Here is a 72,089-nt window from a genome sequence, read left to right on the forward strand (position 1 = left end):
AGAAAATGAAGTGGCACTTAAATGCACCAAACCCATATCCAAATGTTAAATACTACATGCATGTTTGAGATCTGCTCTCTGAGAAACTTAAGCATTCAATTAAATCTTCCCTTACAATCTGTAACCTCAGCTTTCATTGAATTTCGAATTTCGTCATCATATTGACAAGTGCAGATTTCTCATCTTGTTATTCCTCGTTAATTATTATTTGTATTTGTAGGACTCACCCTTCCCTAAATCTTATTTTGAGTTATTTTTCATAAATCTCACTTGGGCTGCATTCACACGACCTTCGGCGGCAAGCTTGTGGCCGTACATACATCCCCCATAGACGGGAATGGGAACACGGAACAATACGGTGCAGCACAAATGCACTCCTTACAAGGGGATTAAAGACAGGACACGTCCTATCTTTCCCCATATTACGGTGCCGTGCGCTATGCATCGCTATGGAGAGGGGAGGGGACCCCCATCCTCCCCTCCATCGGGTTGAACGTATATGCCCATCCGGGTACGGCCCGGTGGGCATACATTCATCTGAATGTAGCCTTGGATTTGGAAAAGCATGAACATGCAACACACACTACCTGATTCATGTGTATGGAAGACACAATATTTAAATAAACAGGTATTGTTTTGTGTTTATTATAATCCTAAAAACTATTCAAAACAAGTATCATATGACAATTGTATTTTCTCTCTTTTCATGATCCACTACTGATTTCAGATTCAAAACTGCATTAAAACCTGATACAATCTTGCTCATGTAAAGCACTACTTGCAGAACAGCCATGTAGGAACATAAATTTATACCAATAATTAGAAGATGACAGTAGAGGTCTGAGAGCACCGCAGACAAATTTCATAAGATGCATAAGAACACAAGTCATAATATATTCACACAAAGTACGGTGATCAAATGCCCAAAGAGATGATATAAATCTGTAGATGACTCTGTAAGCCATTACTGAACACCTTGCAATAAAGCAGATTGCAGTCCTAACATATTCACTAGTGCACAGTAAACCCTCCAGGGGGAGACAAAGTGCTGAACATTTCAATTTCCCGAATCTTTTCAATTATTTTTAAAATATTTGAATAAACAAGGCGTAAATACAATAACAAGTTACTTCTTATAAAGTAGCTGATTAGCAGTCATGAAGCAACATTATAACCTGTAACACTCAGCTACTTCAAGCAGTCCCGTGGATAAAAGCTATACTACATTAGAATGAAGCTGTAAACCTGTGCTTGTCCTGTAAGGAATAACAACCAATTGCAACACCAAAAGTCGTCCATCAGAAAGTAGAGCAATCTCCATAGTGGACGCTGATCCCCTGGTCTTTAATGCCCCAGTAGATGGAATCAGGTGTCCTCCAGCATCAGGTAGGAACCCAGAGAGGCACATACAGTCGTAACTGCACCATCACATCCAGGGGAACCCCAACATCCACTGTCTCCAGGGCCAGGTGGTAGGAAGACTGCCATCCACACTGCATCACCATATAAAGCTGAGGGGAAGTAGGGTGCTCGCCTAAATTTGAGAGCCAGTATGATCAGCACACACTTTAATATTTATTTAAAAAAAAGCCCCACAGTGGCTTATGGACAGGGGAGAGGGAGGGAGTGGGAGAGAAGAGAGAAAGGGGGAGACGGGGGAGGAGAAGCACAAGGGGAGGAGGGAGAGGGAGAAATGCAGAGGCAGCACAGACATTGCTACAACGCCTGCTAATCACTACAGTGCCAGCCACCGAGAAAGGGAGACACGGGCAGCCAGGGCAGGACCCTCTGTGACAGCAGGGCACACTAGCACCCCAGGACAGGCACAGGCTATACTACAAGGTAAGCTGCAGACAATGCACCCCATATGGGGACCTGCCCCAGTCCCATTATATGTGCAGGGGAATGTGCCACACACGTGCTGCATGTCATGGCAGGGCATCTGCACACACTAATCTGGGATGCCTCCATTCCAGGGATGCCTGACCTAAATGCTGTGCTTTTCATGACTTCTTTGTCGCCTTTAGACGCAGATTTTCTCTTGTGCACACTGGGCGTTTCTGTCAGGAAGGGGTTAATGCTGAGGATGCAGTCCCCCCCCCCCCCCAGATCTGTGGTGCATTTCATGGCCATGATATGTAGTCAGGAGCTTGACGTGATGCATATGCAACAGCTGGGTGACATCTGTCCAGAGCACATCTGCTGCAGCCATTGCAGGCTCCACTATTGTCTCGTCCTGTGATACACGTGAGCCTGTATGTAATAGATGCTGCTATCTGCAGAACCTGCGTGACATGGGTTGACAGGTACGGTACTGGTGTGAATACTGCAGTGCAAATGAATGAGACTTTACTGTAATTACCAATTCCTTTGTCTTCGTCTCGCGCATGCGCAGAGCTGTGGGGCGTGGAGAGTAGCTCTCCTTGGTACCCCGCATCCCCAAACCTTCCAGTCGCTAGTGCATTGTGCATGTTACACTAAACCAAATAATACTTAGTAGAAGATGGCACTGCCAACTACCCTAGCCTCTAATCTGGGAATTGCAGGTCCAAAACTCTGACCTACATTTATAAAAACGCCAAAAAGATGGCACAGGCAGGAGATTTACACACTTTATACTGGGAGCTAAAACCCCATATGCATTGGTATATATAAATATATTCTGCATGTATAATATGCTGTATATGTGAATGTAGTGTAAAGCTACTCCTATAGATCCTGCATACAGTAGGGGAATGTAATGGCTGCCAGTCACCTGCTGCATATGTTAGAGGATATGACATGTTGCTGGGGTCGCTGTCCAAGTGATGAAGCTCATTCATCAGAATGAAAATGTGTGACTAAAAATGGGTGGAGCGTCTTGCATGGAAGTGGCCATACACGTAGGCGTCTCCATTGGTAACCGCCTCCAGTGACCATAGCCATACTGATCAGTCAGCTGCTTGTCTTTACTTAAAGGGCTTCTCCACTTATGATTAATACTTACTAACCTCATTTTAATATAACATATCTAAGAAACCAAATATAAATAGATTCCCTCCTGGATTCCTGCATGTTCCATATGCTTCTTTCAATGAATGATACTTTTGGAGTTCAATGCTTGAGCAATCTGAATGAGGCTGGTTGCTAGGGCTTTACTACATAACAATATTTTGTATTAGGGTTTATTTATATACAAGCAGTCCCCTACTTAAGAATACCTGACTTACAGACAACCCCTAGTTACAAACGGACCTCTGGATATTGGTAATTTACTGTACTTTAGCCCTAGGCTACAATAACCAGCTGTAACAGTTATCAGAGGTGTCTGCAATGAAGCTTTATTGTTAATCCTGGTTCTTATGACAAACCAAAGACCAAAAGACCAAAAAAAATTTGGTTGGGGTTGCAGTTATAAAATATACAATTCCGACTTACATACAAATTCAACTTAAGAACAAACCTATAGAGCCTTGTACGTAACCCGGGGACTGCCTGTACTTGCAGTATGGTACATTACAAACACTTTACTCATTTAGTGAGTTCTTATTTTATTTCAATGTGGGAAGGAAATGGATCTCACTGTCTAATGAGCATATCCAATCCTTGTTATGGTGATTAATATACAGTATTCACAGAAAGCCATAATGTAGCCAAATGAATATCTTGTAAGCCATAGCTACTAGGCAGTGTATCTATAGTAACCAGTTTGTCTTGCATTGCTCAAGGCTGAATTGGCACTGTGCTGACAGCAAGGGAAAAATGGACTTGGCAGCGTTCACACCATGCTATGCTATATCACAGCCAGCAATATTAATCAGAATTTTTCCCCAAAACCAACTGTGTGTCTTCATACCTGTCTTTTTTCTTTTAAGTAAGAACATGAAATTATACATCCGCATAGCTCCACTACCCTATCCTAGCTTTTGATGTCTCCTGTTTATATTATTGTATGTTGCTGTGTTCAAAATGTATAGAGGATTACACTTTTATTTGTTTCACATTTTTATAATGGACTTTTATTGAAGTGACTTTATGCTCACATTCACAGGAAATTAGTGTGAATCAAATGCAATATATGAGCAGAGGAACAGATAACTGGCATTAAGCAGAAAAGGAATACATTATATTTTTTATTAAAAGCCCTTAAAATGTATTGATGTTAATCATGATGCTCCTATTCAAACACTACCTGTACTGGCATAGCATATCCTGTGTGTCAAGATAGTATGTAAAGACCACAGGACACAATAAGCACTGGACAATACAGGTGCAGGTTCAATTTGGAAAATATATATACATATAATATATGCAGGCTGCACTGCCGAGTAATGTAGGTGCAACTGATCCAGGGATCCTACCCCAAGATACTGTATACAAATTAGGATCAAGCACTCTGGTATGTTTCAATATGCACTTAATGTCTTAAAGTTACGAAAATACAGCAATGGCGTATAACGTTTCGGCCTCTATGGCCTTTGTCAAATACAAGGCAAGATGAAAAAAATAGGTACTTGTAGAGGACGCTGGGAATTGTGCTGCTGCACAACATGGAATGCGCTCAGAAAATATATATATTTTGTAACTTTTTTACTTATGTTTTTGTTCCACATTGGTAAGTCTCTTTCATATAAATGTCACTGGACTGGTGTAGACCAGACCAGGGATTTGTACAACCTGGGGGCAACATCCAGTCCTCTATCTCTGACTGGCCCACATGAGATTATTGAAAAATTTGAGATCCCTTCCCCATAATTAAATAATGATGCAATTAGGTCCTCCATATTTTCATTTAATCATTGTAATGTTTTATTTACATTTTTTTTAAGTAGGGCAGGGATCTGGGGGTCTTTTGAGCTGAGAGAGCCATAAACAAGACTTATTTTAAATGTAATTCTGTAAGAGGCATACAATATGCATATGCCCCCCAGTAGATAGATAACCACAGCACATGCCTCCCGGTACATAGGTAGCCCCAACACATGCCCCCAGTAGATAGGTAGTCAAAAAATATGCTCCCCAGTAGATAGGTAGCCACAACACATGCTCCCAGTAGATAGGTAGCCACAACACATGCCCCCAGTAGATAGGTAGCCCCAGCACATGTCCCCAGTAGATAGGTAGTCAAATTAACACTCATCTACCTATACTCCTTGCAGCCAACTACTCGTCCCACGCTCTCTCTGTGACCCCGGCAATGGCGCCTGGGTCGCATAAAGGATGCAGGCAGTGGTAACATTGTTGCCTGCGTCCAGTGATTAGTACTGGGTGCGTCTTCTCGCACAGTGCTGATAGCTATTTATTGAAGGAAAACATCACTGATCTACCTAATAAGTATTTGCTGGCAGCACAATGCTTTTTTACTAAAACTTTTAGTTCTCCAGATCTGTATAAAAAGTTTATCTTATAAATATGCAGATTTTCTTTGGAGGCTACTGGGGCATGGAGTAGCCGTGCCGTGGAGCGGGAGCTATGGCTACTCCATGCACCAGAAGCCTCTTTCGATCCCACCTACTAGGGAGCACTCGCGCATCATCATGCGCAGCATATTTATAAGATAAACTTTTTATATAGACCAGGGGCACTAAAAGTCTTACTAAAAAAAGTATCGGGCTGCCAGTAAATACAGGAAGCTGCCACTGGATCTACCTTTATCAGATGGTAGTTTTTTGTAAAGAACCTATGGCTTATGAGCCAGATGCAGCCATCAAGAGAGCCACATCTGGCTAGCGAGCCATAGGTTTTCGGACCCTGAGGTAAGGATGGGTTATTTACTGAATACAGTATATAGGTATTGGGTAGATTGGAGTTAAGAATATTAGTCTGGCCCTCTAAAACCATTCAAATTTCTAATGTGGCCCCATAGACTATGAATCAATGGATATGGAATGTGGAAGTAAACAACCTTCTTACAACGTGCATTCAGTTCAGGAGTTTTAATCTGACTGTTAAGCTGAGGCAACTTTATAAGCACATGAAAGTGCTTATATCTCTGTGTGACCCTTGTACTTGTGTCATAATCATTACTCTGAAATATTTTATATCTTTCACATGTGAGTTATTAAATGAATTCAGCCACACAATATTGATTGCAAATGAATCTTCTTTTTTCTTATCTTATTTTATAGCATTAAATACATAACCATGATGAAAGGATCATAATACTCTTAGCATGGTGGACATCTCTGCCCAAACTCCATCCCCTTTCTAAGACATTATAAGTGCTCATGTTGGGACATGGGGATAGTGAGACAGTGTAACAGCCTGTAAAACCAGATCAAAGGCACATTAGCATAGTTTAAAAGTTTATTTTTTGTTAAAATCATTCTTTATTGGAATTTTTTCACAGAGCATTTATAAACATTTAAGGACATTTACATGCATATAATGTAGCATTACATATTTAACACACCATCTAAGTTGTTGTAACTAGTCCAAGACTTCTTCATAGTTGCATGCAGCTGGTTATAGATTGTGAATGTGCTCTGAGAGTATGGAAGTTTAGAGACAAAAAAGTATAAGAACTAAAAGTTTATTTTAGAAGGCAGTAGACAATGGATAACAAATAAAGAAGATTACCACAGTTGTGATGCTTAAATGAGTAAGTTCCTGATTTTAGATTTTCTTTAAAGGGGAAGTGCAGATATATAAATATTTGCAATATCCATCCTCTGTACCTTGAATAAAAAGAATAATTTGTTGCACCAGCACATGGATAAGGGTAGCTCTCTTTAGGATCATGGGAAAACTGTGCAGCTATAATGAATTTCAGTGGATGTCTCAATGACTAGACCCACACCTATAAGCATCATATTACAAATCCTAAATACATGTAAGGTTTTTTCTGGTTGCAGTCCTAAAGTCTTTTCTGGGTCAACAAGCGGCTCTAGCTGTATTAATGTCCAATTGTGAAATTGTATGGTTGGCACTCTTACATAGTCGAATAGGACGAAGTATCTGAAAATAACCTTTAGGTAGTAGTAATTGCCTCTTTTTATTCAGATATAATGTACAGATATAGTACACGTGACAGCTCTCTCAGATAGCTGATGAAGGCCCTGGAGAGCCGTAATGTGTACTATATCTGTACATTATATCTGAATAAAAAGAAGCAATTACTACTATCTAAAGGTGCCAGAATCTCTTGTATTTTTGCCCAGTTATAGCAGAGATTACTTAATGCATATTATATTGTAATATCATGAAGATTGGGACTGCAGGTATTTTGAGTAAGTGTATGACCATCCCCAATGAGTAGGAGTTGTTGCTTAGCAACAGATGCAGATTACTAGACAATGACAAGCTTCTGTTGAGCTAAAATGTGCAGGAGCAGAGACATATCAAATATTCTGCGTCTCCAGAATGATCTATATATATTGCTTGTTTGGATGCAAAGTAAGCCATGGTCAGCGGCTTCAAGTTCTATGTAGATGTTGACATCCTTAGGTTACAGGATTAATGTCAGACTGGTGATTTTCAAGTCCAGTTTGTTCTGACAATTACTGTGGCATTTCTAACAACACTGTATATTTTATTGTGCCTCTGCTTGATATGGCAGATCAGCCTAATTGTATATGAATTGAATAGGACTGAACTTCAAACAGGTCAAGTGAGCTATAGACATGACATCACAGGACTGTAATATGGAAGCAACACTGATGGGTAGGGTGTTGGGTACTAGACTAGCAACCAATCTGATGAAGATGAACAAAAATTGTGAATTCTTTTTTTTATTTAACTGTATTTTATAGATTTTTCCTTTTATAAGCATTCCAGGGTACCATAGCAAAATATAGCATTGTACATTGTATTAAGGCAGGAATATCTCTGGTCGCAGCCAGGATGGTATATTACTATAAAACATCAAACCGTACAACAAGAGAACAGTGTAACAGTAAGGCAGTGTTATCTGAACACTATATGAACACGAGACAGGGGTAAGACACAGAGGGGATGTTGGCGGTCAGACCAGGTATCTCTAATACTAGAAGGTCTACTAGCCATTGATAGACCATCGTTACTTAAAGACTGCTTCTGCTTCTCCAGAAATCATCCCACGGGGCCCACACTAAATTAAAACTCTCCAGTTTGTTATTCAACAAAAAATTGTGAATTCTAACCTTTCTTTTGCTTTGTCCATTAGGGTTTGATTATTATAAAAATCTTATTTTTGCTAATCACTGTGTCACAGCGCTTGGTCATTAGCATGATAGGGCAGGCATGTAGAGTGCTGTCCCTGTCTCCGAGAGCCAGTGACATCACTGAGCCCTCAGGAGCATTAGGCCAATGCATATCGCTGGCTTGCAAAGTGCACCCGCCGGCTCGCAGGGCAGCTGCGCGGACTATCACAGAAGTCTTTTTCTATCGCGAGACTTCGGCGAGGAGACCACCGAAGTCTCACGGCTATTTCGCAGGGTGGCTGCACGTAGTATTGCCGAAGTCTTGTGCTATCGCAAGACTTTGGCAGTCTTCTCGCCAAAGTCTTGCGATAGCACGAGACTTCTGTGACAGTTTGCGCAGCCGCCCTGCAAGCCGGAGGGTGGCTTTGCAAGCCAGCGATGCGCATGCCCTAATGCTCCTGAGGGCTCGGTGACGTCACCCACTCTCGGGAGCGAGGAAGGGAGGGTGGGGAGAGGTGGGGACAGCACGCTACATGCCAGTCTATTATGTTAATGCCCAAGCGCTGTGACGCACACAGAAGCGCCAGGTGGGTGATTAGCAAATATAAGAATCTATTTTTATAAAGAAGTAGCCGGATTATATGCTTAACCAAAATATGTGCCTGCATCAGCTCAGCTACACTTATGTGCAGGTATGTGTGGGTCAGAACGACCATTTTCAAATGGTAGGTTTCCTTTAAGTTCTATTAAATGATAACTTTGGAGATATTCCCATCCTATCAGTAATCTTTACAATAGTGTATACAAAAGATTACACAGAGACTGGCCTACATCTGTATTTATAAACAAATGTCAAATGTAGCCTTCAGAAATTCCAGCTGTCATATAGTGTATCCTAAATACAACATCATGTGCTGACATCAACATGGCTAGGGACACAAATGTCCGTGTGAATTATTTATTTATAGACAAAATGGCTGACAGAGAAAAATGCTTACCATTATGCACGTCTTCATTGAGCATTGGCTGTTTAGAGCTATATTAAATATTACACAGCCATGAAATCTGTGGTGTTCGCTTTTCTTTATGACCCACATGCATATATAACACTCCAGAACCTGTGTGCAAAGATCTGTTGCCATAGAAATAAAATAGACTAGTACTGGAAATAAACACAGGAAAATCCATTACATCTCCGTGATTGCACAATGCATTTCATCTGACCATGCTGAGCTTTACATCCAGATGAAGCACAGCTTGAATTATACTGCAAATTAAATTAAAAGCCGGTATTTGGGTTGTCTTCATGAAATAATAGCCCATTTATTTATTTTGTGATGGGGACATTTTCATTAATTGAAGAACAACTCACTTTTTCTTGGTTAACAATACATTTCTTTTAATATTCGAGAATTCCAGGAAACAAACCAAACCTCCTCTTTGTAAGAAAGATTGTAATTGCTCAAAAATCCTTTGTTTCGCAGTATGAGCTGGTAATTAGGTGGATTGTACATCTTAAATCATAAATGGTATCCCTGTATACCTTGTTATTTGTGATGACATAGAGTTTCCAAAACTATAGAACCATTGATTTCCAAATCTTCATGAACGATAAAATATTATGTATTGCAGAAATGTGAAAATGAAAAAAGTTTTAGGTATTAAATATTTATTATCATTTTTGTGACTATAGTTTAATTAAACATATCTTATACATCTTATAGTATATAGTTTTAAAAGGTTTTTCAGGTGTGTGATCTTGACGGCCTATTTATAGGATAGATTAAAAATATCTGAACAATGGAAGTTCTCTGTAAACTTCGTAAGGGTATGTCACACTGAATATTGATGGTGATCCCAACCATGTGAATGAGGCTAAACAACAGCAGACCTATGGTTTAGCCTCACATCTATAACTGGGGATTCACATCAAAACACTTTGCATGTTTCCCTCTTTTATTCAACAAATACCTACCTGTAGTCTTCAAAATATGGGTGTTCAAGTGGGATGCAACTGCAGTTTCACTGCTTCAGTCTTTTCATGAAGCAGGATTAGGAGGTACACAGGAGGGAGGGGGGGGAAATATGGTTGGCTAAAAACTCAACTCTTACCAATCTAAGGTGGTTAGTAGAGGGGTAACTAACACTCTAAGCTTAAAGAGGACCTGTCACCCATAATTTCGGCACTAGGAGCTGCTTACTCTAGTGCTTGAACAAACGCAGCAGTGTTAGAAGGATAGCGTTACCGGAAACCTGCGCGGGGTACAGTGTAATCGTCGAACCGCTTGCAAATGTGTTCATGAGGGGGCGGGGTTGGGGGCGTGTTTAGGGGCGGTGACTGTCACATGACGTGCGGCAGTCACCGCCAGCCTATGGAGCGAGCAGGGCGGTCCGGGGAAGAGGCAACGATTACACTGTACCCTGCCGCAGTGTTAGATAGCATTACCGGAGGTTTCCTGTAACGCTATGCTTCTAACACTGCGGCCTTTTTTCAAGCACTAGGAGCTGCTTACTTTAGTAAGCAGCTCCTAGTGCCGAAATTATGAGTGCAAGGTCCTCTTTAATTAAACTGGGACAATGTTCTCAAAAACAAAAACACCCCCCAAAAAATGGGACATTCATAAATATTCTAAAAAAGGCCTGTGAGAAACACATACCATATGGGAAAAAGAATAAGAGAAACAAGAAAACTACTACTGAACCGTGAGAGAGACTATTATTTTTAACATTTGAAGATTCCCTGAGGACAGGTTATGTTCCACAGGAATGGCGCATGGCAAATGTGGTGCCAATATACAAAAAAGGGATCCTGAAATCTACAGGCCTGTGAGTCTAACTTCTGTTGTTGGGAAAATATTTGAGAGAGATGCTATCCTGTGAGTATCCTGTACATAACCTTATAACCCAGCAACAGCATGGGTTTATGAGGGATCGGTCCTGTCAGACTATTGGCTGATTGGCTTCTATAAGGAGGTGAGTTCCAGACTGGACCTGAGGGAGGTTGTCAATGTTGTATATCTGGACTTTTCCAAGGCATTTGATACAGTGCTGTATAATAGGTTGGAACATAAAATAAGACTCCTGGGACTAGGGGAAAATATGTGTATTTGGGTAAGTAATTGGGTAGAGATAGAAAACATAGGGTTGTCATTAATGGCACATTCTCAGATTGGGTTGACGTTACCAGTGGAGTGGCACATGGGGACACTTCTTTTTTAATATTTTTATTTTCATATTTTGTACTGGGTTTACACAGTCAAATTTGCAGAGGATACTAAGCTGTGTAAAGTAATAAATTCTACGGCCGATAATATAGCATTGCAGAGGGATTTGTAGAAGCTGGAGGAATGGGTGGAGAAATGGTTGATGAGATTTAATGTAGATAAATGTTAAGTTATGCATTTGGGCCAAGGAAACAAAAAGTACAATTATGTTCTAAACAGTCAATTACTTAGTAAAACTGCAGCTGAAAAAGATTTGTGGATATTGGTGGATGGTAAACTTAATTTTAATGACCAGAGCCAGGCATCTGTTGCTAAAGCAAAAAAAATCATGGGATGTAAAAAGATAGGAATAGATTCTCAGGATAAGCATGTAGTTTTGCCCTTATACAAATCACTGGTCAGACCACTCATGGAATATTGTGTACAGTTTTGGGCACCAGTGTATAAAAAGGACATAGTAGAACTGGAACAGGCATTACAAGGATGTCTCCAAAGATCTTTTAACACCTAGTCTATATTTACCTATATTTACTGTACCTATGGTGGGATGTAATCAATAAAAATATGTTGCATTCATTTAGAGCATTTTGGTAAAATAAATGAATTGATGCAAAGGAGTCTATATTCATTATGCATTACTATTTAGGCCCTGTTCACAATGCAGATTTTGTAATTTTGTACCAGAAAATTTCTATTAAACTCAGAATCTGCCTTGCATAAATTTAAGTGGGATATAGATGCAACTGCTTTGTTTTTCCCAGAGAAGTAAAAATTGGAGTGTCTGAACATGTTTAAAACACCAAAACACCCTACACAACCCCTTTTATTAGGTTTCATTTCAAAATTCTTTCTAGCAATCAGCTTGGCGCCCAGAAAATGTTAAACATTAAAGGAAAGGAGAAAAATTGTTGATGTAGGAGGATTTTAGGCTGGAGAAGCAGAGCTTTCAGGATTATGCGCAAGAAAGAACAGTGGCCTGTATGTAGAGAGATGATGTGGAGGAGCATAAATTTCAGACTACTTTAAGGACTTCAAACTGATGGTAGATGATACAGCAGGAACAGCATCATTAACTAGAAAGAGAGTTAAAAAAAACGTCACCTGGGCACCTATTATCATTGCTGTCTTTTCATTTATTTATGACTCGCACTGAGAGTGGGACGTGTGCTCTCACATAGCTCCTCGGGCAGGAGCAGGTAGGACTAGCAGTGCTGGGTGTGAATAAATTAAAAGACGGTGGTGCCGGGTGGCGCTCTGGTGACTTCAGCCTGAGCGGCTCTGGCTAGTTACATATTTTTTGAAACCTTTATTTCCTGCTAATGATGCCATAACGGCTCTTACTACGAACAGGACCAGGAACAGCATCACCCAGCCAACCTCTAAGTGATACCTAAATGCTTCAGGAGACTTGTAAAGTCTTGTTGAAGGCAAACTGCGTGATTACTGATTCAGTTGACCTGCAGTGGTATTTGCAGAATAAACACTTTTTGTTCACTGTTTTATCCCCTCCAGTTTACAACCCAATTGAGCATATTAAAAGTTTCTATGCGCTGTCTTCTTTTTTGTGCTACCAAAGTCCTGGCTTTTTTTGTCACTTTATTTTTAATTTCATTGATATTTTTGCTTTGTGGAAATCTGCATTCAGAGGATTTGCTCCTAATGGCTTAACATTTAAATAAAAAAATATAATGCCATGCTGCGGTGTACAGGTTTGCACCAGATTAGTAGCGCTGAAATAAATTAAATCATGGAGACCTTCTTTAGAGGAGACTTTCATTCTAACTACTTTGAATTCTCGTCTTGCTGAATAACTTCACAGTTAAGAATTAGATAGACTAAATAAAGTCAGTCTAGGAATGTAATTGTTTGCTATTTTAAATATTTGTTTGGAATTCTTCCCACATATGTGCTCTCTAGAAGAAACTGCATTCTTAAATTTCAATATTTAATATAAAGTAGAGGTCACTCATTTCTCAGAGGCAGACATTGTCAAACAACAAACTAAAGAAAAAAGATAAGACAAATCTGAAGAGTTCTTGAACAGGCTGAGTTCATTCTCTGTTCCCTACAGGAATGGTCATAGAGAGGCATTTGTAGAACATGTCATTTTCAATAAATTTATATTCTGATCCAATTACAAAACACTAGTACAATGTGATTAACATCATCTGGCGTTCTAGAATTCTCCAGATTTCAGCCAAGTCTAGTAATTTCAATCTAAACTTAATTAATCTTGATGGTGTTTATAAAGGAAATTGGTGTGCATTTACATTGATCAGCATGTGAAGAATTAGTTGAGATTATAGTTAAAATGGCAGTTTTTTTTATCTTTGAATGGCAGCCTAAGTGGATCTTACACTTGAATGGGGGGTCAAGAAGAACAACCGCTGTTTACATAAATGTTTGGCCAAGGTGTTAAGGGGTCTTTTGCAAGATACAAATTCATCCTTTATCTTCAGACTATGAAATTAGTTCCTGCTTGCTGGAGGGCCGATATTTGGGACCCCAAATCAGCATGACAGAACACAGCCAGCATTTCATTGACTTCTCTTAGACTTTATTGACTTCTATGGAACTTCTGTACAGTTATCTTCTAGAGTGCTGGCTGGCCATTCACATTCTCATGGGACTCTTTGATGCATTGAAGAGAACAGTTCTCCTGATTATTAGGGTCCAATTAATGGTAAAAGGATGCTTTTAGTGAAGTTCGCCATAAATTATTCTTGGTAGGGAGAAGTCCTACTCTAATTGTCATTTGGCAGCAGTGTGGACAATCGTTTAAATAGTAGAGTGAGCCACCTACAGGAAACAGAAAGACAAAATACACTCTGGCAGGTGTCATCCAAAGTTTGTGTACAATGTTTTGAAGTCAATTCAGTCTCATCTATTTTGCCAATTCATTTATTTATTCTAGACTCATTTTGAACAATTAGATACTTTATTCTATAGATATTTTAGATAACATAATGTATTTGCTTAGATGCTTTACTAGAGGCTTTATCCATTGCCATATATTGCCATTAGGTACTATTGTGGTGCCAAATACTATAATCCTAGACTCATTTTGAGCTACTGTCTTTCTGCATCACTTATTCTTTTGATTTTGCTTATATATGACTGGACATTTTTGTTAACCATTACCTCTTAGTGCAGAATACAGTACCTAGTTAGTAATGGTATGTCTATGACCTATATAAGCAAAACATCCTCATACCACCATGGTAGGGCATGTCTTCAATCTGAAATGCCGTATTTCACAACACACTACAGTAAATGTAGAACAGTTGTTCAACATGTTGATTTGTAATGTACATATCTTTTAGCAATATATACTTCTAAAGTAGCAAATTATACAGTAATTTATTTTCCATTCTACAAAGGTACATCAATGTTTTATTATGGAAAGGGCATGGGATTCTAAGAAATAAAATGACAGATGAACAGAAATCACTTCAGTTCTGTAATCCATCGGGTCTGTCCTAAACACCAGAGGGGTGATGTGATATTCATATCGGATTATGTTACCTAATAGATGTGTTTTGCAAACCTTGTCAATGTGAATAGGACAGTGACAGCACATTTGGTATAATAGTATTTTAAACACCTTTCCTTTTTCACCGTTATAGCTATGTTTCACTCATTCCCCAGTTAATTAAAGGGTTTTTACAAAGTTGGCCCTATCCAGCGGGCATGCACCCATATTAAGGCTTGTACGCCACAAAACTGACACAAAAGCTGTTATATATCTCCCTCCCCATCATTGACAATCAAACAGGAGTGAACTGGTTGTCCAAAGGATTTTCATAGCAACATCTGCTGCAATATGGAGTTCAGAGCAAGATTCCTATGGGCTTAGGAACCAATGTCTCAATGTACCAGTTTCTATCTGTTGGTTACATTTTATACAAAATGGACTAACCTAATGGATTTTCGTAAACTGAGAGATACATTCCAATGAGGTTGCTATACGATAAAATGTTGGAGAACAAAGGGCTCCATTTACTAGTTATGTCTTTGTTAGTTTCTTCTCCGTATTAAGCCAAAAAACTGACAAGTTGTAGGATGTTACACAAATAATGCTGAGCTGAACATGTATGCAGTGCCAAATATATTATACAGGCAGTCCCCAACTAAAGGACACCCGACCCCTCTGCCCACCGTGACCTCTGGAACAGCTCTCTGGATGCTTTACTGGATGCTGCAATAATCAGCTATAAGGTGTCAGCAATGACGCTTTATTGATAATCTTTGTTCCCATCATTTAAAAAATGTTTGAAATCCAATTGTCACAGGGGCAATTTTTTTGTCTCTGGAGCTCGTACAATTATAAAATATGCAAGTTCCGTCTTACATACAAATTCAGTTTTAGTACAAACTTATCTTGTACGAAACCCAGGGACTGCCTGTGCCAGTTTATAAAGTTGCTTTTCTGCTGAATCACTGTATCCAGCTTCACATTAAAACCAGACACTACTACATTCTACATCATGAAATGATTATGTAATTTTCAACATAAAATATTTTCTCAATAAATACTAACTTATAACATGTGGGGAATGCAGATTAATAAGATCTTCAGAAAAAAAAAATTCTTTTTGGGGATCTCTTTGAAAAGCTTACCTTATACACTTCTTATGTTGTATGATAAAGTGTTATAATCTTGCTAAAAATAAGTTATATCTAAATATTATTACTATTATTATTTGACAACTTGGCCCTGGTTTATACAGCCATCTGTATCAGCTAACTGTCTGAGCCTCAAATTATAGAGCAGGTCATATTGCTGCCGTGTTTGCAGGATTTCTTTTTCTATTGTGATAGACTTGTGAGCGGACATCACACAATAATGTTACTCAAGCCGCAAACAATGGACCACAGGTCCATTGTTTGCACCCCAATATTGCACAAATTTGTGTTTAGGTAGCCTAAGACACCCATTGTGACTTTTTAAAATGTTGATCAGTGTCTTAAAGATTAAATACAATTCTCTAGAAAATTGGCACCTATTTAGCAACACTAGCCCAGATAAATGAAACCTGGTGCAATCTGCCTCAGTGCAGTTTGCCTCGCTAATGTCCAATCTGCGCCACATTATCTAATAGTGGCGCAGGCTTTTAGTTAATCTGGTGTGTTATTAAGGATGTGCACACAGTTGCTTTTTTTTGGGTGCACTTTGTTTCATGCTATTGTGACGCAATTGTAGAAAAGCACAGTACAGGCGGTCCCCTACTTAAGAACACTCGACTTACATACGACCCCTAATTACAAACGGACCTCTGGATATTGGTAATTTATACTTTAGTCCTAGGCTACAATAAACAGCTGTAACAGTTATCACAGGTGTCTGTAATGAAGCTTTAGTGTTAATATTGATTCTTATGACAACCCAACCTTTTTAAAATCCAATTATCACAGAGACCAAAAAAGTTCTGGCTGGGATTACAATGATAAAATATACAGTTCCGACTTGCATACAAATTCAACTTAAAGGACACCTGTCATCAGGTCTGTGTCACTTGTCCTGTCACTACTACCTGTTGGAGCAGCTCACAAGGATCCATCCCGGCCTTTATCTAGTTATTTCATACATTAATCATTGTAAAATCATCTATTTTTTATCATGTAAATGAGGCTGGTCACATGGTCAGAGGCAGTGATGTCACCCCTGTTCCCCCTCCCCTCTCCTCCCCCTGCTCATGTCTGTGTGCAATGTATAGTAAAGCATAGTTAGTGTATCTGCTGACATGCTGCATCCTCCTAATATACAGGTGAGAGACACAGACACCAGCTACACATGAATCTGACATGTTCTGCTGTAACATGTCTGCCTGGAGCTGCTGTATCTCTCCTATACACACAGGCTGCAGGGGGCGTGGCCACCAGCAAGCACATCATTATACAGCCTCACTCCATTATACAGGCTGTCAGTCATGCACTGGGGGTGTGGCTGTGCCTCCCACTCATGAATAGAGTGGACAGCTTGAATATGCTAATGCTTCATTGGACATTTCACAGGTCATTTGCATGCAGCTTTAGGACCTCATTGCTTAGGTTTACAGGCATGTAGAGGGACAATGAAGGGATAGAGGCAATGCTCTCTAATGGCAGTTTATGAAAATCTATTTAGTTTAGGAGGGTTATTTTGCATGACGGGTTTTCTTTAAGAACAAACCTACAGACCCTATCTTGTATGTAATCCGGGGGACTGCCAATAATAAATATGATGCAAACTCCGACCAAGCACTACCAAGACCTGCTAGGTGCACAGGTTTCTTAAGTGTCATAAGAAGTGCAACCGTGACACATAAGTGGCTCAAACACTTTATAAATACATGTACAAGCACCAATGACACAATAATATATCTTGGCCATAGTGTAAGAATTTAATCTAAAAATAATATGCATGAAAAAATCCTATCTGTGTGGTAGATCTGTGTTCCAACCGACTAATTTCTTCTCTGTAAATTGGTCTGGTTAGAAATCTATTTATGTAATCTCATTTTAGATGAGATTAGGGGATGTTCAGTTTTTTCCAAAGGTTGCATTTTTTCAAATATATTTACTATAATTTTTCATTATTTAAACAATAACATTTATTTGTTTAAACTGGACAAATTCTACCATAGACCTACATTTCCTTGAAAAGGATAGTAATGACAGAGAGTAGTTGCTATGCATTTATTTTTTTTTGATGATAGATTGTCTATTTTGAGTATTTATCTGCATTGTGGAAGATGCTCCAGATATTGCCCACACCTTACAGCTATAATTCTGACTCTATGTAACAAATATAGGGTTATGTGCAATTCTCACATAGAACATACTTTGATATATTTCATATGATCTCTGTGAGCTATGTGAAAATATCACAGCAGTTAAAATTTGATCTCTAATCAGTGTGGCCTACCTCACTGGGGCTTTTCCACTGCAAAAATTAGAACCAGGTACTTTTTAAAATTTCTTTAGACTACCTAGTGAGCTAAGGCGGTACTACAGTGTTACGTGTCCTAACTGCTCAGTTCCAGTTAGAAGCGATATCATTAAAGAGAGAAGTGGTTAATTTCTGCAGTACAAAACAAACATAAGAAAGGTAACGTTGCCAAAACTCATGGTAATAGTTAATAGATTAACTTCATGATGTAAGCAATCTTATATTTGCAGCACGAAATGTTAATTTAAGTAAAGCACTGAATGTAAAATCTATTATACCTGATATACATTTAAGGGTTATCCATATTTGGATATGTGCCAGAATGTAACAAATATCACTGCATAATGATGGAGGCAAATAAGGGATCTCTGCTGGATAGAAGTGTGAATGAAGAGGTGTTTAGTTTATGAGAAATATGCAAGTTTTCCAGGATGGGATAAGGAGAGCCACGCCTCTTTTAGCTACCTTGTAAGGCAGCTCCCTTGACATCAAGCATGACCTACAAGCATTGACCCAAACCAGTATATCAGCAGACTTCTGAAAGGGGCCCCCCTACCACCTCAGAAAATATAAATATTTGTACACTCACGCATTTATACACTTATGCATACACATTTATGGACTGATACATACATTTGTTCACTTACACAGATCTCCTAGTAGCTGCTGACTACATGGGGGAAGTAGACGGCAGGAATAAGAGATGAGAGATCCCTAGTCCTGTTTCATTCTGTCATGTACTGTGTTTCATTCTGCTGTGTACTGTGTATTTGTGGCAAATATGTATATGGTGGTGCACATCCTCCATTCTTTAGTGTGTCAGGTTGAATGCTGGGGCTCCATGACACTGCGGGCCCCATAGCAGCTACTATGGCTGCTACTGCTGTAGTTACGCCCCTGCAGTATATATATATATATATATATATATATATATATATATATATATATATATATATGCAGTATATTATATATATTTATATTTATATTTCAGTATTTCAGACGGAACAGATTCCTAACTGTAGTTCTGTTTTGATGTGGTAGCATCTCTTCAGTACACTGGTTTGGCTGGGTGAAAGACTTTTGACTAGGTTTATTTTATAACATTTTAAACATTTTATAGCATTTACTGCCTTTAAAATGTCGAGGGTTTGGATGGAATTTTTTACTGTAAATTGAGACAGACATCAGGGGTAGAAAATCCAATGCAAAACTCAGTACCATGTACGTATAGAGATTCTGAAAATCTCATGCACACAGTGCTGATCTTTCACTGCCTGGATTGACATGAGGGGTATGTGGTTTAATCCGTATTGTGTCGCTTTTGAATAGTGAGTTTGATCTGAATATTGATTTAGTCACTTTCTGACCCTGACAGTGTGGATGCAACAATTTGGTGCTGGGAATATGCCTTGTATGGATTTTCAAATCCAGATACTGGTCTGGATTTACCCTTAAAGTATTACATTTCAAATCATATAATCTAACATTTGATGTAGTCTGTGCTTAAATGTGCATCATCTAATACGAAAACATAATCTGCAAGTTACATTTAATAATGATGCGTGTTAATTGTCTCATATGGATAGTACTGTGCCCTTTATTATTTACTATACAACTGGTTACATAGTCTTGGGATGTTGAAATATAAGTAGCAAATATTGAAATGCCCCATGTGTGCCATTAGAAAGTAGACAAAGCCAAAGTCTGTTCTATATTTCACAGGGCTTCTATTGCTGAAAATTGCAATGTAGCCAAATGGCAATGTAACATCAGCAGTATTGGATAAAAGAAAATATTCTGCTGTTTTTAAATTAGATTGGCAGTCCGTTTTCTAAAGAAATGTGCAGTAGAGTATATATGATGCATGGCTACATGGACATTATGGCTAGTGCAGCATCACACACTGACAGCTTTAGATAAACTAAATAAACATTTTCAGGCATATTTATTACCTTTGCATGGAAACCATACAATACTATTTTTAGGGTATAGCATAATATAGTCAAATATGGTGACAGTCAAGAGATAAAGTAGGCTTCACGTGTAACCCTGATGTTGAATGTTGCACAACCAGTCCATGATGGCCATTACTTATTCAAACTGGCTGCACGAGCGCGGTTCAATAAGTACCCGTGTTAGAAATGAAGACACCATTTTTTCAAAAATGTTTTTTATTTTTCAAGATTGTCCTTTTTTAGAAAGATACACTTCTCCCCACGTTCCCACCATTGTAACCCCTCCAAAAAACAGGATTTGTCAAACTCTTCAAAATACGCGTCTGTCTTGGCAATGACTTCCTCGTTTGAGCAAAAAAAAATTTCCGCGAGCCATTTCTTCATGTTAGGGAACAAGAAAAAGTCGCAGGGAGCCAGATTGGGTGAATACAGGGGGAGCGGCAGCAATTCGTAGTGCAATTCATGCTGTTTGGCAGGAACAACTCTGGATGAATATGCTGCTATGCTATCGTGTTGAAACAGCACCGTCTTTTTCGCCAAATGCGGCTGTGTCTCCTTCAATATCTTATCGAAGCAGTCCAATAACTCACTGTAGTATTGTCCGGTGATCGTTCTTCCTTTTTCTAAAAAATCCATGAGGATGACGCCGTTCACATCCCAAAAAATCGCCGCCATGACCTTTCCGGCCAATGGGACCACCTTCGCCTTCTTTGGAGCAGATTCACCAAGAGAAATCCATTGTTTTGATTGTTTCATTCTGGTCTCATCATAGATGACAACTCCAAGCAAAAACTCCTTCGGATCTCGCTTAAATTGCTCCACACACTGCTTCAAACTTAAAGGGAACCTGTCACCAGGAGACCCATTTTTAGCCCAGTCCCCCAGTCCCCACAGAGCATAGTACATACACTGCCAAAGTGTTTCTGTATAAAAAATTGGTTTTACAGAAAAAAAGATATGTTAAATTGAACCTTTCACTAGCATCTGCTGTGTGACTAGGCAGTTGCCAATTGCGAGGGGCTGGAAAGGAAACATGTGACCTTTTCAAATATATGAATAACTCCCCTCACTCGGGATTGGCTGTAGAGGAGCATGGGGCGTTGCTAAGCCCAGTGATGGGTGTTTTCATATATTTGAAAAGGTCACATGGAGTAGCTGTTCCCCAAGGGGGGGGGGAACTGCTCCTTTCCAGCTCCTCCCAAAAGGCAACCGCCTAGTCACACAGCACATGCTAATGAAAGGTACAATATAACATATCTTTTTTTCTGTACAACCAATTTTTAATACAAAAACACTTTGGCAGTGTATGTACTATGCTCTGTGGGGACTGGGGGAGTGCTAAAAATGGGTCTCCTGGTGACAGGTTCCCTTTAACAGCCGCATCCACTTGTTGTCCACCATAAGCAATCGGACCGACAATTTTTTCATCACCAACTTATGATGTAAAAAATGAATTGCCATTCCAGTTGACACACCTACGGCCTCTGCTACTTCATGAACTTTCGTTTGTCAATCAGCAAGTATCATGTTGTGGACTTTTTAAATGATTTCCCCGGTAACCACATTTATCGGGTGCCCTGGTTGCTCCTCATCAAAAACAGATGTTCGCCCACGTTTAAATTTGTTCAACCAATATCTAACTGTGGTCATAGATGGCGAAGTGTCTACATAAACACCATCCAACTTTGCTTTTATCTCCTCGCATTTTTTCCCATCCAAAAAAAGCGCATTACGGAACGATACTGCTCTTTTTCTATCTTAGCGAAAATCACGAAACACGTCCTAACCAAATGGCTGCCAAATCCAAACTAACCTATCAGTCTGCAATTTGTTTTGCCGTTGTTTGATAGATAGCAGCGCACGATAATAACACCAACTTCCCTCTGGAACGCCCTCTGGCGTCAAACACAGGTACTTATTGAACTGCCCTTGGACATGTTCAATAACATTAGGAGAAGGATGAACATTTTTGTTTCACAGGAAGGTCAATAACATATCACAATTTTAACCACATATGATTTCCCTAAAATGGGCATTCTTAAATTTAAAAAATTTAGGTTGAAATTATCTAGTGAAATTGTTACGAACTGTTCTGATTAAATTTGTGGTCTTCTGATTGAGGTCTGGTCTATTTTAAAATCTCCCAGCACAGGTTTATTTTGCTTTACATCAAAGTAAGAATTGGCTAGTCTACCAGAGCTCCAGCACATCTTCCATTTTTTATTTATTTTGATTTATAATTAGAATTTTTAAGCCAGGAACAGGACTCCGAATGGGAAGATCTGTAACTGTTTGGTTTTGGCTTGCAAATGCTGATGCTAGATAGTAGTCCAATAAGTTACAGTTTGAATGTGGTCCAGAGACGTTCCTACATAAAGTGGTGCTAAAAGTACCAGACAATTTAAAATAAAATTAAGCTAAAGATCTTTATAATCACTTTTATTTGCCTAAAAACAAATGTATTCCCTCATATGGGGTACATTTTTATCTACTGTATATATTGGCCAACTGGGGATATAAGTGAGACAATTTAATTCTTAAGAAATATCTGCCATGAACATTATGTTGCGTAGATCCTGTTTTGCAAAAGTGTGAAACAGTCAAAGTAATGATTTGTAATATCTTATATCAGATGTGTCTGTAGAAATAATTTGCACGTAAAAATGATGTCAACATTTCAGCATGTGCTGTCCGACGGAAGTTGATATTGCTTATATAGTCTTACTAAACAAAGGATACTCTATAGATAAAAGATACAGTAATTTATACCTCTTGACATCGGTGATCTATACCCATCCCAATACTTGAAAACGAACAGTGATATAGTTGTATCAAGGTAAGGAACCATATGAAGTGGTGCCTTGTATGCTCCTTTCTATGTATTGCATTCCTAATAATCATTTTATAATGTAATGATAGAGATTAGCAAAAGATGATGTTCATGTTAAAAGGCAAACCACATGACTATCAGATGAAGGTTTGTGTTCAGGTACTGATCAGCTGATGTTGAGTTGTATTTAATAAAGCATCAAGATTTGCAGTGCTACAGTTTGGCAAATAGTTCTTACTAACAGCAGGACCCTCAGTGAGCAGACATCTGACAAAGCAAAAGTCATATGCCTTATAACGAGCATTGGAATTAATGAGCTACTTTTTTCTAACAAACCTCTCACCATGAAGATGCAATATAATCTATGGGCTTTTACATAGCAGGCAGAGCAGAATAAGGTACATAATTTGCAGTACATATTTAATATTTAGGTATTTCCTACATTTATATCCTGCTATGATTATAAGTGAAGGAGGAGCTGATCCCTGTGATTTTTTTGTATACACACAGATAGGGCTATCCAACGACTTCTCAGCAAAGAAAGGGAAGAAGTATACGTATAAAAGATACAAATCCTACCAAGCCTTTTCTTTTGAATCTATAATTTATTTCAATCTACTCAGCTCATCTTACTCTACATTTTAGAAAAGTTCACTTTAAGGTCATAAGAATTTGGTAATTGGTTGTATATCTGATGCGTACATGTACTAATATTGACCATCAAAAGTTGTACTGCTTTTGTAGACTTGAGTTTCCTTTACATAATGTATTAGGAAAAGTTAATTCATTTTAATGGTAAAAATGACGAGTGAAAAAAGAATGACAAGATATTAATTGGGGGTTGTTATAAATTATAATGGAAGAATCAGAAAATCTAGAATGAATTAATTGGAAAATACGGTACATGAAAACTTGGTCTAAAAAGTTGACTGTATTTTGGCAATAATAAAATACAATTACCTATAGTCCAGAGTGAGGGCGGGGGTAACTTCTTCTCCAAATTGATAGATGAGAGATGGGCTTAAAGAGAACCTGTCAGGCAAATTAACCCCCAAACTTAATATATTTTCATAAACTGCCATTAGAAAGCATTGCCTCTATCCCTTCATTGTCCCTCTACATGCCTGTAAACTTAAGCAATCAGTTCCCAAAGCTGTATGCACATGACCTGAGAGAGGTCCAATGAATCATTATCATAATCGGCTGTCCAGCTTATTCATGAGTGGGAGGACTTCACTGACAGCCTGTATAATGATGTGACACTCCTGGTGCTGGCTGCCTCTATATGCTTCCTGGTGCTGGTAGCCACACCCCATGCAGCCTGTGTGAATATGAGATAATCCTATACACATGACTGACAGCCTGTACTGTATAATGATGTGACACTCCTGGTGCTTGCTCCTCTATGTGTTTTCTGGTGCTGACGGCCACACCCCCTGTATCTTGTGTGTGTGAGATACACCTATACACATGACTGAGAGCCTGTATAATGTTGTGACACTCCTGGTGCTGGCTCCTCTATGTGCTTCCTGGTGCTGGTGGCCATGCCCCCTGAAGACTGTGTGTGTATGAGATACTTTTATACACATGACCGACAGACTGTATAATGATGTGACACACCTGGTGCTGGCTTCTCTATGTGTTTCCTGGTGCTGTCGGCCACACCCACTGCACCCTGTGTGTTTGAGATACTCCTACACACATGACTGAGAGCCTGTATAATGATATGACACTCTTGGTGATGGCTCCTCTATGTGCTTCCTGGTTCTGACGGCCACGTCCCCAGCAGCCTGTGTGTGTATGAGATACTCCTATACACATGACTTACAACCTGTATAATAATGTGACACTACTGGTGCTTGCTCCTTTATGGGTTTCTTGGTGCTGGCGGCCACACCCCCTGCAACCTGTGTATGTATGAGATACGCCTATACACATAACTAACATCCTGTATAATGATGTGACACTCCTGGTGTTGGCTTCTCTATGTGTCTCCTAGTGCTGGTGACTACACCCCCTGCAGCCTGTGTGTGTGAGATACTCCTATACAAATGACCGACACCCTGTATAATGATGTGACACTCCTGGTGCTGGCTCCTTTATGTGCTTCTTGGTGCTGGTAACCATGCCCACTGCAGCCTGTGTGTGTATGAGATACTCCTATACACATGACTGACAACCTCTTATAATGATGTGACACTCCTGGTGCTTCTTTATGTGGTACCTGGTGCTATTTCCTGCTCTATGTTTTTCATGCAGCCTGTATAATGATGCTGGTGCTCGTTGCCTCTATGTGCTTCCTGGTGCTGGTGGCCACACCCCCTGCAGCCTGTGTGTATAAGACAGATACAACAGCTTCAAGCAGCCATGTTATAGCAGAACATGTCAGGTCCTTGAGTAGCTGATGTCTGTGTATCACAAATGTGTATAGGAGGGAGAGGTGTCAGCAGGTAAAGCCAAGAAACTAGCAATGCTTTACTATACATTACACACAGACATGAGCAGGAGGAGGAGAGGGGAGGGGAAACTGGTAACATCACTTTCTCTCTCCATGTGCCCAGCCTCATTTACATAATAAAGAAAAGATGATTTTACAATAATTAATGTATAAATTGACTAGAATATGTCTGGGATGGATCCTTATGACCTGCTCCAACAGATAATGGTGAAAGGACTAATGACACAGACCTGATGACAGGTGTCCTTTAATGGCATAATTCGGCAATGTCTGTGATACCTCTGTGACCTCACATGACTATGGACAGGTTTCTATTCACTTGACATAAACAATGAAGCTTTTTATATTCTGACAGCAAATAGAGTCATGGAAAACCATTGATACAGAAAGCATATTAGAAAATTGTTTATGCATCAGATGGGAGGGTAAGAAATTATCTTGACACATTGGGGCATATTTACTAAGGGCCCTATGACAGTTTTCTGGCAGATTTTGCACTTTCTTTTCCATGCAAACTGCTTGAAATGTATTTAATAAGTACATGTGCCAAATAGGTGTCAATAGCGACTGTTTTCTGTCACTGCTGCACTATTCTTCATACGACACTAATTTCTGCACTGAAGGGGGCGTACGTCATAAAAAGTCCTTTAAAATTTCTCTCTTTCATTATTATTGCATTTGGCATATATAATAAAATAATTTTGGTAACCCTAGTTGACCTAAAACGGGAAAAGTTTTTGCTGACTTCATAGCAGTGAGAAAAACATATATGTAAACGTCTGTTTTCAACTGTAGCTTAAACTTGAAGGACCCACATCTTTCCACGTATTCAACTTTACCTATTAGGATTACCCTATGATACTAATGGCCTCACCGGCCCTCACCTCAGCTTCAACATTGTTAAATTCATTTTTCTACAGTTTAGATCAGAGATTTACTTGGTGTCTTGTTAATGAATTTTCTTTGCTTACTGTAAATACTTTTCTATATTTGCTATTATTACTGCAATTGCTTTTAAAATAGTATATCACTTAATGCCATCCTGTGTGGAAAGTTCCCCGGGACACAACATTTCAGTAGCACATAAGCTAATTGTAATTGCATCTTACAGCCTTCAAATTCTACCTTGGCAACCTTTGTGGAAATTCACAGTTAGAAAGTTTGATATGCATCAAATCCTGTTTGTGCAGTGCAATTCAGCTTTACTCTTGTCGGTTGTGACAAGATGGAGGCAGGTACTGTTCACTTGTGTTTGCATTGCCCAATACAGTTTTGAATATGCCAGGATAACTATTTGCAAGCACAATTTTACTATGTCACTGCCCGCTTGTATATTTGTGTTACAGAATGCTATCAGACCTATCTAGAGATAGAATGTGTTTATACACTGTTAGCGTGGACACACCTAGTGATAATATTTCATGAGAACTCGATTACAATGATTTAGTAAGGTGAGAAAAGGGGCCGCTAACTAATATTCTAAAGAAAGTATGAAAATTCATAGCTTTGGATTTTTATGCAATCTTACAGTTGGTTGCAAACCCCAGACGGAGTGGAGATTTTATTTTTTTCACAGCCCTTGTATTATTTTTAGTTTTGCTGTCCCAATTGTGCTGTGTTTCTGTAACAAATTACAGTGCTCTCTGTGCATATTTAGTATTTATTTAATTGCATTTATTTGCCTAAACACAACTAGCCATTGTAATAAACCAAGAGGTGGTTTTAATAGATGCCATGAAATATACAGTCTGTAAACATTCCCATTAACCACATCTATATCATATTGTTAATATTTGATGCACCGCTGACTTTAGTATTCTCTGTGAGAATATAATATGTCTGTGAGAAGATGGAGACTGTAGTGTGCTTAACCGCTGCAAAACCAAGTTTGTTCCTGTTTTTGCGTTTCCATTTTTCAATCCACATATTCAACAAGCCATAACTTTTAGATTTTTTTGTTTTCAAAGCTATATGAGGGCTTGTAATGGAAGACAAATTTAATTTTCTTGTGCCACCATTTAATACTATGGGGCAGATTTATCTGCCTCCCAGTACATGACACATAGGGGCAGATTTATCAAGTGTCTGAAAGTCAGAATATTTCTAGTTGCCCATGGCAACCAATCACAGCTCCCCCTTAAAATATTCATGAGCACTTGTAAAATGCAAGTTGAGCTGTGATTAGTCACCATGGGCAACTGGAAATATTCTGACTTTCAGACACTTGATAAATCTGCCCCTATGTGTCATGTACTGGGAGGCTGTAAAAAATCCAAATATGGTGGAATTAACACAAAAAGTTGCCCACTATATTCTGTTGAGACAACACCTCTGCTTTATTCTTTGGATTAGTATGATTGCAGAGATACCAACTTTATATAGTTTAGTTATGACTTAATAACTTGCAATTAAAATCAAAGTCATTTTTCATACTTTGGTTTATGGAGCTGGAGGTAAAATGGGGAAAAAGTGGCGATTCTGACACTTAAATGCTATTTTCCATTAGAGGGTTTATTGGTGGAAACATTTGTTTTTATAATTTAATAGATTGGACATTTTGTCATGCTGCAGTACCTAACGTGTTTATGATTTTACTTTTTTCATTCATTTTTATTTGTGTTCTTAGGATAGGGGGTGGTTTGAAATTTTCTCTTTTTTCATATTTTTCAAAAGTTTTTACATTTGTTAGCTATTTTTTTAGCCCACCTAGTGTACTTTAACCCTAGGAGATCTAATCACTTACAATACAACTGTATTGCAGTATATTGTAGACATTCTGCTTCTATATTACAGTTTGTCTCAGACTGTAATATAGAAATCCTAATGAAAGCTATGGGGAGCCTTTAATAGGCTCCCATGTGTTCTTGTGCTCTCCAATTATGCACCAACCATCATTTAAAAATGGCGGCACCCAACACCTAACAGATTAACTCTCACAGTTGTTGGCAAAATAACAACCATGGCAGTTCCAATACAGGTGCAATACAGCTGACACACGCCGTGTATGGAGAGGGCTCAGTCCATGAGCTTTTCTTATACATCCCTGCATGAAAGCCTGACATATATTTTCATTGGGTCATTTTGAAGGGGTTACAAAGCATAACTGCAGTTATATTGTCCTATACAGTTATCAGCTTCATCCTTAAAGGGGTTCCTGACATAGACAGGAAATGAATTTTGCCTACATTCACAGCTAAGTCTTAAACTGCCTGTAGCTCCAAACCACATTTTAGTTAAATATGTGAGTTTCAACACAAAAGAGAGAATCCTAAAAATTATATTTCATTGCCTACCTCAGGGCGTTATTTTAGTGTTGCAAAAGCTGTTGACAGATTCCCTTAAAACCCCTTGTGATTGATGGCTAAGCTTTGAAAGAACAGGCATTTCAATGAAGGAACTACAAGTTATAAGAGCTCCTCCTTTAAATAATGTGCTACCCACAAACTGAATGGCATATTACAATTTGATGGTTTTGTTTCATTCGATAAATACAAGAATGCATGTCTATGGCTTTTATGGATCCAACCATTGCAAGTTTATAGCAGCATGTTGTTCATCAGTTGGACAAAAGCTATTGTTAAAGCTGTAAAGTAACTAAATTCTTTTCCAACAAAAAATTGTCAATAACATAATGTTTGAATTGCAATGTCTATACATATGGCTATCTTATAGGAAATGTCCCAACAGGGATTCTCATAGTGCTTTGAGTTGTCTAATCAAAATGAGCAATTTCAGCAGTTTTTATTTGCATAAAATAAGTCTGAAATACTATAAAATTCACAGTGCCCAGACAAACAGGTTTCTGTGGCATGTATATCCAGGCCACCCTGGCATGACCGTCCCTGTGGAATCGCATAGTGACAGTGGTATAATTACCACTACTAAAAAGGAGACATGACCAAGCATTATCAGTGGAAACAGCCCTTTTATTTACTTTTACAGGCAGTCCCCGGGTTACATACAAGATAGGGTCTGTAGGTTTGTTCTTAAGTTGAATTTGTATGTAAGTCGGAACTGTATATTTTATCATTGTAATCCCAGCCAGAACTTTTTTGGTCTCTGTGACAATTGGATTTTAAAACTGTTGGGTTTTCATTAGAATCAGGATTAACACTAAAGCTTCATTACAGACACCTGTGATAACTGTTATAGCTGATTATTGTAGCCCAGGACTAAAGTACAGCAAATTACCAATATCCAGTGGTCCGTTTGTAACTAGGGGTCGTATGTAAGTCAAGTGTTCTTAAGTAGGGGACCGCCTGTATTTTACAAATTTTGCACATAAATTAGAATTCAGCCATGATAAAAGTACTGCAGTCATTCTGCCCTTGCTTAACATTTTATGAATAAAATATATAAAAATAAAAGTGAACATACCGGTTAGCATCAAGGTCTGCTATATGTATCTGTCATGAATGTAAATAGAAAATAACACTATTAATTATTATTAATAATAATAATTAATACTAGAACTTTAAAATAAAAACTTAACTAAGGTGCACATTGCATCCAGAGCTGAAATCAGTTTGAGGCTTACAAACAGTTAAATATAGCCTTTTAAATATCCCACAATGCGATGATGCCATCTGATAATGCATTGTAGAAATGCAGTCAGGCGATGCCTGTTTGCCACAAGAAGAGATGAACTAGTTTGGCATATTTAATTTTACTGGCTGCCAAATAGGTTGGGTGCATATATTTTCATAGACACAGTTCAAGTATTTTAATGAGTTGCAAATGATTTCTGGAAAGTGCTATGGTTTGAATGCTCTGATATAGAGAAGGAATTGCCAGCAAGGCTTCTGTTCTGCTTGAGACGAGTGTTTAGGGAGCAACTACCCTTTATCTGTAATTCAGATTGTATCATGTTGTACATTGAAGTGAAAAGCATAAATATGTAACTAACACCATTGCCAGGTCATTAACTTTTCTAGCTCCAAAACAATACAAAATTTTATAACCCCTGAATGCTTTTGTCTATTGTCACACTCTACTAAAGTTAGTTGTACATTTTATAGTCTTCTCTGTGACATAGTTTGATACTATATATTATACTACACTAAGTGTCTTTATAGAACTATATAATGTATAACTATATGAATTTATAACTTCTTGTCCAACTCCAACCCAGCCAACCCGTATACAGTTTTTTGTGAATGGAATATTTTGACTTTACACACTTAAAGTTTCACCTTATGTGATCTACATAAATAGTAGAGCAACTTTGCAAATACTTTTCTTTACTAATCGAATACAGGATCTGAATTACAAGTGCTTTTGCAGATTCTGGGGGTGATGTCCGCAAATCTCCCAACATTGACTTTAACTTTCAAAGGATGAATCGATAGTACAAAAACATGGCTGCTTCCACAAACAGGATCATACATGTTCGCATTTTGTGCCTAGAAGCTCACCTTATGCTGCTGTAGCACCAAAAGCAAAATATATGACTACACAGATGGTTTGGTGGCATCTGTGTTAAACTTTTAATGTTCAGAGCTGAACATGTGCCATCAATGGGGGGGCATTAATTATTTCAGTGTTAGATGTTGCTATCAGTGTTTTGCACTGTGATCATATATTGTGGTGCACGGCCTTAACTAATTTGGCACACCATAAGATGAACAAATGGGCATCAAAATGACAAACCACAATCATGAAGGAGTTTAGAAGTTGGTTAACTTTTTGTTGGCCTTATTATGTGCCGAAAATAGCTCCAACAACTTGTTGGGAAGCTGGAATTGCAGGAAAAGTGTTGGTAGTCAAACGCTTCATCCAAATTGTGCGACAACAAAAAAGGCGCAAGTGTCGGCAAAATTAGTTTTTTCTGACACCAATACATAATAAATCTGGCGCATGTGATGCAGAAAGAACGAGAAATGATTCCTGTACCAGAAGAGACACGTACAACACATAGTAAATGCCCTAGAATACATCTAACATGTGACTAAAACAAATGAGAAATTTAGCAAAACGAAAGTTAATCTTCTAAAGTTTGGCCTGATTGTTTATTACACTGTGCCTTGTACAGCTGTACAGGGTATCACAGTGAAGAACACATTGCAGATGTTTCCATACATCTGCTAACTTATCAGAAGACATGATTGCATTAAGTATTTTGCTCGCAGGCAAAATACTCGTCCGAGCAATGAGCCATTTCAAGTACGCTAATGCTCGAACGAGCATCAAGCTCGGACGAGTATGCTCGCTCATCTCTATTTATTATATAAAATTAGTGAACAGGCAGCATCCTGAAAACCAAGGAACAAACTAGATAGTTTAAGGATAAAGTTGCGGCAAAGTGTTTTGCAGGGTGAGGTTTAAAAAAATAGCTCAAGGCCTGAACATATTGCCGAGCACTGTTATTATAATCTGGTAATCTGGTAATCTACCAAGATATAGCCTTCTGGGACAGTTTAGACAAAGAGAATCAGCCAAAAGGTCCAGGGCCACTCTGGAGGCACTGCAGAGATTCACAGCTCAGGTGGGAAAATCTGACCACGGGACATCTGTTCTCCACAAATCTGACCCTTATGAAAGTGTGACAAGACAAAAACCTTTTCTGAAAATAAGCTATAAAAGTCCATTAATTTTTTTGTGACAAATAGTTCTTCATGTGCAGGATATGTTTTACATTTAATTATTTTAAAAAAATTGAAATTTGGTGATAATTTGGACTTTTTTCCAATTTCAAATTTCCTAATTTTTGGTTTTTCAGACAGATGGTCATACCAACAAAATAACTTCATAACTAATATTTACAAAAATGTTTCTATATGTTGGTATGGCTTTTTATGTATCCTCTCATCTTTGTAGGATGTTGAGAGGGTTAGAACTTTAGGTTTAGTTTCTCACACTTAGCTGTTCCTTCTCCTGAAGATTGCCAAAACCTGCATTGAGGGATCAAATCAGATTTTAAGGGGAACCTATCATAAGAAATTGGCCCAATTCCACTTGTTATCCAGTGTTAGAAGCTTAATGTAATAGTGCTGCATGGGTCAACATATCACCTTTGCCTGTGTGGCACTATTACATCCTGCGTTGGGAAGGGGTTACATTTTTAAAATAGAAATCCAAAGTCCACTTCTAGATTGGGAATATGTGGTTTGGCTTGAAAATACTTGGCGTTGCTTGGGAAAAATTTCCAGCCTGTAAAATCTGGTAGAGAAATACCTGCAGCTGTCATTGAAGCTAAAAGTGGTCCTTCAAAGTATTAACTCAACTGAGCTGAATACATATGCATGTGATGGGTTATGAACACTTTTGCATCAGCCACTATATGTGACATGGTCAAAAAGTTATAATGTATTAAATTGTCAGTAATTTATTGTGGTGATCTCTACATTCATAATTTGTTTCTCTATTATTTGCTGCAGGAACAGTGTTATCTCCAGTGACTCCCACTGTACTTGTTCTCTTGTCTTTCCCACACTTGTCCCATGCTCCTGTTATTTAGTTTGAGGTTCTGTTGTATGCTTCCTCCCAGTTCTCACATAAGTTTTATTGTTTGTCATGTTTTGTTCGTCCTTGTGTGTGTATTCAAGTTACTTGTAAAGTATTGATTCAGACTTGAGCTCTTTGTTTCTATTGCTCTATTTAGACATCTCATATAAAGCCAGCATTTACTCTTCTTTAACCACTTCCTTACCGGAGTGTTTAGCAGCCTTCAATAACTGCCCATCACTGAACAGTATAAAGTTATACATCAGTAGGCAAGTGGTTTTTAAGTTTTGTATTGAAACCTCAAAAATCATTCAATAATATACAAAGAAATATTAGAAATCATGACTCCAGTGATAGTTTGCTGTTCTATAAATCCCCTCCACATGTTGAATAAAGGATCCAGTTTTAGATATATGTTAAACACATATAAGGGAACTGAAAAAGTTCAAATGATGGTGACTAAATTATTAAATGTGATAAGACTCACTACTAGATAGTTGTGTGGGTTTATAAACCAATAACTGGTTTATAATGTATTCTTTATACTAACCCTACAAAGGATTAGGGGTCATAAATGATATCCGAAGGAAAGGGAATGTATGCAATTAAAAGGTTCTTTACAATCCTAGACAAACTATAGGTTACTCTACCAAATTGGTTGTAATGGTAAAACTATATCTGCAGGTAAAAAGAGATTGATGCTTATCAAGAAATAGAGAAAAACTAATGGTTGTAATATTATCTGACCTTGTTCTCATCTGCATTTACCTTTTCCATGGTTTTGTCCATATTATAAGAGCTGAACAACAAAAGTAAAATGAAACTGCAAACAGAGCCTTCAAAATTCCATTGACCAAAATTGTGGTCTTTTAGGTTCTGCTCAGGTTCAACATTCAGGGAAAGTTCTACATGCAGGCAGATACCAATGTAGTCTCTAAAAGAGATATAAAAGCTCAGAGCTTCCTTCTGAATTGCAGTCATGTACACAAAAAAAAAACATTTTACCAAGCTTCTCCATATTGTGTACATAACTATAAACTTTTTTGTTGGTCTGTCTTTTTTTCTCCAACATAAGAATTGTAGTTATGTTAAAGTAAAAAAAACCTTTTACAAGTTGTAGTGACATTGTTAGGTTTTACTATGTAGTATATTGTTACCTATCATTCAAGCACTTATTACATTTTTTTTCTTAAAGTAAATGTATGTATAATAAGTTGATAAATACCAAGTTTTAAATAGTGTAAACAAATTTGTTTGCTAGATACCAACTAGTAAAACATGTATGTTCATACACATTGGAAATGTTCCTCTGACTTTCTGGTTGCGATTGAAGGAATGCAAAATTCTAACTTTAGGAAATAATGTGTTTTTTATTTACACTTTATACCACCTTCCTCTACTGGCTGCTCAGCTCCATACTCTTGAAATGGCAGTATATGAATAAGCCAGTTGAAGGAGTTCTTACTTAAAGGAGTTGTACATTCAAACACAATGGCCTTTACATTACTCTTAACGATAATTAAAACTATCACTAATTTAATGTTTAAACAATTCCTAGGCATTTCTGCATTATAAAACAAATATTTTATTCCCAGACAGCATTTGTGTACCACCACTCCCCCCCCCCAACATCTCCAAGAAGACTTGTCGCAGATCCCAGTCGTGCATGTGTCGTGCAATGTTTCTGCTCCGTGGCTGCTCACTTACATCCTCACATGAGAGCGTTGGTGCACACTCCACTGCTTATACATCAGCACTTGCTGAAACAGCCAAACGGGGAACAGTGCGTGGACTGTTCACATGCATACAGCTGTGTGGGAGCCGAGGATCCTGGGAGTTGCAGTTTTTTTGCGGAGTGTCAGCAGCCATGTTTAGTCTTGCTTCCATGCCGCAAGGATAAAAAGTTGTTTATAAAATATTTTTACAACCAAATAAATTGGAGGACCTTGGAAAATGAAAAAAGGAGTATCTAATAGAGATGCTATGATTTTCATATTTTACCTAGAACGGTCATATAACCCCCTTAAAAGGTGAATTTTATTTACCATGTTGTTAAGACGGGGCCATAGGCACAAGAACATTGTTTGTGAATCCCAATAATACTTACTTTAGAAGAGAAAGACCCAGTTACATTTTTTTCTGCCAATCCCTCGCTTTTTTCCTTTTTCTTTCATAGCTATACATTGCATGTTTGGCATGGACTAAACAATCATATCAACAGATAAATCAGTCCAGATAAGGTAGACATGGGTTAAACCATTATTTTGGCAAATTGCAAGGCCTGCAGCCACCTGTAAAGTATGGATCATTGACTAAGCAGTAGTAGGGTTTAGTAGCAACAGTCTTATAGAACAAAGTAAGTAAAATGCATCTGAAAATATTCAATTTGTTTCTAGTCCTATTATGTTTGTGTTTGTATTGTAAGTTATTCCCAACTGTAATAAGATAAGTCACTATACAACAACATCTCCCATGGAGCATGACAATGCTCTTGTGAATTCTGTTTTGCAATACTTTATCTTTGATACTAATATGCACAAAGCTCAATAAAGAAATCTCCCTCAGAAGATGTCCTGTAATCTGAGAACTATCTTACAGAGTTTACTGTACAGTAACAGTAATGAGTAAGTATTGGAGTCTGTTGGACTTTTCCAAATATACAACTTAACTTCTCTCCTATGCACGATAATAACAGGAAAGTGATTTTTTTTTTTTTAAAAATACCCTTAGTTAAAATTTCCTACAGAAATAGAATAGATATACTTCATGCTATATAATGGCTCTGTGCCATTTGTAATTATGAAAAACAATTCTTAGATACCGTTTCCTGAATCTTTTCTGTTTAGTGATTTCCTTTTCTAGCGTACAAACAAGTATTTTTGCATCCTGATGGTCCATTCAATATGGTGAGAGCATTGAAAATGTACAGACTTGGTCGCAGCATAATAGTAATAATTTTTATTTATATAGCTCAATATAGCACTTTACAAATTATAGGGGAAATATACAAACATAATAAGACATTACAGAGTACAAACAGTTATATGCTCACAAGAGCTTATATTATATGAGGATACAACAGTATTGTAGTGTATGGCATTGGTGACAATCTCAAACACACATTGTGGGAAAAACCGTTTCATTCACAGCAAATAAGACACATCTCATTTAATGTTGGAGACTCTATGACAAAAGGAAGAACTCTGGGAGTGATTGGATGAGGAAGGGATTTAGGGGAAACAATTCTAAATAACATAACCTTCAATGTTATTTAGATGTAAAAAGGCATCTAGACCCTTCTTAAAGCTCTCTGCTGTCCCTGCTGTGACCAGCGCCTGAGGCAGGCTATTCCACAGATTGACAGTTCTCATAGTAAAAAAGTCCTGTCGCCTCTGGTGATTAAACTTTGTTTTCTCTAGTGCCCCCTCGTCTTTTGATTTGATTTAAGCTGAAACAACTTACCACCATATTTTTTTGTATGGACCATTCATATATTTATATAAATTGTTCATGTCACCTCGTAGTCGTCTCTTTTCCAGACTAAATAAATCTAGCTCCAGGGTATCCTTTTTATGGACTGTGAGGCCGAACCAATGCCTTGTACAGTGGTAATATTACATCCCTATCAAGAGTCTATACCACTTTTGATACATGACAAGATCTTGCTGGCTTTAGAGGCAGCGATTGACATTTCATGCTGTTATTTAATTTATGATCTATTAGTACCCCCAGTTCCTTCTCAACAAGGGACTCTCCAAGATTTACTACCCCAAGGACATATGTTACTTGTGGATTATTAGCCCCCAGGTGCATAACCTTACATTTATCCACATTGAACCTCATTTGCCAACAGGATGACCAAACACTCAGTTTGTCCAAGTCACCTTGTAGCCTATGAACATCCTCCGTAGACTGTATTACACTACACAGCATGGTGTTATCTGCAAACATGGACACAGTGCTATTATTTCCAACCTCTATATCATTAATAAATAAATTAAATAGTAGTGGGCCAAGCACCGAACCCTGGGGTACACCACTCATAACTGTTGACCATTCCGAGTAGGAATCATTGACCATGACTCTCTGGATACGATACTTCAGCCAGTTTTCAATCCAATTGTAAATGATTCCTGCAAAACCAATTGACCTTATTTTACCCATCAGACGTCTATGTGGGACAGTGTAAAATGCCTTTGCAAAGTCCAAGAACACAATATCCACAGCAGTTCCTGGCTGTCACTTATTATACCATGTGATGCCACATATTCTAGGACAGTGGTAGCAAAACCTATGGCACGGGTGCCAGAGGTGGCACTCAGGGCCCTCTTTGTGGGTCCCCAGGCCACATTGCCCCAGCACAGAGTTCACCAGACATGACTTGAAGAATTCACCTGCAGGCACAGGCAATACAGGCATACACCTGTATGTTTTTATCCCTGATGAAGACCTTGGTTCGAGGTCCAAACGAGTGGCTTGATACAAATAAAAAAGACATTGGGGGTCATTTATTAAGGGCCCGATTCGCGTTTTCCCGACGTGTTACCCGAATATTTCCGTTTTGCGCCGCTTGTACTTAAATTGCCCCGGGATTTTGGCGCACGCGATCGGATTGTGGCGCATCGGCGCTGGCATGCGCGCGACGGAAATCGGGGGGCGTGGCCGAACGAAAACCCGACGTATTCGGAAAAACCGCCGCATTTAAAAACCGAAAATGTGTCGCATAAGGACCGCTTACCTTCACCTGGTCCAGCTCGGTGCATTCCGGCGCGATGAGTTTACTTTCAGCGCAGCAGCGCCACCTGGTGGACGGCGGAAGAACTACCTTATTAAATCCCGGCCGGACCCGAATCCAGAGCGGAGAAGCCGCCGCTGGAACGCGAATGGACCGGGTAAGTAAATTTGCCCCATTGTTTTAAGAATTACCTGAAGCGGATGCAGCACCTTCATTTTCTAGTCGCCGATCATCTTCCAGCATGCTTATATACTATATCTCCCTGAGCAATGGCAGCGGGATCTGCCTATCTGCTCTGAGGACAGGGCTGACGGCCAGCAGCATACCATTTATACTCAAAGCCTATACCATCTTATAACAAGGTGAGCAGAATACATATATCAGCTTTTTACCTAACTATATGTTAGTTACTCCTTGAGTCCGGAGCGCTTGTCCTCTGCTTTTTTCCATATCGTCTGGATTCGTCTCGAGATCGTATTGAAGACCTTCCCCCAGGATTTCCCAGTTCCCTCTGCTCTAGGATGTAGTCTTTTACTAACCCTTTTAATATTTTCCCCACAATTGAAGATGGCACTCCCTTGTGGTGTTATTTAGTATTCCATCCCCTTACTGGGAATCTGGAAACAATTCTAAAAGTGGACAAATTGATAAAAAAGCACATTATTGCCAATTTCCTGTGGGCATTTTTTAAGGCTTTCACTGTGCACTCCAAATAAAATTATATCTTTATTCTTTACCATTGTTAAGGTATTAAAAGATATGGCCTCCCTATCAGTTGATATGTGAATTTGATCATGGTAGCCAAAGTGATTGTGACAGTTATTATTAAACAGCACATAGACGCCTACCATTAAAAAGAGTTGTATCTTTCAACTGATGAATGGATTTATAAAATTGATCAGGGGCACATCAGCCATCAGTTGAGTGATAGCAATTACCTTTTTGTACTTAGTGACATGTCCTCTTTAATGGTGGGATATTGGGGCAGATTTATCAAGCTGTCTAAAAGTAAGAATGTTCTTAGTTGCCCATGGCAACCAATTACAGCTCAGCTTTCATTTTATCAGTGCTCATGAATATTTTAAAAGGGAACTGGGATTGCTTGATTTTCTTAAGATACTGATTAATTATGTAAATATTTCTAAAGACTGTCAAAACTGCATATCTGTAAGATAAAAAAAAAAGAAACAAAAGTTAGCCCCATCTTATTCGGAAATTTCAAGCAACTTCAACCCCTCTCTTCAATAGCCTTTGTAAATTGAAGTCAAGTATCTGAGATTTAAAATTTAAGTGTTTTACCGTTAAGTTATGCAGATCTTAGCATATTCTTTTCAGCATTTGGTTGTGTCTGTTTTCTGTTTATGCTTCTGCTGTGCTGTTTCCTGCCTTTACATATGATATTGTGGCTACTGAACTTCTGTTGTGAACTTCTCAACTGTGCTCAATCCTCTTCAGTAGTTCTCTGAACAGATCCAGGACACTGTTGTTTGTGCCATGGCCTTTTCATGTGTCCAAAGTGCTAATTAAATTTGCTTGTCCACTAGAAGACTGGCCAGGAATGTGGGTTTGCCAAAACCTTGAGACTATATGAATCACTCCATTGTGTTAGCAATGATTTACAATAGAACATGTTTTACATTCTCCTGTGAGTGTGTTGGCTCACTAAAGAGCACTCATTGATGGAGACCTATACTTATATAAGTTCACATCCTGTTACAGATTAAATTTCGTTTAGTATTAATAAAGACTGATTTTCTTATCAGCCTGCTAACAATTTTGTACTTAGAAGTTTGCTTATCAGCATATTCTACTCCATTATATTTCAGCAATACTGTATGTCTTACCTTTTTCTTAAAGGTGAATTTACATACATAGAAACTGTGTCCTGTTTTACAATTTAGTTCTATAAATAAGGGGGGGGGGGGAGTTTACTAAAGTGTAAATTATATCACAGCAGTCCTCAGAAACCATACCCTTTTATTTTGTGGTTTATGGATTATGATTAACGATCATCAAAGTGGTTTAGTAGCGGCACCTCAAATATATTTGATAAAATTTGGAGTCCTTGGAAATTGAGACTGTCCTCTTTTCTGGCTGATCCCCAATTACCTTGGCTTGTGCCAATTTCAATGATGATGATAAATAGCTCAACTTGAAAACCGGATGCATCAGCTGGACACTTTACTCCTTCGTAACCCCTCACCTTGTCTTCCTTATCTGCGTCTGCCCAGTTTTGAGTCTGTCTTGTTTATGTTCAGGTAGATTTTTCAGTGGGCATTTACTTCCAGCCCTAGAAGGCAATATTCTATATTGCTCAAATTCCTGTAAAATGGTATTGTCTACCTCTGTAGTTGGTTTTGTTTTGGGCATGTGCTCTTGTGCAAGTATAGATCATTGTTTTGAAAACTCCTGAATTATGTCAATGTCTAAATTTCTGTTTTCATTCGGATTTGTATGAAATTTTACACACATGTAAAATACAACGTGGAAACAACAGTCCCCAGTGACACAGGATATCCCATTAAATGTAATATTGTTCTGCATAGCTGATGCTTTTTTTAGTAGGATGAAGTCAGCAGTATAACAATGTGCTCATTTGCTGGATTCAGTACCTGTGCAGAGGAGAACAGTGGCCTCATTCATACTGTGCACTACAAGTCACTGAAAATATTTTCAAATTCAGTAGATTAACAAATCAATCGTACTACAAACATTTCTACTATCTCAGTGAATGCTACTTGTTCTAGCATGGCTTACCCAACAAAGTAAGTCATGCAAATCCTTACATAAAGGATAATCTTAATGATACACAATGCTGCATATTGTATGCATATTTCTGTTTGTTAATACTTGCAAAGCTCTGTACAATACAGTACATAAGAGGACAATAATACACTATGATTTGTGAGCTGTACACCCCATCCTCCGCCAATACAGTAGAAACCATATTTTTTGCTTTTATTATGTAGTGGGATAAACAAGTATGCTATGATGAAAAATAGACAAGTTTAGTCAGTTTTTTTCTCCTTGCCAAAGATTTGTTTATCAGTCAACACACATGTAGCAAAGTATTTGATTTGGAAGAGGTTGGTGAGCAATGATTCATATCATGAGGCAGTGGGGAAAATATGAAAATCTACTCAGGTGACAGTCACACAGAATATGAAAATATGAAAAGTCTCAGTCTTAAGAGAATAGAAAGAAAATTACTATTTAAAATTAAAGCCCATAGGAAGTTCCCTGTGCTATTAGGTTTGCACCGTACTGAGTAGAGGGGTTTTCTCCAGAGAATTTCTTACCGGAATTAAGTCAGTATTAGGTGCTCAACTGGAGATCGGATATATTGATTACAGTCTAGTGGCTAGCAAGTTATGATGAAATGTGCAGTTACAATAAAAAATTCAATTACTATAGTTACTTTTTTGTAGTGGTTTGAGATTCTGCATCCTTGAGATTAATCGGTTCTAAGAGAACATACTATTTCATACATAATTTGGAAAAGATTGGCACTTAATTAGCCCTGTTATTGCCCAACTATTTTATCTCCCTTGAACAAAGTTGTAGCTTTGCTTTCCTTCACCAAAGGCAAATAATGCCTCTTCTCACTACCCCCATATAAATACTGTTCATTAGTGGCTTGTTAGAGCACCCCTAACACCCAAGGGCACATTTCACTGGATCCCCCCTAAGCTAGTCTTCTAGCACTGCACCACATTCTGTTCAATCTCAATTGATCACATCTTACCTCTGCAGTGGAATTGAAAGTTATTTAATATAATACTGGTGCTGCAGGTAATCACTGTTCCACTAGAAAGGTGCTATAATCAGGGTAATTATACATTATGGAAGGGTGTATCTAGCATGGAATACCAGCTTAAGTGTGCACGCTTCATATGCTATTTCTGACAATTTACCAAAACGAAGATTCCACACCATATTAAAATGTAATCTAAAACAACTGGTATTATTGTAAAAATATTGCTGTACAGTCAGTGTATGGTCATATGTAATCTGTGTAACACTCAGATCACAAGGCAGATATTTGCTGAATTGGAGCATCCAATCTCTACCTTCGTCATGGTAATGCACTGGTAAGGTGTAGGACAATGCTTCATATTGTTAAATATATTAAAAGGAAAGAAAATACAAAGTTTGGAATTAAACTGTTAATCTGTGTTGGAAAATTAGATGAAAGCCTTTTTATTGTAGACAAAGCGAAAAGCAATAAAACATTGCATTATCTGCCACCACCTTTTGCAGAAATTTTGTCTCTGACAATTTGCCCATAGACCCCTTATATCTCAAGAGCATCCATATTTTACCTAAAAAAAACCCTCTACTAATGGATAAAATGTACTTTGATTCCCTCCCTGGTATCCAGACAGACAGAGAATTTTGTGAATCTGGGCGGCTCCTGCTCACCTCTTCATGAATCCCACACCTCCCCTTCTACGTCGTCCGGCCAAATTCTCGCGCCTGCTCATTAGCCTCTGCCAGTTGTCATGCACAGTGAGCATCGGTGCTAATGCGCAGATGCGAGAATTTGGCTGGTTTGCCAGATGACATAGGAGAGGAGGTGTGGGATTCCTGAGGAGGTGCCCCCCGACTTGTCTGTACAGGCCACACGCAGTTCAAAGTACATTTTATCCATTTGGGAGCAGAGATGTTTTATGTTCTCTATGGGAACCTGCATAAGGTGGTGACAGGTTTCCTCTAAATTTAAGTTTTCCTTATTTAAATTGTTTGGATAACATAGACCAAAACTGAAAATTTTATCTGGAGCCTATGTTGAAATTTCTCTTAATTTAGTATACATTTTCCCTTGTATAAATAAGTAATAAAGAACTACAGTGCTAATATAGGAGCAAAAAATATTTTGAATTTGAAAGGGAGTCCACTAGCAGTTTTGTCTCCAGACAGTGTTTGGTAGCATCCCAGGAGAGCTGTGTAACTATACCATGTGTGTTGTTCTATGTTAACTGCTAGTGTACAGAAATGTTCATGGTCATGGTCACACAGGTGCACGGCTAGTCATATCACACAGCTCTGATTACTCTCTGATACTAATGAGAGGTGCACCTGTGTGACCATGGGCACTAGAAGTTAACATAGAAGTTTTCTATAGAATAACAGCAAGCAGAGATCTAACAAACCATGAGGTTTTGATACAGAAAGAATATTGGAACATTCTATAACTTTTCATAATACAAACAATTACATTAATTTACTGAAATGTCTTCACCCCTTTAAGCTAACTCTACAAGATCTCTGCTTTGAGCTGATTCACACAGCCTGTCCCTGCTAATCACCCAGCTTCTACTCAAATACTAAGACTAAAATAGAGGGAAGATTATTTTGCTCAACTACTGATTGCGGGGGATACCACTGGGGAACTGAGTTCAGGTTCCAAACCCAAATTTTAAAGGGTTTGTTTATTACTTATAGTTACTAAAAAGGTAGAAATTGAAAGTGCTGAATATGTTTAAATGACATGCTACAAATGTTTGAAAACAACGCAAGCCAGTAATTAATTTATAAGTAACAAACATTTTGTGTTTGTATCACTGCATACAGCATATTATTTGCTGGATATGCTGTATCAAAAAAACACAAATCTGTGTAAACTAGGAATATATTGAAAATCTGTATCAATCCAAAAAGTTCATGTTCATAATTTGTCATTTTTCAATGGGGTAAATCATAACTCACTAATAAGTTGTTTTAATATATTATGTTTTTAATTAGTTTCTTCTTTCTGTCTCTTTACTACATTAAGGAAATGAAAAAACAGCCTCATATATAGATGCATATGCAGAAGTGGGAACAATAAACTTCCCAGCAAAGGTTCATGTTATCATGTCTATTTCCCTAGTCATTTTGGCTCATGTAAACTCCTCACCAAAATGATCAAGGCCTCATTCTACTAAATCTAAATTTCCCAGAACATTTGAAAGTGAATAGTTTACACTAGACATTCTAAAAAAAAGAGTTTCTTGGTGACATACTGTAGCATTGTTTTGGGACAACATCCCAAGTTAAAATCACTTTATTGTATAGTATGAAACTAAACCCGACAGACATAATTTTTTTGGAAGCCCTGACAAACTATTCTTGCTTTTAATTTGACTCCTTGCAATAGTAGAGGTAATTTTTCACATAGTCATGTGTCACAGAGGATTATAACTCTCCCTTCAACCCAAGTTTCACGGTGCTGATTGTGATTGTGTGTTCATGCTTCTAACCAGTAGTCATGGCTTTGCTCTGGCCTCCATGGTGTAATCCATCACATGAATCACATGTTTCACTATGACTCCTCATATTGTGCTCATGATTTACAACTTGACTACATGCTTTTCCATTTTTCCATCAGACAATCTAGTCAATTCAAATGTTGATAATCATTAACATGCCATAGTGGTCATAGGGTCATATAATCACATGAAATCTCAGATTCCTAAGGTCATATGTTCCTGTCAATACTATAATTGACTCTGTTAATTTAAAAAATCTACACCTCTTTTTACCATTTACCACTTTGTGATAAATATGTTTATTGTCTAAACAGCAGAATTTTCTTGAACCTCTAGAAAAGCCTATTGCTGTCAGAATTGTATCTATTGCATATTTGTTTATACAGTGACATTATTTGAAGAAGTTGGGGGAAAGCTTAAAACATCTCACCCAGTTTTTGTTTTGTAGAGCAGCTCTCACTATGGAGGACCTGTATTTTCCTGTTACATTATCTGAATTGTATGGGGACTGTGTACGACTTTATCTGCTCTGCTGTGGCACTACCCATATATTAACCCCTTAATGATGTGTAATGTTTTAGAACGTCACACATATTCTGGCAAAGTTTGGAGAGGGCTCATGGGAACGCTGATCGCAGGTGTTTACATTGCAGCTGTGTCGCATGGGCACTGTCATCTTGGTGAAGATCGTCGCTCCCTGTGACGTCATCGGGGAGCGACGATCTGGTCACATGACAGCCTCGGATCACACAAGGGAAATCCACATATACTGCCATACTGTAGTATGGCAGTATATGGTAGGATCAATCAGACAATCTAAGGTTAAAGTACCCTACAGAGTCCAAAAAATAATTTAAAAAGTCAAAAAATTTAAATTAAAAAACCCTAAAAATTCAAATCACCCCCTTTCCCTATAATTGATATAAATAAAAAGTGAAAGTCACAAAAATGTTAGGTATCCGCATGTCCAAAAATGTCTGATCTATCAAAATATATTAACGATTATTCCCAGCGTTAAACCCTGTAATGGAACATAGAACCCATAGCCAGAATGCCACTTTTTCGACATTTTGCAATATATATAAAATTTAATAAAAAGTGATTTAAAGTCTGTACAGTCCTCAAATGGTAGCAGTGGAAACGTGATCTTATTTTGCAAAAAATAACACTGCACACAGCTCCACACACGAAAGTATGAAAAGGTAATTTTGCCGTCTTCAGGCTCTAATAAAGATTTTCTTAATTACACAGGAGGTTTTAATTTTTGTAAATGTATGAAAACGTTATAAAACCTATATAAGTTTGGTATCCCCGTGATCGTACTGACCCAAAGAATAAAGTAGATGCATCGTTTGGGGTGCACAGTGAAAGCCATAAAATCGAAGCCCCTAAGAAAATGGTGAAAATGCATTTTTTCACCAATTTCACTGCAATTGGAATTGTTTTCCCGCTTGCCACTACCCGGCAAGGAAAATTAAATAACGTCACTATGAAAAAGGGCCTGGCCGTTAAGGGGTTAGGTATTTCTGCAGGTTTCCCTGCACATAATCACTGAGTTTTGTGTCTTTCCATGTCAAGTTTTGATCTGCCTAAAGAAATGAGACATTTTCAGTGAAAAACTCAAAATATGAGCTTTGTTTCAACCTTTTCTCTTCCATGGCCTCACAGCTTAGCCAACTTTTAAATCCCTAATATATTAGGCTTTTAAAGGGATCAAGGTAGACCAGAGGAGATGTTAATCTTTTATATAATATACAAGCTGCATGAAATGTGCTTCAGCACATAAAGCCTTATTGCTTGAATAGGTGGGAAATCTAAAAACCTGACACTTAATGGGGTTGGCCACTTTACCTCATGTTTTTTGCAATGTGTGTAAGTGAGGGGGGGGGCAGGATATTAGGTAATTTGCCAATATACATCTCTTAAGAGTTCAGCACCACTTTCTTGATATGTGAAGTGAGGCCTCCTGTCTTTTACCTCATCAGCCAGACATTCCTGTCCATAAAATGGCTGCAGATGGAGGGTCACATGATCTCTGTCCTTGAAGAATCATCAGTTAGAGATCACATGACCTTCCATCTGCGGACATTCTATGGACTGGAATGTCTGGCTGATGAGGTAAAAGACAGGAGACTTCACTTTACATATCAAGAAACTGGAGCAGAACTATCTAATGTATATTAGTAAATTGCCTAATATCCTGCCTCCCGAACATATATTACAAAAAACATGAGGTAAAGTGGCCGACCCCTTTAAGTTATCAAATTTTTATGGTTCATGTTGGCTGACAGATATTAAGCACACACAAATTTGAATCTAAAATAAATGTATATCATGTATGCTTATTGTTTGTAAAGAATTATTGTAGCATATTTAGAACTGAAAGAACATTTAGTGCTATGTTGTGTTTCCATTTGCTAGATTAGGTATGAAATACACAACTAGACACAGCCCAGACCAGTAGAAAAGTAAAAAAAATCAAAAAAAGGTCTTGTTTCCTAAACTCAGACTACCCCTTCTAAACTTAACCCATGTCTGCCTTCTTCTGTGATATAGTTTTTACTGTAGTACAGCCAAGTGTTAAAGGGAACCTGTCATCAAGCAGCGTAACACCTTTTAGTTTTTGTTTCTTTCATGGTCCAGTGTGGTGGCATCATCCAGAAAATCAACTTTGAAGTGAGATGTAAATTGGTTGTATAATGTCAAGGAGGAGGAGAGTATAACACTGAAGTCAAGGTGGGGAGCCCTGAACGCCTCCTCCTCTGTTATTAAAAAACATGCATCACACTTCAGCAGATCTAGTTAGTGATGTCGCTGTATGTAGGACCATCAATTACAATGAAGGGGCTTTCTGAGGAAGATAGAGCATGACTTCAGTGTTAAACTCTCCGCCTCCTTGACTTTATACAACCAGTTTACATCACACTTCAAAGTAGATTCTCTGGATGATGCTACCACAATGGGTCATTAAAAAAGACATGGGGGCAAATTTACTTACCCGGTCCATTCGCGTTCCAGCGGCGGCTTCTCCGCTCTGGATTCGGGTCCGGCCGGGATTTAATAAGGTAGTTCTTCCGCCGTCCACCAGGTGGCGCTGCTGCGCTGAAAGTAAACTCATCGCGCCGGAATGCACCGAGCTGGACCAGGTGAAGGTAAGCGGTCCTTATGCGACACATTTTCGGTTTTTAAATGCGGCGGTTTTTCCGAATACGTCGGGTTTTCGTTCGGCCACGCCCCCCGATTTCCGTCGCGCGCATGCCAGCGCCGATGCGCCACAATCCGATCGCGTGCGCCAAAATCCCGGGGCAATTTAAGTACAAGCGGCGCAAAACGGAAATATTCGGGTAACACGTCGGGAAAACGCGAATCGGGCCCTTAATAAATGACCCCCATGATCTGGAAGTAGTTCAGTTGCTTTGACAACATTCTGGTAGTGGTTTATTAGGTTGATTTCTGCTGACATGTTCCCTTTAAAACCATATAATTGGTTATGTATAGAAACTTCTTTCATTTTAGTTTACTTAATACTCAACAGGAAGTGAATTATTGGTTAATATTGAATATCATATGACAGAAGTTGGTTTTTCCTAAGCAAGTATTGAAACCCTTGCAGTAGTGAAATCAGGTTTATAATGCTTGAACCTACCTGTCACTTGACATTAAAATATTGTGTTTTGTGGCTTATTTAATGTGACAGTTAGTCAGCCCTGGATTTTGTAGAAGATTGCTTTAATGTTTTTGTGTGGCAGAATGAGGGCACTTTTACATATTTAGTTAGATGCATTTTGATGTATATCTACGATATGTTTTAGTTAGTCGTTTTAGTTGTAGATATAAATGATGTATTTGGGGAATGTTAACATTGAATAACCTTGACTTTACTTTGCTTCTGGCTGCAATAAGCAACACAATGATACATTGGAAGAGTTAATTCTTAGAAGAAAAAATCTGTCTTATAATTGATTATATAAATACTTTAAGAGGAGCCGTGTATTTAGTCTGGCTTAATTTACTGAAAAGCAGAGAATTATATAAAGCATTTTTTAATACCAACTTTACATCTTAGCGTTTATCTTTTGTCAATGAACATATATAAGACATGAATTGCTGGCTGGCTAATAAGTAACTTTTATGGATACTATGTCGGATGTCTAGTGCATTTGAACATTCCAAGCATTCTTTTCTCTTATTTGAGAGAGATCGATAATATAGACAAAACATTGCACAATACTTATTCCATGTTCCCTGTGTAAATGATACTATACTGAAGAATGTATGATATGCTTTGTTTTAAGTCTGACCAGATATTATGCATTAAATAAAGTCTCTCCTGAGTACATCAGTAACATTTACGTATTCTCTTATTCTAGGGCTTTAGTCATGGGAGGAAAGTTGAGCAAGAAGAAGAAGGGATACAATGTAAATGATGACAAATCAAAAGATAAGGACAAAAAGGTAGATGGAGCAAACACAGAGGAAGAAGGGGCAACTAAAACTAATGAGGAGACTCAACCTGTAGAAAATGCTGATGCAAAAGAAAATAAAGAAGAAAAAAATGACAAGGAACCACAGGCTGCTGAAAACAAATCTGAGGTCAAAGAAGCAGAGAAGGATGCAACCACTAAAGATTCTGTACAAAAAACAGAATCTGAGAAGACAGAGGCTAGCGCTGATGCCAAGGTGGAGCCTCAGAATGCTGAGCCGCCTGCAACCAAGCAAGAGGACGCAACTGTTGTATCTCCCACTGCAGCTGCCAGTAGCGAAGGCACAAAACCTGCTGAACCTACCACTGAAGCAAAAACGTCCCTGCCTTCAGAAGCACCAGCACCAACTAAAGTAGATGACAAGAGCAAAGAGGAAGGGGAAGCCAAAAAGACTGAGGCTCCCTCAGCACCAGAGGCCAAAACTGAGAGCGCTCCAGCTTCAGACTCAAAACCTAGCAGTGAAGCTGCTCCCTCTTCCGTGAAGTCTCCCGAACCCGAAGCATCTAGTTCTTCTACTAAGGCCTCTGAGCCTGCAGGACCAGCTGAAGAAGTTAAAGCTACTGAAACCCCAGCAGCTAACTCTGATCAAACCGTAGCAGTTCAAGAATAAGATGGACAGCCTGTTTGAAATAACCACTTAAAACAACCTGCGATGATGTTTTCTTTGTTTTTGATTATATTTTTTTCAGCTATACTAACAAACTTGGTTTAGATTTGAAATAAGTACATATAATGCCCAAAAATGATATAAAAATCCAAATAGTATTTTTGTGGGGGAAAAAAATGTACAAATGCACATTCCACAAACTCTGTCAATTAATAAGTAAATTAAGAAAGATATAGATATAGATGTTTGTGAACATTTTCTTTATTTTTTACATCTGAGCAGCAGCTACAAAATGGAAAGTCTACATACAGTTATACCTTCTTTTTCCCTTCTGCAATAAAATTGCAGGAGAAAAGTTTTCGAATTTGCCCATAGGGCTTGTGCCAAGGCAATCAAATCTTTTTAGAATTTAGCTTTCATTTGCAGTCAATTTTTTTTATGCAGTGAATAATGGCCAAACTTTTCAACAGAACCAACTCTAGCTGTCTCTTATTCCTCTCCAGATATTTTGGAAGTAACACCATCCTCATCCTACTTAGTCTACCTAGATTTTTCATGATGAATTAATGCATGTCTGTGGTTGGGTGCACCTGTAGTTCTGTTTATTGGTCAGTGGAATAATAATAATTAAAAAAAAGTCTGCGTTGATTTGCAGTTCCAGTTTTTCTTCCATTCTATGTCACAGACACCAACACAACACTCATTGGAAAGCAAGTAATTTAAATAAAATGTAAAAAAAAAAAGAAAAATAATAAAAGAAAGATAAAAACAACGGAAGATGTAAAATGGATGCATTGAAAATATATGTAATTGTATAAATGGTGCAACAGTAATAAAAGTAAAATAATTAAGAAACACATGCATAGCATTTGAGTTGTTTTTTAAGCTTTTTTTCATTGATGAAGCATATTGAGCTTTTTTGACTTTTATTATTCTTACATGATTTAGTGATTTAATTAGTTGATCCATGTACATTTATTACCAAACATATTTCATTATTAATTTTGATAAGTAAGCTATGGAATTGCTAATAGTGCCCTCTTTACACAGTTAGCTCCATAAAGCACTTTCATTCCTTATGTGATCACAGGTATAAAGCAATAACAAAGCTAACTGCACAAACAGTGAAGTTCTCCTCCTGTTAGGATGTCCCTTCCAACCAGTAATGCTTGTGTGGTGCACAGTAAAATACATAAGAATCAAGTGCTGCAAAGCTATGGTATGAATATGCCATATACAATGAAGGAGGGAAAGTACAAGTGGCAAAAACATTTACAATCTCCATCTGTAGGTCTCTTATTCTATGTGGTCATGCGTTTTATGCAACAATCACCACTATCTGTTTTATTTTTAAGAGGATTGTATTAACACCATATCTTATTAGCAGGAGTAGTGGTGAAACTTATAGGTTGGCACGTCCGAGTAACATCCAGGGAACAAACTAATTGGTAAGTAGCACCCCTACCACTATCTAAAGATGTTGATTGACATCCCGCAGCTCCTATAGAGAAAGTCCTAACTCTGGAATAGGAGAAGAATTAATCAATAGTGGAATCCTGGATAGAGAATACAGGAGCAACTAGCAGTAGCTTCACCATAAGCCAGAATAAGCTCCCAGTCCTTGAAACCCGCCTTAGGTTTTGCATCATATGTCCTGCATGTTCTCCAATTCCCTAATCATGTTTGTACATGGTTTGTGAGTATTAAGACATAAAATAAAAATATAAGCAGATATTCCCTAACTGGTAGAAAGTAAAGATACAAAAATATTGTAGCTCCAGACAGCTTTTCTATTTTTTCTTTATAACGCCTATAGGAAATACACCATACTGTGTGTTCCGTAGAACTCTCAAAACATAGTAACCAGTTGGCAAAAAGAAAATTCTTCTAGACCCCATATCAGGATTAATTTTGCACAGAACATTTGGCATTATTAACAAAGCATTTGAAATGTCTTCAGGCCCTTTTTCCTTTTTCACATTTGCTATGTTGTATCCTTTCTTATACATGAAAAAAAACTTTTTGTATGAATATTAAAGAGAACATGTCATCAGTGAGGTCATTTTTTATCCTATTAAAAGTTTCCAATAGCCTATGCTATGCTAATTTTAAAAATGGCCCTTATTGGCATTCTGTAGAAGTGCAATACTTTATAAAACTTTATTTCATATGAAGAGTCCAGGGGAAAGGGGTGGCCGCTCCAACAGCCCATGTCTCAGTCTCATCAATACCTTCTCCACCACTCCTCCCTCATCTCCCTCCGTCCAGAAAGGATGAGTGAGCTGACTGCCACATCAAACTATATATTAATATGCAACTATATATCAAACTATATATTAATGGCGTAGAAGCCCTGAAATAATTGCAAATGCTAGCTATATCCTCTTTAGTCACTGGCTTTATTTTCAATATTTTATAAAAGCCATGGTTTAATCTACAATATGTGATTATTGAAACACATAGAGCAAAGATCCTAGCATTATCATTGTCACTTTGCTGTAACCTTTGTGTGTAGGTGTCCATACCTAACTACTTTGCTAATTTTATTCTTTTTTTATAATCATCCACGGCATAGGGGCTAACTTGCTGATCAGTGAGGGTCTCAGTGCTGAGACCTCCACAGATCTCGAAAACGAGGGATTCGTCGGGCCCCTTGCCGCTCCATCAGACTAATGGAGCAGATGGTCGCGCATAATGGAGATGATGGAGATTGCGTGGATAGGGCCTAGCTTTAGTTTGTTGGAAAACCCCTTTAAATTACATAATTACATAAACAGAATAGCTTATTGTGAGGTTTTGTACATCCAACTAATAATGACCTTCTTGCTCTGCACATTTTGTGTATTATATTTATGCATCTAATTGAGCATAGTGGAAGCTGACAATACGACATCAGGGTGCTATGGTGATGACCACTTTGTTTTGACAGGATGCAACATGGTTTATAGTGCCATTCCTGGTTTGCTAACTGGCATTAACCTATGTGTTTTGAGGAATTAGTATTGTGATTTATATGAGGGAAGGGAATGTGATGGAACTTAATAGTACTAATACACTGTACCTCTATGTAGCATATTTTGTGTTATATTACCTAGTATGTGTGTTTGTTGTATTGTTAATATTTACTTATGCCTGACATATGGATTCTTGTGACCACGGCTTTAGATGATTTGGTTTTTAATCTGGGTGGTCAAATGTTTTTAAATTAATAAAATAAGGTACATTCTTTTATATCCAGTGAGTTTAAGTAAGGTCTATATATGTGTTTTGTTGGTTACAGCTAGGCTAAGTGCCATATATAGGTATTGCTATTGTAAGTGCCTGAAGTTAAAATTTTCATTGACATCAGAAAACTGCAACTTGCACACTTTTTTAGAGAAATTATTATTTTTATTGGGTGAAGTTCACACCGGATGTTGGTAACAAAGTTGCAAAGAAATCAAAGATGTCCATAAATTAAGTTATGAGTATGAGAAACAACAGGGTGTTGAACACATGAAGAAAGAGAGGTGCAAAAAGCCATGAGAAGTCATGACACAAGCTGAAATGTATCAGTAATTAGAAAACAATACTGCCACTTAGTGAAAAATAATAGCTGGTTCAACTGGCTGCATATAAAAAATGTCTCATTACCAAAGTATCACACAAAAAATATCTATTGATAGGTAAAATCATTGGAGAGCTTTCTGGAGACCTTTGTAACCCTATTGCAAAAAATACTGATGGCACTGATACAGAATTTATAAACTTTTGGATGTTTCAGTAAGCACTGTTGGGAATAGTAAAAACAAAATTTCACTATAAAGCAGACATGGCCAGGTGCTCTCTGCAACATTTCCAATAGAGGATTAAAAGAATCAAAAGAGGCAAGGACCACCCGTGGAGAGCTACAGAATGACTTTATTTGATTAAAATTTGCTGCCATCAGAATGATGAAGATGAAACTAGGGTGGACATTTCAGCAAGGTAATGACCCCAAACATGCAGGGACAATCTCAATTGGTTTCAGAGAAAGAAAATTAAGCTGCTAGAATGACCCAATCATCTAATTGGAATAAAACAGAAAAGAAACTAAAGCCCAGATGTCATACCAAAGGCTTTCTACAAAGTATTGAATACATTTCAGTAATCATGTTCAATAATTTTCTCTTTGTCATTTCTAACACACAAATTAAATTATAGACATCTATGGTTTTATTTTCTTTTTCCAGTATGGAGTGGATACATTGTCACTGACATCTGGTGAGAATTTCATGTCCATAGCACCTTCATAAATATATTTATGGTGATGTTTTCAAAACTAATTTCACCCACTGTAATTACTGTGATCACAGTATATGCCAAATTGTAACAGTGCATACTGCATTTAATCCCAGTATTTTGTGCTTGTAAATTCCAGATTGCACAATCTATTTCTGTTTTACTCTAGTTCACAGCCCTGAATGTCATTGCTCTTTCAGCAGGCTTATGTCTATTCTAGACATCAATTGAAAATTTTCCATGTTTAGATTTTTATCAAGACTTTTTCAAAACATTTATTAATATCAACTGCATGTACTTTTGCTTGTTTGACAAGAAATATTTAGGCCTGGGCCACAAGAGATGTTAGTGCAGTAGGTTAATCATGCAATTTTAATTGTGTGTAATCCTGGATGCTTTATTCTTAAAAGAAATCTACCATTTGTTTTTATGCATTGTGAACCAAACGTACCTTGAGAATGCTGTAGCTACACTAATGCAGAATTATGATAATGAGGCTCTGGTACTCCGGATGCTCTTATATTTCTCGCTGGAGGTGTGCATATAAGCCTTCTCTGTGATGTAATCCAGCTTTCCCAGATCATAATGCTTCAATGTCATTCAGGAACGTGGGAAAGCTGAGTGCCCTCCAGCAGCACATAGCTCAGCACACTGTATCATTATAAAGGCCTTGCTCATCATTACCAGCCTGTCAGTAGCAGACCGGCCTTGCCATCCACACTGCAGGCTCAGTGCTGGGTGCAGGCTGGCTGCGTACATGAATACATTACTTTTATCTTCTACACTGAGCTGCCTGAACTGTCTAGGCAGGACAAATTAACAACAAGCTGGATGACTCATATACAGCAGCTGGGGGAGGGTGCAGCAATTGATTAATTCTGCCTGTCAGGGACAACACAGTGAATAAATGTTCTAGGCTTATGAGAGGATGAGAGTTGTGCATAACTAGGGCCCGGCTCCCTGTAAAATCGAGCACCGGAGCCTCATTATCATAATTTTATAATAGTCTTTTCAGCAAAACCGCTCAGTTCAGGGAATAAACAAGACATGTTTCTGCATCAGTGTAGCTAAAGCATTCTCAAGGTATGCTTGGTTCAAAATGCATATAAACAAATGGTTGGTTTCCTTTAAAGCATGATGTGTAGGGCTTTATCAGATTTTAAGCATATGCCGCATAGAAAATGTAAATCGGATCAATTATTGCAGCAGATTTCACTCTGCATTTTGTCTTTTTCTATATGTACAGTATATGTAGAAATACCCGTTCCCGCACTCTGCCGAGGTGCTAAGGCTGCTAGCACCGATTGCAAATATCAATTCTAACGATGCCTCCGGCAACATTTAAAATATAGCAGCGCATGGGTGTCACCATCGTTGGACCAATTGTCACTCCCTAGGAGATCACTGGGGAGCGGAGATCAATTGTCATGACAGCTTTGGGTCTCTGTCAGACCCGAGGCTGCATGGCTTCAGAAGATTTGTGACAATTAGCCAGTGGCTTATTGTAATGAATACAAAGTAAAAATGCTATATACTGCAATTCCGTAGTATTACAGTATATGGTAATAACCATCAGACCATTTAGGGTTAAAGTACCCTTAAGGTTCTAAAGAATTAAAAAAAAAAGTTTAAAAAAGTTTAAAAAATAATAAAAAAACTAAAAATTGAAATCACCCCTCTTTTACTAGTACGCATATAACATCTAAAATAGCGCCCAAATGTCCAAAATGCTCCTTTTACACCATATAACATCACATAAAAAAATGTAATAAAAAGTGATGAAAAGGTTGCAAAGTCCTTAAAATATGGTAGTCCTTAAAATATGGTAGCATTGAAAATGTCAACATTTGTGGAGGAGGTAGGAGTGCGGAGGAGGTAGTACAGTAGTTGTGTGGAGAAGGTAGTAGTGCAGAGGAGAAAGCGGTGCACGTTGTGTGTGGAAAAGGGAGTAGTGCACATTGTGTGTGGAGGAGGTAGTCATCCACACCATTTGTGGAACATGTAGTAGTGCAAAGGAAGCATTAATGCATGCAGGAGGTAGTTATGCAAGCTTTGTTTGTGTACTATCCCCTCTATCGTCCATTTTTCCTTTTTCAGGTCAGGGAAAATCATGTCCCAGAGGAACCCTGAGAAGGTGCCTTTGGACTAGTGATGAAGTGCCTGGGGTTTCTGCTGAAAAAGTGTCTGGAACTTCTACTGAGTTGCCTGGAACTTCTGACCACACATGGGTGACCCCTAATAACTATGCTCCTCAGGTCCTGGGACACACATAGACACCCCAGGGCTCAGACGAGTGGACTATTTTAAGATTTTATTTAGTGAGGACCTAATTGGTATGATAGTATCCCAGACCCAAACCAATGCTGCACAACATATTGGCGAAAAAACCCACTTGTTTTTATGCACAACTCCACGCATGGACCCACTTTTTTCCCATATAGATTTGGTGCACCCACTACTGGAACAGGGCTACCACCTCTACGTAGAAAATTTTTACACCAGCACTACACTGTTTAAGAGCCTTGCTTCCAAAAAACAGCAGCGGGACACAACGCATCTCAGGCTCCTCCTCCTCCTCCCGCGAAGCTGTCTAGGCACACCGCACTGGGATGTAGTAACCCAGCCTGTGGGAGTTGCAGCGGGTAGACTGAAGGCACAGGGGTTTGGGCACCAAGCACTGAGCATGGAGCGGGGAAGAGGAAACAGCAGCGAGGCAGACCAGGACCGCAAGGATCATAAAGTCTGCCAAGGACGAGGACGAGGCGGCAGGGCAGCATATGGAATGGGATCCGTCATCCCTGGAGCGGCGTGTGAGACGCAGCAGGCTAACAAGAAGCCAAGCTTCCAGGTGAGATGCTCCTAGCTGCTTTTGGTCAAACAGTGAGCAGTGAGGTCTTGTCAAGTTTTTCTTTTTTTCTTATGAGGTAGACCAGGCTGCAATGTGTAACTTCAAAGTGTTTTTCTAAGCTGCATGTATTGGTGGTCCGTGAAAAGCAGCAGTACTGTGAATGATAGCAGTGGTTATATATGGCAATTGGAGTCTATATTAATAGGCTTTACTTTTTTTGGCCTTGGGAGTTTAAATAATTGTTTGTGCTGCAAAATGCACTATTGCCGCCATTATAGGCCAAAGGCCGAGATTGATGATTATACAAACAAGCAATATTTTTCCTGGCTATCGGCTACTATATTATTGACTGTGCTGCTAAAACCGTTATTGCTACTATCACAGGTTAAATACCGAGGTTGATGATTACATTAACAAGTAGTATCTCCCCGTTGGAAGCTTAACTATTGACTGTGCTGCTAAAACCATTATCGCTGCTAATAACATTATAGGCTAAATGCTGTGGCTGATGATTATACCAACAAGTATTATCTTTCCTGGCGGTTGGATGTCTAACCACTAACTGTGCTGATAATTGTACTACTGTTGCTAACAAAGATCAAAGGCCAGGACTCATGACTATACTAATAAGTACCATTCTATCTGGCTATTGGTTGCCATGCCATTGAACCACTATTGCTGCTAACAACATTAATGGCTAAACGCCGAGGTTCATGAGTATACTATGAGTATTATCTTTCCTGGTTGTTGGATGTCTTATCATTGACTGTGCTGCTAAAACCATTATTGCTGCTAACAATACTATAGGCTATGTGCCGAGGCTGATGATCACATTAACAAGTACCATTTTTCCTGGTTGTTGGATGTATAACCCTTGATTGTATTGTTAAAACCATTATTGTTGTTAATACCATCATAGGATAATTGCCAAGGCCGATGTTTATGCTAATAAGCATGATCTTTTCTAGTTGTTGGATATCTAACTATTGACTGTGTTAATATCATAGGCTAAATGCCGAATCTTATGTCCATACTAACAAGCACTAACTTTTTCTGTTGTTGGAGGTCACACCATTAACTGTGTTGCAAAAATGTTCTGTTTTTTTCTTCTTTTCTCATCGTTGCAAACAACTACACAGGCTTAAGGCCAAGATTGATGATTATACCAACATATACTAACAATATACCTCCTGGCTCCTGGATGTTAAGCTATTGACTGTGTTACTAAAAACTGCATTGCTGTTAATAACATCATAGGTTAAATGCCGAGACTAATAAATATATTAACAAGAATCATCTTTATTTGTTCTCGGATATTAACCCACTGACTCTGCTGCTAGAACCAGTACTGCTGCTAATAATTGCATATACAGTGAACTGTCATTACATAGCAGTTAGGTCGGGTGTGGTGGTGTCTATAAGGATATATTTTATGCTATTCTTTTTTCCCTTTTCTTTTTTTGTGTGTATTTAGCATTCTGGGTGTGTCTTATGATCATAAGTGCCATTAGAATTGTATGTATATAAGCAGGAGTAGGGTGTAAGTGAAAATCAATCAGTGTTCTGCCTTGGTTTAGGTGGGTTCTTGATATAATATAATAAAATATCAATATAATAAAAATGCCAGCAAGGGGCTCCTCTAAAAAATCCACGGGGACTACCTTCCCAAGAGAAAAAAAACCTGCCAAGATTGATAAGTTTTTAAAAATCACCCCTGCTAAAACACAAAAGGCTCTAGATTCTAGATCTACCACTATAGACTCGGAGGGAGAAGAGGGGGAACAGGCCAACCCTTCAAGGAACCCCCCAATTTGGGAAGAAACAATAAAACTAAAAATAAAAAAGGATAAAACAGTTTTTTGATAGCACTGAAGCAGGCATGAGATGTCTGGAATCAAAAGGTTCATGAACAAGTTTACAAGGGTTGTAGTCGGAGTGTAGAGTGGGGAGGAGGAGGTAGATGGAGATTACCCCAGGTAGTACCAGAGTGATTCCAGGTACATTATAGGGGGGGGCAGGAGATGGGGTTTGGTTTTTTTGGGGTTGCAGGCAGTGAATAAGATCAATCCGGCCATTGAAAACCGTTTGGCTCAAATGGGAGAAACAAGAAATGATGTTCTTTCAATTAAGGACGATCTAAAAAAATAAGAGAGAAGGTGCGTACACAGGAGGATAAAATTGATAAATTGGATAAGGCAGTAGACAACAACAAGAAACTGATTGAAAAAATGAAAGCTGAAAATAAGATGCTCCAGGATAGGGTTACAGAGATGGATGACCGATCCAGGAGATCAAATATTTGATGCATAGGCTTCCCAGAAGAGGTAGAGGGAGAAGACACCACACTATTTGTGCAAAAATGGTTACAGGACACGGTGGGCACGCATTGTTTATCACGCATTTTTTGTGTTAAACGTGCCCATTGGATACCTGGCTGCGGAACAATACCAGGCGACTACCCACGCACAATTATTTGTAAAATACTATTTTCTAGAGATACTATGGGGATTCTAGGGATACTATGATCGGAGCCCTCAGTAAAAAGGAGGCCTCTATTGATGGGCATAGGGTATCAGCATATCCAGACTACTCAAAGCAAACAATGATGAAAAGACGGGGCTTCTCAGAATTAAAGAAAAGATTGGCACAGACGGGGATCATGTATTCCCTTTTGTTCCCAGCAAGATTAACAGTTGTTTATGAGGAGAAAACTGTTTTTTGATAGCACCGAAGCAGGCATGAGATGTCTGGAATCAAAAGGTTCATGAACAAGTTTACAAGGGTTGTAGTCGGAGTGTACAGTAGGGAGGAGGAGGTAGATGGAGATTACCCCAGGTAGTACCAGGGGTATGGGGGATAGAGTTAAAAGACAGTTTGTTTTTGATATTGTACAATCGTATCTTCCAGCTATAGTTTGTTTGATAGAAACACATCTAAGCAAACAGACATATTCAGATATTCAACATGTTGGCCAGGGCAGCGGGCATCCAGGGCGGAAATCTAAGCTGTCTGTCTTCTGAATCAGCCTGGGTTCCTGCTACTATGGGATTCTGGGGGCGGATCTCAGGCTGCATAAATTGGATCTGGACCTTCCACCTGTGCCAGTGTTTGTCCTTCTGGAACTTACAGCCTAGCTGGATTCCTGGTCTCCTGTAGCATTGTTTGCTTCACCCTGGTATTGTATTCACCAGTTAGGTTACGCTCCCTTGTCTAGTGGTTTGACCTTGACGTACCCTCTGGTGTGACCCAGCGGTTTTGCTTACCTTTCTATGTTCAGTGTCTTTACATCTTTAGTTCTCTTTCCTTGTGTCTGCTTTGGTTTCTTATGCTGTCTTGAACCCCGCTTGTTTCATCCTTGTTCGTCCTGTTTTTTCCCCCTGTCTGAATACTGTCCTAACTCCCACATTACAGTTTTCTGTCTGTACCACCACACTGCGGCTGACAGACCTATTTGGGTTCCTCTCACCTCCCAGGGCCTTGCAGGGTAGATAGGAGGTTCCTGCGGCAGAGGCTCCCTACCTACAAGGGGGTTACTGCCTTGGTAGGGTCTAGTTGGTAGAACAGCGCAGGGCTCTGTTCTGTCAGCCTGCACTCAGACAGTGTGGTAGTTTGGTGTAAAGTATTCCAGACGTAAGTTTTCCTAACAGTAACCTTAACTCATCAACAATGGGTAATGTTTGGAATGCATTAAAGGGACACATTAGAAGTATGTAGTATAGCAAAATAAAAAATGCAAAGAAGACATTTAAGAAAAAGGAGGTGAAGTTGAAGGAATATATACAAAAGGCAGAACAGACACATATTACCAACTCAACACAGAAAAGCAGCCAACAGCTACAGAGGGCAAAAAAGGATTACACAAAGCATATGAAACATAAGGCAGAGCAGGGGATATTTTTCAGAGGGCAAAAGTGTTTTTGCGAATCCGGTAAACCGGGGAAACTAAATAATATAAGATTGAGAAAATACAGGAAAGATATGGAAACATTGTAGTGGCAGAGTAGCAAATCAGACAGATATTCAAGTATTTTTATTCAGATCTAAATAAGTCCCAGGATGTAGCAGGAGAGTAGGGGATAAACAATTACCTTAGGGGGCTTGAGTTACCCTTTCTAACGGAGAAGCAGAGGAAATACTTGGACAAACCACTGATGGTAGAGGAGTTGACACTGGCCGTAAAATCAATATCAGGAAACACCAGCCCAGGATCAGATGGTCTTCCATTTGAAATTTACAGAAAACATGGTGATATCCTTCTGCCTGTGCTTCTGCAGGTTCTGAGCAAGAGACGAGATGGAGAATGCCTAGCGGGATCAATGAGGGAAGCGATAATAATGTTTATCCCTAAGAAAAACAAAAATTACTGGAATGCGAATCATACAGGCCCATATCACTACTTTATACAGATGTGAAGATCTTAGCTAAAACCCTTGCTCTGAGACTGCAGAAGGTGATTTGATACATCACGACCGTAGAGGATTCATTCCCAGTGAGGTCGACGGTGAATAATACTAATAGGCTGTATGCAGATGGCACTGTATAATGCATATGTGTTACATCAATGTGCAGACCAGAGGGGAATGTTAATGGAATTTAACGAGGAGGGAGTGCTTGTACATCTGGAAGTGAGGCCACAACACATATTGTACCAGGGCAGCGCTTTCCAGGAAAAGTTCCCCAAACGGCCAGCAAGGGAAGGACACAGAAAAGGTTTGCTCCAAATGGTGTATAAGGACGCAAAGCATTTACCAGTGTGACATATGACCCAATAAACTTGGATTATGTATGAAGAACTTTTTTAGGATTTATCACACCTCCCTGGATATGTAATTTTTTTAGGTCCTGGATGATTAACCCTGATGTACTATTCACAGCTTAAACATCATGCTGCACGCTGTACCTTCCCTTCTAAGCCCTGCCATGTGCCCAGCCTGTAGATTATTGCCACATGTGGGGGATTGCCGTACCCGGGAGAACCTGCATCATGATTTTTGGGGTGTTTGTCTCCAATAGAAAGAGCTGGGTACAAGATGACATAATGGGGCAGATTTACTTACCCGGCCCATTCGCGATCCAGCAGCGCGTTCTCTGCACAGGATTCGGGTCCGGCCGGGATCTATGAAGGTAGTTCCTCCACCGCTGAAAATCATCTCAACGCGCCGGAATGCACCACCTCGGACCAGGTGAAGGTAAGTGCTTCCCAAGCGACATTTTTTCGGTTTTTAAATGCGGCGGTTTTTCCGAATCCGTCGGGTTTTCGTTCGGCCACGCCCCCGATTTCCGTCACGCGCAAGCCGGCGCCGATGCGCCACAATCCGATCGCGTGCGCCAAAATCCTGGGGCAATTCAGGTACAATCGGCGCAAATCGGAAATATTCGGGTAACACGTCGGGAAAACGCGAATCGGGCCCTTAGTAAATGACCCCCAATGGGTATTTTGTACTATGCACTATACATTATGCATTATCCTTGGGGTCCACCTGTGGGGTTAAATTGCTCACTACTCCCTTAGATTAATTAGTGGAGGGGTGTAGTTTCCAAATAGGGTCAGTTCTTAGGGGTTTCTACTGTACTAATTCCTAAGGGCAACTACAAATGCTTCACAATGCGAAAAAAACATGCAAAATGTCTGTGCTCCAAATACCAGTTTTTCTTTCTGAGCCCTTACATGTGTCCATCCGGTAGATTATTGCCACAAATGGGGTATTGGTGTACCCGGGAGAACTTGCATCATTCTTTTTGTGGTGTTTGTCTCCAGTGGCATGAATTGGGCAAAATAAATTGGCACTAACATGGCATATTTGAGACAAAATTTAATTTTTACTCTGCACCATTCACTTTGTATTACATTTGAGCCTGCATCTTAGGGGTTAAAATGCTCATACAACCTAATATAAATTCTTTGGGTGGTGCCCTTTACAAAATGGAGTCAATTCTAAAGAGGTTTATATTGTACAGAGCCCCAAAAGCAAAATTTTGCTTGTTCCCCACCGAGTCCTGCCATGTGCCCAACCTGTAGATCATTTCCATATATGGGCTATTACAGTACCAGGGAAAACCAGCTGAATAATTTTTGGTCTGTACTAGAGATGAGCGAGCACTAAAATGCTTGGGTGCTCGTTATTCGAGATGAACTTTTCCCGATGCTCGAGTGCTCATCTCGAATAACGAACCCCATTGAAGTCAATGGGAGACTCGAGCATTTTTCAAGGGGAAAAAGCGTCTGCATAGGGAAGCTTGGCCAAACACCTGGAAACCTCAGAAAATGATGGAAACACCACGGAAATGGACAGGAAACAGCAGGGGCAGCATGCATGGATGCCTCTGAGGCTGCTTAATTGGACCATTATGCCAAAATTATGGGCAACAGCATGGCAATGAAAGAGTGACCGAAAGAGGCTAGATAGCATCTAAAACATCCAATAATTGACCCTGACACTATAGAAGATGGCATGCAGAGGCAGCGGCAGCAGCGGCAGGCTAGAGAGTGTCATGGCGACATACCCTAAATGGACTCAGGCTTCAAACCAATGGGTGGCAGAGAGAAACCAAAGGAGGTGAGCAAGAAGCGCTGAAATGATTTCCTATGTGAACTAAAGGTTGACAGTATATTTAGTCGATAACACAGCATGGTGGCGACATAGTGACCAAGTTCCATAACGTATCTGGTGAAACACCCAAAAAATGAGCCTCACACAGCTCGTTTGATAAGGGGACGACATGTGGAGGCAGCCATGGAGACGACTTCCATGATTAAGAGTGACAGTATGGGGCATCCATATTGCTTCTATGATTGAAACTTCAGGTCTCCAGCATGGCGGCGACAGATGCGCCGAGTTCCATTATGTATCTGGTGAAACACCCGAAAATTCTGTCTGACACCGCTCGTTTGATAAGGGGATGATGTGCTGTATATCCTCTCGCGCTCCAGCGTCTGGGGTGTAGAGAGTTGAAAGTTGCGAATGGAGACATTGGTGGACGCTGTGGAGGATCGTGGAGGTGAAATGGACAGGAAACATCAGGGGCAGTATGCATGGATGCCTCTGAGGCTGCCTAATCTTGGGATGGAGCTGGCGGTCCACTGCCAGGCGAGCTTTCGCCTGTCCAAGCCCCTGTCTCTCGGCTCCTCCCCAAAGAGCACTTCTAAGAACCTTTTGTATAAGATCAAGTGTAGTAGTGTTCTTATAAGTTTGGGTTATGGCGGGTGAGGGGAATGTAAACAGATGTGCAAGAAGCGCTGAAATAATATTGGTAAATGATAAAAGTTTGCCAGAATATTTTGTGGATAACACTGCAGGGTGGCGACAAAGTTTGATGTGGAAGCCATGAAAATAACCCAAAATTCTCCCTGACACAGCTCGTTTGCTAAGGGGACGATGTATGGAGGCAGCTATATGGACGACTTTGGGAGGCAGCTATGGAGATGATGTGTGGAGGTAGCAATGGAGACAACGTGTGGAGGCAGCTATAAAGACGACGTGTGGAGGCTGCTATGGAGACAATTAAATTTGGATAGTTCCTGTATGTGGCAGTCCAAAAAAGTTTTCAAACCAGAGGAGCAGGTAGGTGGTCCTCCAGAAAAATTGAATAGATTGAGTGCCTGTATGTGGCACTCCCAAAAATTGTTTAAAACAGAGGACCGGGTAGGTGGCCCTCCAGAAAAATTAAATACATAGAGTACTATAGCTAGAGCCAGTTGGCCCTGGCAAAAAATAGCCAGTTTCCTCTGCTTTAGTGTACAAAGAGGAGGAGAAGGAGGAAAATGAGGAGGAGGAGTGCATACATTATTCAGGTTGAGCTTCTTTCACCTGGTGGAGAATGGAAATCCTGAGAAATCCAGGCTTTATTCATCTTGATAACGTCAGCCTGTCAGCGCTGTCAGTCGACAGGCGTGTACGCTTATCGGTGCTGATGCCACCAGCTGCACTGAAAACCCGCTCAGACAACACGCTAGCGGCAGGGCAGACAAGAACCTCCAAGGCGTACAGCGCCAGTTTGTGCCACATGTCCAGCTTTGAAACCCAGTAGTTGTAGGGAGCTGTGTGATCATTTAGGACGATGGTATGGTCAGCTACGTACTCCCTCACCATCTTTCTGTAAAGATCAGCCCTACTCTGCCGAGACTGGGGACAGGTGACAGTGTCTTGCTGGGGTGACATAAAACTGGCAAAGGCCTTGTAAAGCGTACCCCTGCCAGTGTTGGACAAGCTGCCTGCTCGCCTACTCTCCCTCGCTACTTGTCCCGCAGAAGTATGCCCTCTGCCGCTAGCGCTGTCAGAAGGGAAATACTGTTTCAGCTTGTGCACCAGGGCCTGCTGGTATTCATGCATTCTCACACTCCTTTCCTCTCCAGGGATGAGAGTGGAAAGATTTTGCTTGTACCGTGGGTCCAGGAGAGTGAATACCCAGTAATCGGTGCTGGAATAAATTCTTTGAACGCGAGGGTCACGGGATAGGCAGCCTAGCATGAAATCTGCCATATGCGCCAGAGTCCCAACGTGCAAGAATTCACTCCCCTCACTGGCCTGACTGTCCATTTCCTCCTCCTCCAACTCCTCTTCTTCTGCCCATACACGCTGAACAGTAAAGGACTGAGCAATGCTCCCCTCTTCTGTCTCGCCAACATTCTCCTCCTCATCCTCCTCACCCTCCTCCACCTCCTTCGATATGTGCTGAGAAACAGGGGAATCTTCTTCTCTCTTGTGACGAGCGCAAAGCTTCTGACTTCATGCTGACCAGAGAGTTTTTTTAAACAGGCCAAGAAGCGGGATGGTGAGGCAGATGATGGCGGCATCGTCGCTGACCATCTGTGTTGACTCCTCAAAGTTACTCCTGACAGATATCAGACATCCACGTCCAATCCTCATTGTAGACTTGAGGAAGCTGACTGACCTGACTACCAGTTCTGGTGGAAGTTGATATCTGGCAGTCTACAATCGCTCTGCGCTGCTGGTAAACTCTGAATAACATGGTTAATGTTGAATTCCACCTCGTGGGCACGTTGCACAATAGTCGGTGAGCGGGCAGTTGGAGGCGGCGCTGCGCTGCACAGAGAGTGGCAGCATCTGTGCTGGACTTCCTGAAATGCGCACAGATGCGGCGCACCTTCGTGAGCAAATCAGACAGATTGGGGTATGTCTTAAGGAACCGCTGAACTATAGGATTTAACACATGGGCCAGGCATGGCACATGTGTCAATCTGCCGAGTTGCAGAGCCGCCACCAGGTTACGGCCGTTGTCACACACAACCATGCCTGGCTTCAGGTTCAGCAGTGCCAGCCACAGATCAGTCTGCGTCGTGATGCCCTATAATAGCTCTTGGGCGGTGTGCCTTTTATCGCCTAGGCTCAGCAGTTTGAGCACCGCCTGCTGTCGCTTAGCGACGGCACTGCTGCTGTGCCTAGAGCTACAGACTGATGGCGCCATGCCCACAGATGGTAATTTGGAGGAGGAGGGGGAGGAGGTGTGGGAGGAAGAGGAGGTGGAGGAGGGGTGGGAGGAAGAGGAGGCATAGTAGGCCTGAGAGACCTGGACTGAGGTAGGCCCTGCAATCCTCGGTGTCGGCAGTATATGACCAGCCCCAGGGTCAGACTCGGTCCCAGTCTCCACGAAGTTAACCCAATGTGCCGTCAGCAATATAAAGTGGCCCTGCCCGGCAGCACTCGCCCACGTGTCCGTGGTCAGGTGGACCTTGTCAGAAACGGCGTTGGTCAGGGCACGGATGATGTTGTCTGACACGTGCTGGTGCAGGGCTGGGACGGCACATCAGGAAAAGTAGTGGCGGCTGGGGACCGAATACCAAGGGGCGGCCGCCGCCATGAGGTTGCGAAAGGCCTTGGTCTCTACCAGCCTATAGGGCAGCATCTCCAGGCTAAGCAGTTTGGAGATGTGGACGTTGAGGGCTTGGCCGTGTGGGTGGGTTGCACTGTACTTCCTCTTGCGCTCCAGCGTCTGGGGTATGGAGAGCTGAACGCTTCGCATGGAGACATTGGTGGATGCTGTGGAGGCGAAGGTGTGGTTTTCGCACGGGAGGTGTTTGGGCCGGGGTCCTGGGCAGGGGGCTGACACAGGGGAAGGAGCAGTGGTGTGCCCGGACGGAGGTGAACGGCCTTGGTTATATTGAGTGGGGTGTTTAGCATTCATATGCCTGCGCATACGGGTGGTGGTAAAGCTGCTAGTGGAACCCCTGCTGATCCTGGTGTGGCACAGGTTGCACACCACAGTCCGTCGGTCATCCAGTGTCTCTTTAAAGAACCTCCAGACTTCCAAAAATCTAGCCCTCGCCACGGGAGCTTCAATACGTGAAACATTTGCCGCTGATGCACGAGCTCTGACCCTGCCTCTCAGTCTGGCCCCACCACTGCCTCTTCCAACCTGTTCTCGTCAAGGACTCGCCTCCGTCTCAGAAGCACTGTGTTCACCTGGCCTATCAACCCAGCTTGGGTCAGTCACCTCATCATCCTCCGATCCCTCAGTCTGCTCCCCCCTCCGACTTCCTGCCCTGACAACAACTTCACCACTGTCTGACAACCATGTCTCCTCATCGTCCGACACCTCTTTACACACTTCTTCCACTACGTCAACAATGTCATCATCACCCACAGACTGCGACCGGTTGAAAGCCTGGGCATCGGAAAAGAGCTCAGCAGCAACCGGACAAGTGGTTTGTGACTCTGGGAAGGGTCCAGAGAACAGTTCCTCATAGTATGCCGGTTCAAATGCCAAATTTTCCTGGGAGGGGGCAGACTGGGGGGAAGGAGGCTGAGGTGGAGGAGTGCTGATTTCGGTGACATGGGTGGACTGTGTGGAAGACTGACTGGTGGACAAATGTTTGTGTTTTTTTTGTGTTTTTGTTTTTTTAAGAAAACGATGCTATCCTATTGCTATGGCTAGTTTCACACCTACACTGACAGCACACAACAGTATTTTGTGCTGTGCCTGAAGACTTTTAGTTTTTTTAAAAAAAAGAGAGAAAAGAAAAAGCAGACTGTGCCTAATTCAATCAAACCCCTAATAAATTGTCCCACTTAGGTGTTTGAGATAGATATGTGTGTCACTAAGAGCTAAATAGAACGTTCACAAGTTTTCCTGCAAATTCGTCACAATATGGTACTAGCTGCACTACTAGTGCGAGCAAGACCAGCCACAAGCAAATCAACAAAATATACACTCGCCGGCCCCTTTATTAGGTACACCATGCTAGTAACGGGTTGGACCCCCTTTTGCCTTCAGAACTGCCTCAATTCTTCGTGGCATAGATTCAACAAGGTGCTGGAAGCATTCCTCAGAGATTTTGATCCATATTGACATGATGGCATCACACAGTTGCCGCAGATTTGTCGGCTGCACATCCATGATGCGAATCTCCCGTTCCACCACATCCCAAAAATGCTCTATTGGATTGAGATCTGGTGACTGTGGAGGCCATTTGAGTACAGTGAACTCATTGTCATGTTCAAGAAACCAGTCTGAGACGATTCCAGCTTTATGACATGGTGCATTATCCTGCTGAAAGTAGCCATCAGATGTTGGGTACATTGTGGTCATAAAGGGATGGACATGGTCAGCAACAATACTCAGGTAGGCTGTGGCGTTGCAACAATGCTCATTTGGTACTAAGGGGCCCAAAGAGTGCCAAGAAATTATTCCCCACACCATGACACCACCACCACCAGCCTGAACCGTTGATACAAGGCAGGATGGATCCATGCTTTCATGTTTTTGAGGCCAAATTCTGACCCTACCATCTGAATGTTGCAGCAGAAATCGAGACTCATCAGACCAGGCAACGTTTTTCCATTCTACTACTGTCCAATTTCGATGAGCTTGTGCAAATTGTAGCCTCAGTTTCCTGTTCTTAGCTGAAAGGAGTGGCACCCGGTGTGGTCTTCTGCTGCTGTAGCCCATCTGCCTCAAATTTTGATGTACTGTGCATTCAGAGATGCTCTTCTGCCTACCTTGGTTGTAACGGGTGGCGATTTGAGTCACTGTTGCCTTTCTATCAGCTCGAACCAGTCTGCCCATTCTCCTCTGACCTCTGGCATCAACAAGGCATTTCCGCCCACAGAACTGCCACTCACTGGATGTTTTTTCTTTTTCGGACCATTCTCTGTAAACCCTAGAGATGGTTGTGCGTGAAAATCCCAGTAGATCAGCAGTTTCTGAAATACTCAGACCAGCCCTTCTGGCACCAACAACCATGCCACGTTCAAAGGCACTCAAATCACCTTTCTTCCCCTTTCTAACCTACACTGATAGCACACAACAACTGGATTTTAAGTCACTTTAAGTTTTGAAAAAAAAAAATCATCAGACTGTACCTAATTGAATCAAACCCCTACTAAACTGTCCCACTTAGGTGTTTGAGATGGATATGTGTGTCACTAAGAGCTAAATATAACGGTCGCAAGTCTCCCTGCAAATTCCTCACAATATGGTACTAGCTGCACTACTAGTGCCAGCAAACCCAGCCACAAGCAAACAAGAAAAAAAAATATATCACGCAGCAGCAACTCTCTCCCTAACAGCATCCAGACAGAGAATGATCCGAGCAGCGCGGGCAGGGGCTAGTCTATTTCAGGGTCACCTGATCAGGCCAGCCAACCACTGCTATCGACGTGTAAGGGTACCACGTCATGCTGGGTGGAGTGCAGAGTCTCCTGGCTTGTGATTGGCTCTATTTCTGGCCGCCAAAAATCAAAACGGCGGAAGAGATGCCATTTTCTCGAGCTGGCGAAGTATTCGTCCGAGCAATGAGCAGTTACGAGTGCGCTAATGCTCGAACGAGCATCAAGCTTGGACGAGTGTGTTCGCTCATCTCTAGTCTGTACCATTCACTTTGTATTAAATATTGGCAAGTATCTCTGGGGTTAAAACGATCACTACAACCATAGATAAGTTCAGATAAGTGTTGTTTCCAAAATGGTGTTACTTTTTGGGGTTTTCTATAATACTGGAAAGGGAGGAGGAACTCCGGCTCAAAAGTAAACTTCAATCCAGGTAGGTAAAATCGAAGAGACTTTTATTGAAGATATACAAACAACATGATAAAACGGATTGGCATGGGTAGCGGAAAGGGTCCCTGGAATACCTACGCGTTTCGGATAAACTCTGTATCCTTATTCATGGCTAGTGAAGGTCAGAATGACTAACTATATATATGGACATCAGAAGGGTCACACCCGCACCGAGGGCCAATCAGCTCGAAGGTGAGGGAGTGATCCGGAAACATTAAAACTTGTTAACAAACTTGTTTACAAAACTTGTTTACAAACCATCACATAAATTTTTAAGATAAGAACATAGTTATGCATCATATTGTAAAGAGAGCAAAATACATGTTGATTACATGATGATAAATTCATTGCAGTTTATATCTGACAGATTACATCCAAACATTTGTTTAAACCATTGGGAACCCGAGTTTCCAGACAAAAAATCCAGTATGTTTCCCTGTTAAACATCTTCTTTTTCCGGTCACCTCCACGCGAAGAACTGGAGATCCTTTCTATGCCCAGGCACAAAAATTAACTGCAGTCACCACCATGGACGGTGCGAAAATGTTTTGATGCCATGGAAACGTTAACTATATCTTTGTTTTTAGCGTCAGAGAGATGTCTCCTGATGCGTGTTTTTAGGGCACCGCTCGTACAACCTACGTATTGGACTCTGCAGGTTTCACAGTATATAATGTACACAACATATTTCGTATTACAGTTTATGTAACTATGAATATTGTACTTCTGCTGTGTACACATAGACTGAAAAAAACGTGCTGGAGTAGCATGATTGCAACAAGTGCATTTATTATGGCCACATTTGAAAAAACCTGTTGTGGAAAACCAGTGGTTCCTTTTGATGTCATTTTTTGAAGTAAATAGGCTAGGTGACAGAATATTTCCTAATGTAGGTGCCTTTTTGGAAACAAATCGAATACTGTTGCTGGAAAAACTGGGGATAGAATCATCTGTCTGTAATAGGGGTAAGTATTTTTTAATGATCTTTACAATTTGTGGATATTGGTCACTGTACGAGGTGGAGAAAGTAATGTGGGCATCAGATTTAGTGGTGTTATGACTCTTATTTTTTCTTTTTTTACTGGTCTGTAACAGATCAGTTCTGGGAATGTTATCAACTATGTTAGACGCCCTATCAGTGGCGTAACTAGGAGAGGCTGGGCCCCACAGCAGATTTCTGCATGGGGCCCCATTCACCTTAAAATATATATATACATATTTGTAAAATCACACACATTTATATACTTATACACACGTATAAAGTTTTACTCTCATACACACATTAATACACTCTTACAGAGGACTAGTCACCAATAAAAAAAGGCACTAGAAGCTGCTTACTAAAGTAACATAGAAATCATACATATAGTATATATACACCATACATCATATACACACATCTGCGGCATATACAAACACACATACAGTATTTACACATCAAACATCATTTACACACAGATACATACACACATACAGTATATACACACTCAGCATATACATAAACACACATACAGTATATACACACCATGCATCATTTAGTCACACAGATACAGACACACATATAGTATATACACATCATACATCATTTACACACAGATACAGACACACATACAGTATTTACACATCAAACATCATTTACACACAGATACATACACACATATAGTATATACACATCATACATCATATACACACACAGATACAGACACACATACAGTATATACACATCATACATCATTTACACACAGATACAGACACACATACAGTATATACACATCATACATCATTTACAGACACAGTTATAGACACACATACAGTATATACACATCATACATCATTTACACACACAGATGCAGACACACATACAGTATATACACATCATACATCATTTACAGACACAGTTATAGACACACATACAGTATATACACATCATACATCATTTACACACACAGATGCAGACACACATACAGTATATACACATCATACATCATACACACCCATATATAGAATATACAGACACACATACAGTATATACACCTCATACATCATTTACAGTATATACACATCATACATCATTTACACACAGATACAGACACACATACAGTATATACACATCATACATCATTTACACACAGATACAGACACACATACAGTATATACACATCATACATCATTTACACACAGATACAGGCACTCATACAGTATATACACCTCATACATCATTTACAGTATATACACATACATCATTTACACACACAGATACAGACACACATACAGTATATACACATCATACATCATTTACAGTATATACACATCATTCATCATACACACACATATATATACAGCATATACATACACACACTTACAAATATACTTACCAGTTTATGTTTCCTCTCTGCAGCCTCCTCCGATGCTAGTTTGTGCTGCTCTTCCCTCCTCCTGGAGCCTGGTCTCTCTGCTCCTCACTCCCCGGGAGCCCATAGCTCTCTGCCCGGCCTGTGCTGCCTGCTGTCTCCCTGGGGCTTCTGCTTCCTCGAGGCCCCAGAGGCTCAGCAGCCCTGTATCTATACAGTAGAGCAGGGAGCTGTGTCCATACAGTGCAGCAGGGAGCAGCCCGGGCATCGCTGCTGCTGTATGAGCACTGGCCGGCAGAACAGTACTCTAGGGAGAAGAGCCGACTGGAGGAACTCACGGGGACTTTCAGGGTACGGACCGCCGGACCTGTGCCAATGTATGTGGCTATCATCCACCTCTGCCTGAGGCTAGAGGTGGCGCACTCCCTTCTCCTCTCTTTGGTGGATCCCAAATTGAAGTTGCGGCACAGTCAGGTGGGGGAGCGCGGGCCCCTGGACCTCCCGGGCCCCGTAGCAACCGCTACGGCTGCTACTGCTGTAGTTACGCCACTGCGCCCTATGAAGCATCCATGATGGATAACCTCGTTGCTGTAAGTC

The 72,089-nt window shown here is 39.8% G+C and overlaps 1 protein-coding gene across 3 annotated transcripts; it reads left to right on the forward strand.

Moving 5' to 3' along the window:
* The first annotated feature begins 1,244 nt into the window (after positions 1–1,244).
* On the forward strand, positions 1,245–49,874 carry BASP1 (brain abundant membrane attached signal protein 1). 3 transcript variants are annotated; one of them, XM_072152789.1, is made up of 2 exons: positions 1,245–1,386; positions 48,297–49,874. In XM_072152789.1, the coding sequence occupies exon 2, from the start codon at positions 48,307–48,309 to the stop codon at positions 49,018–49,020; it is 714 nt and encodes a 237-aa protein (XP_072008890.1). In that variant the 5' UTR covers positions 1,245–1,386; positions 48,297–48,306; the 3' UTR covers positions 49,021–49,874. The 3 variants fall into 3 exon arrangements, with proteins under 3 accessions (XP_072008890.1, XP_072008889.1, XP_072008891.1); XM_072152788.1 differs by lacking the exon at positions 1,245–1,386 and adding an exon at positions 1,682–1,842; XM_072152790.1 differs by lacking the exon at positions 1,245–1,386 and adding an exon at positions 2,283–2,306.
* The last annotated feature ends 22,215 nt before the right edge of the window (positions 49,875–72,089 follow it).

Source organism: Engystomops pustulosus, chromosome 5, assembly GCF_040894005.1.
Source record: "Engystomops pustulosus chromosome 5, aEngPut4.maternal, whole genome shotgun sequence".
Lineage (NCBI taxonomy): Eukaryota > Metazoa > Chordata > Amphibia > Anura > Leptodactylidae > Engystomops > Engystomops pustulosus.

Excerpts from the sequence above, each read along its gene's own strand:
- BASP1 (XM_072152789.1), top strand. The coding sequence starts at position 48,307 with ATGGGAGGAAAGTTGAGCAAGAAGAAGAAGGGATACAATGTAAATGAT.